The sequence below is a fragment of the Ambystoma mexicanum genome, chromosome 11, assembly GCF_040938575.1.
Source record: "Ambystoma mexicanum isolate Mex_15411 chromosome 11, UKY_AmexF1_1, whole genome shotgun sequence".
Taxonomy (NCBI): Eukaryota; Metazoa; Chordata; class Amphibia; order Caudata; family Ambystomatidae; genus Ambystoma; species Ambystoma mexicanum.
Window position 1 is genome coordinate 240879288 of NC_090934.1, and position 72089 is coordinate 240951376.

The following is a 72089-nucleotide window of genomic DNA, read 5'->3' on the forward strand; positions in this document are numbered from 1 at the left end:
TGGATTGTCTCAATAAGTTGTTTTAAAATGTTGGGCACCTGGACAGAGTCTGCAAATTAGGACACACGCTCAGCGTGGGTGCGGTCACATGATGACATCGGGAACATGTCCTTGAAGGGAACCGGTGTCTGCAGGACAGCAAATGCACAGGAGCGGTCGTGCGCATGCGCGCGGGTGTTCTACGGACAGTGTTCGGGTCCTGAAACTAATTAGAAGTGCGACACATGTGAGACGGACAGTTACGGACAGGCGCGATGTTCGCAGGATTTACGGGTATGGTGCGCATGTGCGTAGATGTTCTGCAGAGTGTATGGCCATGTTTAGTGTCCTTAGGACATCTCCATTTTGTTTGACTACAGACATCCCGCACACCGCGCCTGTTCTACAGATATTTCTTGGCTGCGAATGGTACGGACAGGTATAGTGTCCTTAGGACACCCCCATTTTGTTCATTTACGGACATCCCAGACACCTGGTGTGTTCTAAGAACAGTTTCATCTTGGTTGCAAATGGTGTGGAGAGGTACAGTGTCCTTAGGACACCTCCAATTTGTTGATTTACGGACATCCCGGTCAGCTGGTGTGTTCTAAGAACAGTTGCATCTTGGTTGCGAATGGTACGGACAGGTGTTGTGTCCTTAGGACATCCACATGTTGTTAATTACGGTCAGGCCATACATCCCGGACAGGCGCGCTGTCCGTGGACATTTTAACTGATTTATTTAAAAAAATAAGACATAAACAAATTCATTACAAGAAACATAACATTTCTTTTATTATATACCTATACACAAATTATGAAAGAGATGAGGAAGCAGAAACTAATAAAAAAACAGGGGATTTAGGGGTTTGGAGAGGATGGTTGGGAGGGGAGGAAGGGATGGAAGTCACATCAAAACGTTTATCTTGTTGTTCACAGTTTGTGGATAGTTCACTGGGACATGGAGAGGGGGCACAGGTACAGGTGGGACAATGGTACTTAATTTTTTCTTTGATGTGGTCCTCCACTAGTTGTTTCAAACTATTGAAATATTCCTTAAACATGTCTACTTTCTGATCATTGCGTTCAAGAGTCTTTTCCATTGTGTCTTTTGGAGTAACATTTTCAATGTTTGTATGGTCTGTAAAAAATTAATATATATATGTTAAGTACACATTAGGTAATGATTATTAATTTCCTTGTACAGACAAGTGTCTACCATTATTATCACTGTTTTCAGACAGGTCCTCATGTGGAAAATGTTCTTCCAGCCACTCCAAAGTACTGCAAATTTCTGCGTGAAAAACAAAAATATATTACTTATACTGTACCTCATACAAAAAGTAGAGCAATGTATACAAGAAATGAAGTTTACTTACTAGTTTCTGCTAAATTGTGTTCGTTGTGTTGTGTAGGTCTACTGTTGCTTCTAGCTCTGCATTTTATGTGAGGTAATTATGTTGGAGGTATATCTTTTTTGTTATGGTATAATCCATTTTATTACATATCGTACTTCAATGACTGGTTGATGTGTTAAATATGTAGGTTCCACTGCTTATTTATTAATATATATAATGTGTATATGTGCTGCTTTTTTAACTTGCATAGTGTTTATATGGTTTGATAGAACAATTTCAGATAACCCCTTCGTGTTTGGGTAGTGTTGATGTCATCCGTGACCATCCGCGGTCATCAAAACCATTAGCGGGGTGTTCGGTATGTTCTAAGTTAATAGTATATAAAGTAAGGGACCCCTAGTACACATCTATCAAATGTACACTATGAAAATGTATATTCAGTAAAAAAACTTTGTTAAAGGCACGTTATGGTTAAGTTGCACTACTAAAAACCTATCAAATTCAGTAACAAAACTTTGTTAAAGGGACTTTATGGTTAAGTTGCGCTACTAAAAACCGATGAAATTCAGTAAAAAATGTTTTTTAAAGGGACGTTATGGTTCCAAGTAAAACCGAAAAAACCCTTGAAATTCGCCAGTTATGGTAGCTAAGCAACCATACCTTGCGCCACCACAGTGCACTGCTAAGACTAACACCCAGAACATCAAAGATGGCATCACAAATGTCATTGATTACATCACTGAGGACATCACATGTGCATTTACTTTTCATGAAAACTCTGTACAAGGGATTCAGATTATAATGTTGACAGGAAAAGTGTCAAGGATCATTGGAACAGATATCTTGAGCTATGTAGTGCATTAGGCAATGCATTGATGTAAATAGTATTCTATTATGAAGTTCTTTACAGTATACTAAGCTACTCATGTATAAATATAAGCATTGTGTGCAGCATACATGATGGAGGTGCAATATTCATAATCTTACCATGTTAAATAGTGAAATGATCAATGCTTTCTTATTAGAGTTGTGTGTACTGTGCAATATGTAATAGTAGCTAATAAAACCAATTACTACATACTTTCATTATTGCATACAAAACACAAAGAGACAACAACATATACAAATCTGAGTATATATAGAGAAAGTGATGTATGCAAAAAAGCAGCACTAGAAGCAGAAAGTGTTCACAACCTAACTGATTATCTTTATGCACAGAAAGGCTTGCTCTGCTTCAAACCTACTACTTCCCTATGAACAAATATGACATGATGTCATATTACGTTCTTTAGGGTGACTGCACCCTAAAGAACGTAATGCAAATACAAATATGAGTACATCCAGAGAAAGTACAGTAACAAAAAAAACAGCACAACAATAAGAATGTGTTGATAACCTTACTGATTGTCTTCAAACACAGAAAGCATTGCTATCTTTTAAGTGTGTATTTTTCCTATGTATATGTTTCATATGCTGTGAGTGGACCCTATGTGAATTATTGTAAGAACATATTTGAAGTATAAGTCTACAAATATAGTGTTGTTTTATTTCATTGTCCCTAACTATTACTGTCTAAGATATATCGCTAAAGGAAAAAACAGCGAGTCAAACATGTGATGTCATCAGTGATGTCATCAATGACGTTTGTGATGTCATCTTTGATGTCCTGGGTGTTAGTCTTAGCAGTGCACGGTGGTGGCTCGAGTTATGGTTGCTTAGCTTACCATAACTGGCGAATTTCAAGGGTTTTTAGGTTTTACTTGGAACCATAACGTCCCTTTAACAAAGTTTTTTAACTGAATTTCATAGCTTTTTAGTAGCGCAACTTAACCAAAATGTCCCTTTAACAAAGTTTTTTTACTGAATATCTATATATATGTACATTAGATGCCCATGGTAGTGGCCATGTAGCATGTAGTTATGGTTAAGTTGCTGTTTCCATAGGAAGAGCACTTTTTGGGCGGCTTATAACTCGGTTCCCCCTGGTCGAATCCTCACCAACCTTTGCAAGAAAAATGTATGGGCCACTCTGAATTTTTTCACAAAGTCTGGAGATGTTTGGGCCAGGGGGGGCAAAGCTATAGTTGGGTCCCAAAACGTCTTTTTTTCCCATAGACTGAATGGGGGATAAACTTTGCGCACGGCTACAGGTGAAACCGCCGGACGGATTTTGACGAAATCCGAGGCAGATGTAGGGGCTTGTTCCAGAAAGCGTTCTTTTGTAAATTTGGTCACCATACGTGCAGTATGTTTCTTTATAATGATGAAAAAGTATGTCTGAAATAGTTAGTGATCTCTATGTTCGCTCCGCGGTCACACTTCCCTGTTCGTTCGACAAACAAGATATCGATTTGCTAAGGGGCTGGCGTCATGAGCACGGACACAAGTCTCTGCTCATTGACTGCTGCGAGACGTGTTCTGCGTCAGATGGTTTGGATGCGCCCGACATCTTGGAGACGCGGAAAGCGGAGCAACAACGAGCGTACACATGCTTTTTTCATTAAACTCTTTTGCTGTGTCACAGAGCATTGGGAAAGGTTCAGACAGTAAGAAATGGGTGATCTATGCATTTGTTCTTCAGTCGTCCTGATGTAATTTCTATGGACACCTTAAATGTGGGGGTAATAAGGATAGCACTTCAGTCCATGTAGTGGGCCGGACATTTGTAACACTTCAGTACATGTAGTGGACAGGAAATTTGTAACTGTTGAAAGCACACGCGTATAGGTAGGCAACATTGAAATTGACAACATGCCATGAATGCATTATTTTTTCCAATGGCTATTATTATATTCATTAGTACGCCGCCATGGGTGGCACGTGCTATGGTGGTTGTAGTCAGGGGCTACAGTCTTAAGATATGGGTGACCAATGCATTTGTTCTGGGAGTCGTTTGTCATGATGTAATTTCTATGGCCTCCTTGTACGCACAGAAAATGAGGGGTCCAATAAGGCCAGTATTTCAGCCCGTGAGGTGCACGGGGGAGTTGTTACATTTGTAAGGACACGGGTGGTGTTGGGGAACATTGAAATTGGCAACATGCCCTGAATGCATTATTTTTTCCAATGGCTATTATTATATTCATTAGTACACCGCCATGGGTGGCACATGCTACGGTGGTTGTGGCCAGGGCCTACAGTCTTGGATGCATGGCCATCGGCCGAAGTCCGAAGGCCTTACTTCCAAGACTGTAGGCCCTGGCCACAACCACCGCCACATGTGCTACCCATGCATACACCCGTAGTGTTGCGTTTTGATTGGCAAGTTGTGGGGAGTGCGTGCAGCCTTGGGTGCCTGGCCAAAGGCCATGCAACCAAGAACAAAGTGGTAAGTACTAGACTTGGAAGACACTGCGCACCCATCCCATGTAAGATCTACAGACATATAGCTAGGAGGGAAGCCTCTGGGCAGAGGTACGAAGGATAACACACCTATAGAATAACCCCCACTACCACACATCAGCGAGGTGGTTGTGGGGAGACCCTGCAATCTTGGGTGCATGGCTAAAGCCCATGCCCACAAAACTGAAGTCATAAGCAGTGGAGTTACAAGTACATATGGGTGTGGTGGAATGTGGTAGTTGTGTTGATGCCCTAGGGCCTCATTCCGAGTACGGCGCTAACCAATGGCGCTATTAACGCCTTGGTTGACGCCGTACCCGGACCGGCAGCGCCTTGGTGGATGGCGGAATTACCGCCCCATTCCAAGGTTGGCGGGGCGTTAATTCCCCATTCACCAAGGCTCTTCCCCATTCCCAAATGAGCCCCCATAGGGCTCAATGGGAATGGGGAAGATGCAAATAACGGTGACCGTTCATTACGGTCACCGTTATTGGCTTGGAGGCCCCTTTGCGCCCTCGACTTTAACACCTGCTCAAAGCAGGCGTTAAGGGCGAGGGCGCAAAGGGAACTCGGAGTATGGCGGTAAGGGATCACCGCCACCGGTCTCGTTACCGGTGGCCGCTATCCCTTAACGCCATACTCGGAATGAGGCCCCTAGTGTCTTAACTTCATGGCTGCAGACGATGGTCCGAAAAGTAAATTTATAAGCAGCTAATTCACAAAGACCATGGTTTCCATATGTAGCGTTGCTTGTGGATAGGAACTATACTCCTTGTACCTTGGTTGTAAGGCGTAGGTGGTAGGTTAATCACTGAAGATGGAAGGGCAGCCTACAGGCATTGCAGCATATTAGTACCGTAGATTAGACGAGTACATTCCCATGTGTAGAAAACTCCTGCCAATATACTTACTCCTTACTTTGTTCAAAATCCACAAACTTATTTAGTTGGATATCGTACTTGGCGGAAGTATCACTTTTTCCATTTTTGTGATGAAAGAAAAAGGTGTGTTAGTGTTTGCATTTTTTAAAAATGTACTACATTGCATAATAGACAGTTAACTTTTTTTTTTGGACCCTCATATTTAGTTTACAAACCAGTGTACTGTGCATTGCGCTCAGTTTCTGTGTTTGCTTTTCTAATCCTTGGGTCTGGGGAAAAAAATCCTTCTCGGATTAAAAAAACCCTTCATTTCTTATGGTAGTAAGTACTTCATTTTTTCCTTTCAGTGTTTTCTTCATTTTTCTGATCAATGTTATGTTTGTTGCCTTCCTGCCAATTTTTAACAACAGTTAGATACCTGTAGGTGTATTCTAACTGTGCATTTGTTCCTACAGATTTCTGATACTCATTCATTTGTGTCGTTGTTATATCCTGTTTCCTTCATCTTTCCCATTAATGTTTTCTTTGTTGCCTTCCTGACGATTTTTAACAACAGTTAGATAGATACAGGCGTATTCTACCTGTGCATTTGTTTCCAACGATCTGTGATAATCATTTTTTTCTGTCATTCTTCCATTCTGTTGGGTAGTTAGATATTCTAACTGTTTGCAGTCTTTCACATATTTTGTTGACAATCTTGAAATACACATTATTTCGTAAATTTTGTCTTCAAGAACATTAAATACGCATTTGTTAGGTTAGCTGGCAACCTCTGCTTTAGAGTAATGGTGCTATCATTACATTCAAACCATCCAGAATTCTTTTTAATGTATGCAGTGTAGTGACCTGCATTGGTTGTAGCGCCTGCATGATAGATTATTCCTGCTGTTGTAAAGGTTTTCTTTCCAAGTGATACTTGACTGTTTGTGAATCCAGTCAGTTTGCAGTTGTTTTTGGTGCCATCTACATTATACCGTAGAAGCATAAGTATTATGTAGGCACTATGTGATTGTATCAGTAAGGTGGAGCAATTGTCTGAATTGCAAATACTAGATAATCTGCCATGGTTTGCATTTTGTACAAGTTGCTGAAATGGAATGATGTCACTATTTGTTATGGAAACATACACAAATCGCTCATTTGGGATTTCTTCCTGTATCACTTTGCTACAGAGAGTGCATGTATGTTTCCACATGTACGATATTTGGAAGATTTCATTTACAGGTATGCTTTTGTTTTCCAATAATAATAGTATGTACATTAGAAATTCTTGTGGATCTTCTTGTAAGTTCATAGTGAATCTCACCATTCCAGCACAGTCGTCCAATTGTTGCCTTACTCCATGAACACTGTATGTGTTGTCAGGATTGCTTGTTGCATTTCTATGCAGCATTAACATTTGCAAACACAATTGGTCTGTACTGTGCAGGTAAACATTGTTAACAATTGGTTTCATTTGTAAATTTGAATGGGCCAGCAAGTTCTGTAACTGAGTGCATTTTACGTTTTTTCTGTTGCTTCTTTGCCGAAGTGTCTGGTTTAAATTCCCTAATAGGTTCTTCTATGTTTGCGGCAATTGATGAAACTTTAGCTTCTTTTCTTTTCTTTGTGGAATTTGCTGTTGCATTCTGTTGCATTTCTGTTTCATTTTCTTTTCTTTTACCATGTTTCACTTTATCTGGAACAGGGTATAGTTTCAGATGAGGGGTGTACAGTGACACATTCTATCGTATTCTAGAATGCAAGGAATATCAGCTTTGAATTTACTTGAATCAAAGTTTATTAGCAATAGACCGTCAAGTGTAGGTAAGCGTGATAATGCTACGTAGCTCATGCTCACTTAAACACTGTGTTTCCTATATCTATCAATGCTTTCTCTCGGGTACAACCTTGGGATTTATGAATGGTAACTGCATATGCAAGAGTTAGAGGAAATGGCTCTCTACGTACATAAATGTCTTTGAAGAGAAGGAATCGAGCAATTGAGCGCCCTATCCTTTTCACTTCTGAAATGTTATCAAAGCGAATATTTACAAACTGAATGTTGCTATCACGTGGGTATGATTGAAAGCCAACAACTGTGCCCAGTGCTCCATTAACTAGCCCTTGCTCTACGTCAAGGTTACGTTTAAGCATTACTCTACAATTTAATGATAATTTCAATATTTTTTCCAACCCAGATGTGTTGGAGATTGAATTTTCTAAACTATTTAGTCTTGTTGTGGCTTGTTCTCACATGGGTACTGTCATACCATGTACGTCTAGTTTGCCTGTGGCGCTAATTTCTATTATTGCTTGCATTTCTTTCTTTAACATTGTTTCATTGAATTTGAAACAGCTTGCAAGAGTTGGCATTAAGGCCATACAATTGACATTTTTGTGAGCTATTTGCTCCATAACATCAGTTGCACATGCATTATCACCATAAAGTGCATGTATATACTGGTTTTTCAATACAGCTTGTGCTTCTTACGATAATACACCAACTCTAATACTTTTTAAGATGTTGGCATAAGTGCGATCTGCAGATTGCTGCATGTGGTCAGTTAATTTTCAGTATTGGAAATGTTGCCAAAGGTTAACATTACCTATGCTACCAACAATTTTCCGGCAGGGTTTGTGGCCTAAGGTTTTAAAAATCGGATCACCTTTCACTGGTGTCAATTGTAGAAGATCTCCGAAAATGATAATGTGTTTCCCTGCAAAGATTTCTTCGTTATTATTTTTAAGTACTTCTTGCAATCTGAGATGAATTCAAGCCAACATCAGGTTGGAGACCATGCTCACTTCATCTATTAGTAGCATTTTCATTTGTTTCAATACTCTACGTAATTCCATTGCAGCTTCTGCACAAAGTTTGTAGAAGTCTAATGTATTTTGATGCTCTACTGGAAGCAGTAGTAATCAGTGTAAAGTCACATTGCCGATGTGGTAGGCAGCTATACCTGTGGGAGCTGTTACAACAGCTGACAGTTTGTTGTTTGTCAATTGTTGAAGGAAGTTGCTGATGATTTTAATTAAGAATGTTTTCCCTGATCCAGCTTCACCACTGAAGTACAGCAGTATAGGTTTGTAATTTTGGCAGGTACATTCTTTATTTTCGTGTTGTACACCATGTACAATTTGTTTTGTTATGTCTTCATAAATGGTGCACTGATCGTTGTTAAGTTTTGCTTGATGTACAGTTAAGTCTTCTGTATCTTCTTGATACTGATACATAGTGTTTTCTACTTCTGCCATAGCTACTTCAGCCTCATTTGCTATTAGTGGTTGTCCTAATGGTTCTTGACTTCCTGTTACAGAAGGTTGACTACTGTCACAAGAGTCTTTATCTAGTTGGGCCTGAGGTTCTTCTTCCTGTTGCTGCTCATTGTGTAACATTGTTTTGTACTGCGTAAAGTTCACATCGTTGATAGTGCTTTCATTTTCTTTAAAAGCATCTTCATAGCACTCATAATTATCTAGTATGTCTTTCTCTTTTCTCCATGGTTTGGAAATTTGTAACAGAGACATGTAATATAGTTCTGTCTGTTGAGGAGTTTTTAATGACAATTTCACATGATTAATTAAGCTTCGTTTGTTAAGTTTCACTAAGCTCCCTTCACAATCGGTCATTCTATATCTACGTTTGCTTTCATTGGGTTTTACATTATTTTTGTATGCAAAGTTGTGTGCTATGTGGTATAGACACATGCTTTCCAGAGTGGTACTCCTGTTTGGAAAGTATGTGTCCAGTAAATTGTTTTTTAGAATTTCGTAGCTGTTGGGATCATTTTTGGCAATTGTTTCTATGTCCTCATATCATTTTAGGACTCTTTTTCTAGATTTTACAGGACCAATACTGAGCCATACTATGTTGTCTAATTTTCCATACAAAGCAGTGCCGGTTAAACGATCTGCTGCTTCATAGGCCCCACATTCTCTATGAGAGAGCATTTTTATGCCTAGGCTGTACAATTTCTGTGATAATGTTTTGTCTGATGCTAGGTCATCCCAGAGGTCTTGAGGCTCTGTTTTTTCTGCCTTTGCTAAGTAGGTTATAACATATCGTGCAACAGCACTTGAATTGTCTGCAATTTACTGCACATCTATGTTTGCATTCCATAATAGGGCAATGATTGCATTGTAATCATTGATATATTTTGATTCTTCCCTTCTTTTTATGTAATACGTGTTTTTAGGTGATTTACCTTTAAAACTATGTCGAACTGAAGACATGAAGTTGTTTACTTCACCTGTTTCTGTAACTGGTCTAGGGAAACCAAAACAGCATTTGGTGTAGTATTTATCTTTCCATTTGGTGTAGTATTTATCTTTCTTTTTGTATTTGCGCCGACAATATTTGCCACATTTGTGTCTTTGAAATTGTAAAATGTGCCCATGCAGCTCACTATGTGTCTGTTGTGAAGGGATTTCACACGTGACATATTTATGGATAAACTGCAAAACAGTGCTATCACTGTAGTGCCCAAGTTTCGGTGCACCTTTGATCCATAACAGCATGTGAATATGTGGTGCTCCTCTCACTTGATATTCTTTTCTCCAAAAGAAGTGCTGCACTTCTCCAAGGGGAGGAACAGTTTTATTGCAAATAAAGTGTAGCATTGCAATGAAACGATGATGGAAATATCTTGAGCCATTAACTGGATCTAGAGAGCAAAGTTCTCCAGGTGTTAATATATCTATGTTGTTTTTGTTGCTGTTTGCTATGCGTAGGAACTCATGTAAATCTTCCCATGCATATTCTGCACACTTAGCGTAACAAACCAAGTTGGTGGTTCAAGGTTTCTGATCATGCAACGCACGTCTCTGTGCCGTCTGAACCAGTATTCCTCTGCACCACGCATGTTTGCAAACAAATTTGTTATACTTGATTGTAACACCTCATCTTGTTTTTGTACATTTTGTATTAACTGCGCAGCTGACATATTTTGAAAGTGTGTTCCAGATTTAAGAATGTGTGCAACTCCATAACATAGTGTTGCTAATTCACTTTTATAGAGTATGTGGAATATGTATTCAACATTTTGTCTAAATCTGGGATCTTGTGAATACATTCGTAATGAGCGGTATTCTGATGCCCCAATCTGAGTGGGTCTATCATCGTATCTTCCACCTTTGCCAGTAAGAAATAGCAGTGGAAAAGCACGTGCTTCTATACTTTTTTCCCAAATACTCATTGGTGACCCTTTGGTTTGTCGCATTTGGTAAGTTTCTAGTGCATCATCTATGCTTTCATTGGAATGCAAAGGATTCATTGTGTAATGGTCCAAAAGAGTGGATACTCTAGTTGGATCCAGAAATTCGAACTGTCCAGTTTCGGATGGCTGGTCCAAGGTTTCTGATCATGCAACGCATGTCTCTTTGCCATCTGAACCAGTATTCCTTTGCACCACGCATGTTTGCAAACAAATTTGTTGCACTTGATTGTAACACCTAATCTTGTTCTTGTACTTTTTGTATTAACTGCGCAGCTGACATATTTTGAAAGTGCGTTCCAGATTTAAGAATGTGTGCAACTCCATAACATAGCCTTGCTAATTCACTTTTATAGAGTAGGTGGAATATGTATTCAACATTTTGTCTAAATCTGGGATCTTGTGAATACATTCGTAATGAGCGGTATTCTGATGCCCCAATCTGAGTGGGTCTATCATCGTATCTTCCACCTTTGCCAGTAAGAAATAGCAGTGGAAAAGCACGTGCTTCTATACTTTTTTCCCATATACTCATTGGTGACCCTTTGGTTTGGCGCATTTGGTAGATTTCTAGTGCATCATCTATGCTTTCATTGGAATGCAATGGATTAATTGTGTAATGGTCCAAAAGAATGGATACTCTAGTTGGATCCAGAAATTCGAACTGTCCACTTTCGGATGGCTGGTCCAAGGTTTCTGATCACGCAACGCATGTCTCTGTACCGTCTGAACCAGTATTCCTTTGCACCACGCATGTTTGCAAACAAATTTGTTGTACTTGATTGTAACACCTCATCTTTTTCTTGTACTTTTTGTATTAACTGCGCAGCTGACATATTTTGAAAGTGCGTTCCAGATTTAAGAATGTGTGCAACTCCATAACATAGTCTTGCTAATTCACTTTTATAGAGTATGTGGAATATGTATTCAACATTTTGTCTAAATCTGGGATCTTGTGAATACATTCGTAATGAGCGGTATTCTGATGCCCCAATCTGAGTGGGTCTATCATCGTATCTTCCACCTTTGCCAGTAGGAAATAGCAGTGGAAAAGCACGTGCTTCTATACTTTTTTCCCAAATACTCATTGGTGACCCTTTGGTTTGTCGCATTTGGTAGGTTTCTAGTGCATCATCTATGCTTTCATTGGAATGCAAAGGATTCATTGTGTAATGGTCCAAAAGAGTGGATACTCTAGTTGGATCCAGAAATTCAAACTGTCCAGTTTCGGATGGCTGGTCCAAGGTTTCTGATCATGCAACGCACGTCTCTGTGCCGTCTGAACCAGTATTCCTCTGCACCACCCATGTTTGCAAACAAATTTGTTATACTTGATTGTAACACCTCATCTTGTTCTTGTACATTTTGTATTAACTGCGCAGCTGACATAATTTGAAAGTGTGTTCCAGATTTAAGAATGTGTGCAACTCCATAACATAGTCTTGCTAATTCACTTTTATAGAGTATGTGGAATATGTATTCAACATTTTGTCTAAATCTGGGATCTTGTGAATACATTCGTAATGAGCGGGATTCTGATGCCCCAATCTGAGTGGGTCTATCATCGTACCTTCCACCTTTGCCAGTAGGAAATAGCAGTGGAAAAGCATGTGCTTCTATACTTTTTTCCCAAATACTCATTGGTGACCCTTTGGTTTGTCGCATTTGGTAGGTTTCTAGTGCATCATCTATGCTTTCATTGGAATGCAAAGGATTCATTGTGTAATGGTCCAAAAGAGTGGATACTCTAGTTGGATCCAGAAATTCGAACTGTCCACTTTCGGATGGCTGGTCCAAGGTTTCTGATCACGCAACGCATGTCTCTGTACCGTCTGAACCAGTATTCCTTTGCACCACGCATGTTTGCAAACAAATTTGTTGTACTTGATTGTAACACCTCATCTTTTTCTTGTACTTTTTGTATTAACTGCGCAGCTGACATATTTTGAAAGTGCGTTCCAGATTTAAGAATGTGTGCAACTCCATAACATAGTCTTGCTAATTCACTTTTATAGAGTATGTGGAATATGTATTCAACATTTTGTCTAAATCTGGGATCTTGTGAATACATTCGTAATGAGCGGTATTCTGATGCCCCAATCTGAGTGGGTCTATCATCGTATCTTCCACCTTTGCCAGTAAGAAATAGCAGTGGAAAAGCACGTGCTTCTATACTTTTTTCCCATATACTCATTGGTGACCCTTTGGTTTGGCGCATTTGGTAGATTTCTAGTGCATCATCTATGCTTTCATTGGAATGCAATGGATTAATTGTGTAATGGTCCAAAAGAGTGGATACTCTAGTTGGATCCAGAAATTCGAACTGTCCAGTTTCGGATGGCTGGTCCAAGGTTTCTGATCATGCAACGCATGTCTCTGTGCCATCTGAACCAGTATTCCTTTGCACCACGCATGTTTGCAAACAAATTTGTTGTACTTGATTGTAACACCTAATCTTGTTCTTGTACTTTTTGTATTAACTGCGCAGCTGACATATTTTGAAAGTGCGTTCCAGATTTAAGAATGTGTGCAACTCCATAACATAGCCTTGCTAATTCACTTTTATAGAGTAGGTGGAATATGTATTCAACATTTTGTCTAAATCTGGGATCTTGTGAATACATTCGTAATGAGCGGTATTCTGATGCCCCAATCTGAGTGGGTCTATCATCGTATCTTCCACCTTTGCCAGTAAGAAATAGCAGTGGAAAAGCACGTGCTTCTATACTTTTTTCCCATATACTCATTGGTGACCCTTTGGTTTGGCGCATTTGGTAGATTTCTAGTGCATCATCTATGCTTTCATTGGAATGCAATGGATTAATTGTGTAATGGTCCAAAAGAGTGGATACTCTAGTTGGATCCAGAAATTCGAACTGTCCACTTTCGGATGGCTGGTCCAAGGTTTCTGATCACGCAACGCATGTCTCTGTACCGTCTGAACCAGTATTCCTTTGCACCACGCATGTTTGCAAACAAATTTGTTGTACTTGATTGTAACACCTCATCTTTTTCTTGTACTTTTTGTATTAACTGCGCAGCTGACATATTTTGAAAGTGCGTTCCAGATTTAAGAATGTGTGCAACTCCATAACATAGTCTTGCTAATTCACTTTTATAGAGTATGTGGAATATGTATTCAACATTTTGTCTAAATCTGGGATCTTGTGAATACATTCGTAATGAGCGGTATTCTGATGCCCCAATCTGAGTGGGTCTATCATCGTATCTTCCACCTTTGCCAGTAGGAAATAGCAGTGGAAAAGCACGTGCTTCTATACTTTTTTCCCAAATACTCATTGGTGACCCTTTGGTTTGTCGCATTTGGTAGGTTTCTAGTGCATCATCTATGCTTTCATTGGAATGCAAAGGATTCATTGTGTAATGGTCCAAAAGAGTGGATACTCTAGTTGGATCCAGAAATTCAAACTGTCCAGTTTCGGATGGCTGGTCCAAGGTTTCTGATCATGCAACGCACGTCTCTGTGCCGTCTGAACCAGTATTCCTCTGCACCACCCATGTTTGCAAACAAATTTGTTATACTTGATTGTAACACCTCATCTTGTTCTTGTACATTTTGTATTAACTGCGCAGCTGACATAATTTGAAAGTGTGTTCCAGATTTAAGAATGTGTGCAACTCCATAACATAGTCTTGCTAATTCACTTTTATAGAGTATGTGGAATATGTATTCAACATTTTGTCTAAATCTGGGATCTTGTGAATACATTCGTAATGAGCGGTATTCTGATGCCCCAATCTGAGTGGGTCTATCATCGTATCTTCCACCTTTGCCAGTAGGAAATAGCAGTGGAAAAGCACGTGCTTCTATACTTTTTTCCCAAATACTCATTGGTGACCCTTTGGTTTGTCGCATTTGGTAGGTTTCTAGTGCATCATCTATGCTTTCATTGGAATGCAAAGGATTCATTGTGTAATGGTCCAAAAGAGTGGATACTCTAGTTGGATCCAGAAATTCAAACTGTCCAGTTTCGGATGGCTGGTCCAAGGTTTCTGATCATGCAACGCACGTCTCTGTGCCGTCTGAACCAGTATTCCTCTGCACCACCCATGTTTGCAAACAAATTTGTTATACTTGATTGTAACACCTCATCTTGTTCTTGTACATTTTGTATTAACTGCGCAGCTGACATAATTTGAAAGTGTGTTCCAGATTTAAGAATGTGTGCAACTCCATAACATAGTCTTGCTAATTCACTTTTATAGAGTATGTGGAATATGTATTCAACATTTTGTCTAAATCTGGGATCTTGTGAATACATTCGTAATGAGCGGGATTCTGATGCCCCAATCTGAGTGGGTCTATCATCGTACCTTCCACCTTTGCCAGTAGGAAATAGCAGTGGAAAAGCATGTGCTTCTATACTTTTTTCCCAAATACTCATTGGTGACCCTTTGGTTTGTCGCATTTGGTAGGTTTCTAGTGCATCATCTATGCTTTCATTGGAATGCAAAGGATTCATTGTGTAATGGTCCAAAAGAGTGGATACTCTAGTTGGATCCAGAAATTCGAACTGTCCACTTTCGGATGGCTGGTCCAAGGTTTCTGATCACGCAACGCATGTCTCTGTACCGTCTGAACCAGTATTCCTTTGCACCACGCATGTTTGCAAACAAATTTGTTGTACTTGATTGTAACACCTCATCTTTTTCTTGTACTTTTTGTATTAACTGCGCAGCTGACATATTTTGAAAGTGCGTTCCAGATTTAAGAATGTGTGCAACTCCATAACATAGTCTTGCTAATTCACTTTTATAGAGTATGTGGAATATGTATTCAACATTTTGTCTAAATCTGGGATCTTGTGAATACATTCGTAATGAGCGGTATTCTGATGCCCCAATCTGAGTGGGTCTATCATCGTATCTTCCACCTTTGCCAGTAAGAAATAGCAGTGGAAAAGCACGTGCTTCTATACTTTTTTCCCATATACTCATTGGTGACCCTTTGGTTTGGCGCATTTGGTAGATTTCTAGTGCATCATCTATGCTTTCATTGGAATGCAATGGATTAATTGTGTAATGGTCCAAAAGAGTGGATACTCTAGTTGGATCCAGAAATTCGAACTGTCCAGTTTCGGATGGCTGGTCCAAGGTTTCTGATCATGCAACGCATGTCTCTGTGCCATCTGAACCAGTATTCCTTTGCACCACGCATGTTTGCAAACAAATTTGTTGTACTTGATTGTAACACCTAATCTTGTTCTTGTACTTTTTGTATTAACTGCGCAGCTGACATATTTTGAAAGTGCGTTCTAGATTTAAGAATGTGTGCAACTCCATAACATAGCCTTGCTAATTCACTTTTATAGAGTAGGTGGAATATGTATTCAACATTTTGTCTAAATCTGGGATCTTGTGAATACATTCGTAATGAGCGGTATTCTGATGCCCCAATCTGAGTGGGTCTATCATCGTATCTTCCACCTTTGCCAGTAAGAAATAGCAGTGGAAAAGCACGTGCTTCTATACTTTTTTCCCATATACTCATTGGTGACCCTTTGGTTTGGCGCATTTGGTAGATTTCTAGTGCATCATCTATGCTTTCATTGGAATGCAATGGATTAATTGTGTAATGGTCCAAAAGAGTGGATACTCTAGTTGGATCCAGAAATTCGAACTGTCCACTTTCGGATGGCTGGTCCAAGGTTTCTGATCACGCAACGCATGTCTCTGTACCGTCTGAACCAGTATTCCTTTGCACCACGCATGTTTGCAAACAAATTTGTTGTACTTGATTGTAACACCTCATCTTTTTCTTGTACTTTTTGTATTAACTGCGCAGCTGACATATTTTGAAAGTGCGTTCCAGATTTAAGAATGTGTGCAACTCCATAACATAGTCTTGCTAATTCACTTTTATAGAGTATGTGGAATATGTATTCAACATTTTGTCTAAATCTGGGATCTTGTGAATACATTCGTAATGAGCGGTATTCTGATGCCCCAATCTAAATGTGGGTCTATCATCGTATCTTCCACCTTTGCCAGTAGGAAATAGCAGTGGAAAAGCACGTGCTTCTATACTTTTTTCCCAAATACTCATTGGTGACCCTTTGGTTTGTCGCATTTGGTAGGTTTCTAGTGCATCATCTATGCTTTCATTGGAATGCAAAGGATTCATTGTGTAATGGTCCAAAAGAGTGGATACTCTAGTTGGATCCAGAAATTCAAACTGTCCAGTTTCGGATGGCTGGTCCAAGGTTTCTGATCATGCAACGCACGTCTCTGTGCCGTCTGAACCAGTATTCCTCTGCACCACCCATGTTTGCAAACAAATTTGTTATACTTGATTGTAACACCTCATCTTGTTCTTGTACATTTTGTATTAACTGCGCAGCTGACATAATTTGAAAGTGTGTTCCAGATTTAAGAATGTGTGCAACTCCATAACATAGTCTTGCTAATTCACTTTTATAGAGTATGTGGAATATGTATTCAACATTTTGTCTAAATCTGGGATCTTGTGAATACATTCGTAATGAGCGGGATTCTGATGCCCCAATCTGAGTGGGTCTATCATCGTACCTTCCACCTTTGCCAGTAGGAAATAGCAGTGGAAAAGCATGTGCTTCTATACTTTTTTCCCAAATACTCATTGGTGACCCTTTGGTTTGTCGCATTTGGTAGGTTTCTAGTGCATCATCTATGCTTTCATTGGAATGCAAAGGATTCATTGTGTAATGGTCCAAAAGAGTGGATACTCTAGTTGGATCCAGAAATTCGAACTGTCCACTTTCGGATGGCTGGTCCAAGGTTTCTTATCACGCAACGCATGTCTCTGTACCGTCTGAACCAGTATTCCTTTGCACCACGCATGTTTGCAAACAAATTTGTTGTACTTGATTGTAACACCTCATCTTTTTCTTGTACTTTTTGTATTAACTGCGCAGCTGACATATTTTGAAAGTGCGTTCCAGATTTAAGAATGTGTGCAACTCCATAACATAGTCTTGCTAATTCACTTTTATAGAGTATGTGGAATATGTATTCAACATTTTGTCTAAATCTGGGATCTTGTGAATACATTCGTAATGAGCGGTATTCTGATGCCCCAATCTGAGTGGGTCTATCATCGTATCTTCCACCTTTGCCAGTAAGAAATAGCAGTGGAAAAGCACGTGCTTCTATACTTTTTTCCCATATACTCATTGGTGACCCTTTGGTTTGGCGCATTTGGTAGATTTCTAGTGCATCATCTATGCTTTCATTGGAATGCAATGGATTAATTGTGTAATGGTCCAAAAGAGTGGATACTCTAGTTGGATCCAGAAATTCGAACTGTCCACTTTCGGATGGCTGGTCCAAGGTTTCTGATCACGCAACGCATGTCTCTGTACCGTCTGAACCAGTATTCCTTTGCACCACGCATGTTTGCAAACAAATTTGTTGTACTTGATTGTAACACCTCATCTTTTTCTTGTACTTTTTGTATTAACTGCGCAGCTGACATATTTTGAAAGTGCGTTCCAGATTTAAGAATGTGTGCAACTCCATAACATAGTCTTGCTAATTCACTTTTATAGAGTATGTGGAATATGTATTCAACATTTTGTCTAAATCTGGGATCTTGTGAATACATTCGTAATGAGCGGTATTCTGATGCCCCAATCTGAGTGGGTCTATCATCGTATCTTCCACCTTTGCCAGTAGGAAATAGCAGTGGAAAAGCACGTGCTTCTATACTTTTTTCCCAAATACTCATTGGTGACCCTTTGGTTTGTCGCATTTGGTAGGTTTCTAGTGCATCATCTATGCTTTCATTGGAATGCAAAGGATTCATTGTGTAATGGTCCAAAAGAGTGGATACTCTAGTTGGATCCAGAAATTCAAACTGTCCAGTTTCGGATGGCTGGTCCAAGGTTTCTGATCATGCAACGCATGTCTCTGTGCCATCTGAACCAGTATTCCTTTGCACCACGCATGTTTGCAAACAAATTTGTTGTACTTGATTGTAAGACCTAATCTTGTTCTTGTACTTTTTGTATTAACTGCGCAGCTGACATATTTTGAAAGTGCGTTCCAGATTTAAGAATGTGTGCAACTCCATAACATAGTCTTGCTAATTCACTTTTATAGAGTATGTGGAATATGTATTCAACATTTTGTCTAAATCTGGGATCTTGTGAATACGTTCGTAATGAGCGGTATTCTGATGCCCCAATCTGAGTGGGTCTATCATCGTATCTTCCACCTTTGCCAGTAGGAAATAGCAGTGGAAAAACACGTGCTTCTATACTTTTTTCTCATATACTCATCGATGACCCTTTGGTTTGTCGCATTTGGTAGGTTTCTAGTGCATCATCTATGCTTTCATTGGAATGCAATGGATTAATTGTGTAATGGTCCAAAAGAGTGGATACTCTAGTTGGATCCAGAAATTCGAACTGTCCAGTTTCGGATGGCTAGTCCAAGGTTTCTGATCATGCAACGCATGTCTCTGTGCCGTCTGAACCAGTATTCCTTTGCACCACGCATGTTTGCAAACAAATTTGTTGTCTTGATTGTAACACCTCAACTTTTTATTGTACTTTTTGTATTAACTGCACAGCTAACATATTTTGAAAGTGCCTTCCAGATTTAAGAATGTGTGCAACTCCATAACATAGTCTTGCTAATTCACTTTTATAGAGTATGTAGAATATGTATTCAACATTTTGTCTAAATCTGGGATCTTGTGAATACATTTGTAATGAGCGGTATTCTGATGCCCCAATCTCAGTGGGTCTATCATCGTATCTTCCACCTTTGCCAGTAGGCAATAGCAGTGGAAAAGCACGTGCTTCTATACTTTTTTCCCAAATACTCATTGGTGACCCTTTGCTTTGTCGCATTTGGTAAGTTTCTAGTGCATCATCTATGCTTTCATTGGAATGCCATGGATTAATTGTGTAATGGTCCAAAAGAGTGGATACTCTAGTTGGATCCAGAAATTCAAATGGTCCAGTTTCGGATGGCTCTTAAATTATTTCAGTTGTTTGCCTTAAGATTTCATCAATATTTATTTCCTTGCCAAATTTTTTTGACTATTAAAGAATGCTCTATTGAACGTTCCACTCCTATAGTGTGTACATTTTCCGTTAGATCTAATGGCAAGTAAACTACTTTGCTACAAATGCCTTTCACCACAAATTGAGCTGTTGCAGGATTTTTGGTAATGGAAACAATTACAAATTATTTGTAATAGCACGTGAAGGAGTGTGGTTGTTGTCTAATTTTGCAGTACAGTAACTGCAACAAATTAGGCGTTCAGTTATTTCATATTTGTTTTCAGCTAAAAGGTACAAAGCTAATTCAAACCATTTAGAGTCTTAATTGTTTTCTATTTTGTGTGCTATGTCCACATTTATTGTGTTCCTTTTGTAAAACGTTCTGCGGCAACACACACACACATTGTTTGGTACTTCAGCCGATGACCTTTTTTACTATTTCTTTTCTGTATGTGTGTAATAGAAGGTTGCTATGTGCAGAATTGTCGCTACTATGTTCTAAAACTGTTGCATTTTCTACGTGGCTCTCACTTCCAAAATACTTTTTCTGAATACGGTCCATTTCTTCTTGTAAGTATTTGGGTGTATCATGCAGAAGAGTGGTATTTCAATTGCCTAATTCTGAAGCTGAACTTTTTGCATAGTATATTTAATACACAAAATGTCTTACTTTGGAATGATTTACTGATATTCTTTTGATATCATGGAAGGTACTTTTGCAGATAGGCTCAGAAATGCAGGCTAATGAATGTCCTTTTAGTTCTGTGTCTTTCCGCACTGCACAAATATCCATATTTTGCAGCACTTTCATTTTACTTTTGTCTTTACCTTTTACATATTGATTGAGGAACTGACATAAAGATTTGAAAGCTTTGTTTGGAATGTCACACATTGATGTGCACGGCCATTTGTATACTGGACGGTGTGGTTCTGCTGAATCGAGAGGTAATTCTGAGTTTTCAAGAGATAGTTTTGTAAGCAGTGTTTCTTGTTCCATGATGGTAGTATTGATTTTCTCATACCCTCGTCCACTGCTATGGATGGCACTTGTATTTGTTTGATTTTGTTTGTATGCTTCTTCATTAAATATGGCTCTGTGGTTGTTGTGTGACTCCATTCACCACCACAAACATGCAAGAAATTATTTTTGTTCACATTCCGTTCATTGCTGAGTTTCCTTTGCAGTTTGGTACTGCTTTCATCCTCTTTAACACTAATATGAACAACTTCCTTTTGAGAAGGATTGTACTGTCCACGATTGCTTGTAGAATTAACTTTCTACGGTACGTTTTAAGGGGTGACGATGGTTTTGGTCCTCTTCTTTCTAGATTCTGAAGGACTCTGTGACAAAACATTTTTGCTAAAATACCTTTATTACTATGGGTTTTTCTTACACTATCAGGATTATTAGGAACATTGTTAGCTGCAATGGCAGCCGTTTCTTTGACAACATTTATGTGTTTTGTGACACTTTTTGATTGAGGAGGTACAGTTTCGGTAGTTGAGACTTCCTTTATTATGTTACCCAACTGCATTAGCTGGTTTGTACCAAGATTCTCTACAAACACTACAACAGGTGCATGCTTACATTGGGCTCCTTTATTTTTATTTGCTCTAATTCTGCGTCCCTTTCTACAGAGTTGCTTTTTGGTAGGCATTCTTTGGTGTCTGTTGAGAAAAAATATATACTTTGCTCTGTTGTCCAATGTATCTGTGCAGTGTGCATGTGTGCATAAGTTTGATGGGGAAGCTCTTTGGCCTGGTGTATCAACGTACAGTGAACTGTAACAATTATTTGGTAAGGCTACTTTACTGTTTGTATACTACTACTACAATGTGCTTCAGATGAGAGTGCAAAGTGGCCTACTTGTGACGAGAACCATTATTAATAACCGAAAGGCCAACAACTTGGTACAGTAACTTCTTTTCACAATCTAACCTTCTAAGCATTACCTATGTTATTTCAATACCAAACACACAGGGTTTTGTCAGCCATTCTGCCTGTTATTCTTTGTTCAATAAATGGATATTTGTAGGTAGAATGGTTTACAAATCATTGCTTGCTTTGGTGCCCAAAATAAAGAAATAACCCACGCAGCTTCTTTAAGGAGTAGTTACAATATAAAGGTTGTACTGAACTTACTTTTTCATGCAAGATGACCAAGTTCCTTTGGATATATCGTCTGCAGTGTAGATGCTGTTGATTCTCAGGAGAGTAGTCTTCACTGCGAATTAAAAAAACAATAACAATTGGTTTGCAGCAGTGATGATACTGCAGACATTACTTGTGCTTCTTTCGTCAGAGGATTGAACTTTCATATTTCAACCCAGTGCACGTGCACATTTCACTTCACTCTGTGCAGTCTTTGCCTAGTACTTTCAATATGGTACTTGAAAGTCCTTCAAAATAACTAAATCTTTTCAGGGTATGGAAATGCCTTGTTCTTTACAAAGTGCACTATGCATAGGAGAGAGGTTTGTATGCGATAGGGTAAAGTACTAGATGGGGAAACATTATGTACTTGTTAATGAAAAGCACAATGTCGAAAAATCGGGAGACCCTCAGAAGGACATGTCAGCACTACAATAGGGAGCGCTTACTATTCTCATACGATCACATTGCAAGTAGCATTACTGTAGGCAGTACAGAGTACAGAACTCCGACATTTTCACATACAAAATTGAGGTCTGCCCTAAATAGGCATGCTTGCAACATATATACAGGTTATGCAGAAGACAGTAATCAGTCGTGCTATTTGTGAATTACAAATCGGCAATCTTGCACTTTAAAGTGGGAGCATTGTTATATATTCCCTATGGACATTTAGCGGCATTATTTTGTCTATTTTAAATAATAAGGCTTCCACATGTTCTCTGATTAAAATATACATACCTGTACTCTATACTGATGCACCTGGACATGTATGGATCTGTACGTAGAAATTCGCAATCCCTGCACAGTAGCTTGTAAAGTAGGTGCTTTGCAATCGTATGCGATTTCCATTAAGAATCATCAACAGTCATTTTGAAGTGCGCAAGGTTGATGACGGAGTTGAAATTAGCGATGTTCTATGTGATTGGCGGATGATTGTGAGACCGCTTAGTTGTGTCCAATGAGGGACTCGCTTTGGTACTGCTGTAGAAAGGGTGGAAGGACTGGGTAAGAGTTACATTCCTTACGTAGCCAACGCTTGTCTGCTGGTAGGGCGTGTCACATACGGGTTTCTACAGCAAATCCTGCATGGAAAGGCGACTGTAGGCATCAGCCAATCAGATGTTCACATTACTCTTTTGTGTCGAAAGACGTTGCGCACACTGAAGATGGCAGAGGTGTAGAGGGTCAGGGTTGTTATGTTTGGAGATATTTTTGTACTAGGTTTACAACACTATGCCGAGAGTAGGCATGTGGTGCATCATTTTGATGTGCGAGGAGTGGAGGTGGTGTGGAGCGCTGACACTGATGCCAATGCTGCGGCAATTCTGCAAGTTTGTAGAGATATGCGTAGAATGACCACTCCTCATGTGGTAATTTTGCACTACGGTGCTTGCAATTTGGGATAGCTGACTTCACGTACTTAGTTGGCAGATTTGGCACAGTTTGTTGAAGCACTCATGACCATCTTCCCAACAACGAAAGTAATTTTTTCTGCTTTACTCCCGAGAGTACAATGGAACAACACTTCTGTTTTCTGTCCAGATCAAAGCATCGGGAGTTGTATCATCAATCGCGGCATGCGTGCATTCATGCTACGCGTTGTTTTTTTTTTTTGTACCCACGATAACATTGTTCCAAGCAATGCGCTTTACTTTGAAGGAGATGGTGTTGCACTATCTTCTTTGGAAAATGCGATGTTCTTTTGGAACTTAACGCTTGCTTTAGAGAAGGTTCTGTAATGTTTGCAAGAGTAAAGCAAGGACAAAAAATACAAAAAATACATAAAATACCAGATTTCTGTACGGTATCTGGCCAAAAAAAAAAAAGGCTCTTTTCAGAGCCTACCTTAAAGGGGAAAGAGGGAAATAGTACTTTAATGTACCGTCGTCATGCTCTGATCCTGTACATGTCCGCGAACATGGCGGTAGTTAGCAGCCAGGACATATGACCACCGGGTACTCAAGGATGTAGCCGCGTGTAAATGAGAATGAGTGGAGCTAGGGATTGGTCCACAAAGTTCAGTAGGTGTGTTCTGACCAACATATTTTAGTAAGACCGTCTTCTCCTTCACAGGAGACCACACAGCCATGGCTTTCCATGCTCGAAAACAGATTATCTGGATTTTGGGAGACTCATGGATACATTGGTTGAAGGTGCATGCAGAAAGCTGCAGTTTATCTACAAATCTCGGATTTCCACATGCGGAAGTGCACTGGCATGGCGTGCGTGGCATGAGATGGCTGGACTTGGTACCTCTTTGTGTTACTTTACTGACAGAGCGTCCTCCAGATATACTGATTATTCACTGTGGAGATAACAGTTTAAGCCATGTGTCTGGAATTTCTTTGCAATTTGGACATGTTTCCAAATTGTCAAATACTTTTTTCCCGTATTACTCGAAGACAAATATGGCTGCGTTCTTCTGCATTTGGTCCACAAATGGAGAAAGCGAGACGCAATGTGAACAAGGCTGCGTGTGCATTTTTAAGAGATGTTGGCATGTCCTCTTTCCACAATGAAAACATTTAATTTCTCAGCACTTTCATTTTCCGCAGAGATGGAGTCCACCTCACATATGCTGGCAATCAGATTTTTCTTCACAATGTCCAAAATGCATTGTGACCTCTTTTGCAATCACACTAACCTAATCTGACAATCCGTTTTCCCCAATCCACTTTTTTGACCAACACAACACAGCGAAAGGCTCTTTTCAGAGCCGCCACTTACTCCCAACGTACACTTTATTGCATTTGCTCCACTTGCACCCTCACTTTTTTCCTCCACGACTGTCCGCAAAATTTTTCAGAACTCCGCAAGGGTCTACAGCCGGCACTTCATAGTTCTATTGTTATACTGAGGAAGGCGGCTCTGAAAAGAGCCTTTTCTGTAATTTTTGTTGTTTTTACTTTCATTGTTTAACAGCACATGACACACTAGGAGAAGAGGGGAAAGGAGGGTAAGGAAGGGACTCCAGCCACGGGGATAAGAAAGGGCAACTGAACAGAGAAATATTTAGGTTGAGCTTTATTTAGGTAAGGAGCAGATCTTCTGGTGCTCGGTGACTGCAGCCTCAAAAGCATTCGAAAAGTCAGCCCCCTGCAGAGTACTGCATCACAATACATGCACAACTGTCATCTTTGAAAGGTAAGGGTCAACAGCATTGCGAATGGCTTGTAAGGCAGCTGGACGAAGGCGCTCCCCCACAGGAGTGTCTCTTGTGGTGGGAGGATTGGATACCGAGGCTGCTGTGGAGGAACTCAAACGACTACGCTCTTCACACGGCACCACCTTCCGAATGTCCGCAGTGTGGAACGAAGTGAGGTGTCACTTCATGGTTGTCGTACCAAAACTGTATGCTCCAAATCTCCCGCGACTCAACATCACCTCACACTGGTTACACTTCACCAGGTTCTCACGTGATTTTGGTACATTCCCATAAACAGAAAACAAACGCCACACCCACGACTCCTGCCGAGTGCTCCTAGTGCGGAGTTCCTCCACTTCATTCTCTTCCTCCTCTTCTTCCTCGATCTCTACATCCTCACGCATATATTTCTCTGCAGGCCCTTGGTGAGGTGGTGGTGGTGGCGGGTTTGGGGGTGGTGCAGAGGCTAATGACCCAACAGCAGCCATGGAAGCCACATCGATTAGTTTCCTTTTGGTCATTACAGCAGTAAAGGCAACACACCTCAATCTGTTATAGCTAGAAGGACAATGAAGATGTGCTTTGGGGTGTGGCCTTTTGTAGGGGTGGAGGTGTGTGCCTCGTGACCGTCTTCTTCCCTACAAAGCCTTACACAAATTTTACACAGCAAGTCGTGAGGTGGCCTATTGCTTGGGATGTGTGAAATTACATTTTTAAACTCTACAATACTTTGCATTGTGTCTGCAATGTCATTTGTATTGTTGCGGAAGCACACCAACCGCGGAAATTAGTCCCCATGCTCAGCGTAGGTGCGGTCACATGATGAGGTCCTCAACACATCCGCCCCAGTAATGAAAGTCTCCTGGACAGCAAATGCAAAGATTCAAATGTGTGCGTGCGCACAAGTGTCCTACGGACAGTGTTCGGGTTCTCAAACTACTTCAAAGTGTGACACAAGTGAGACGGACAGTTAGGAACAGGCGCGATGTTTGCAATACTTAAGTTTCTACTGTGCATGTGCATGCATGCTATGTTCACTGTACGGACGGTTCCTGTGTCCTTAGGACAACTCCATTTTGTTTGTTCTAGGGACGGCACCATTTTGGCTGCGCCCGATATGGACCGCTATACTGTCCTTCACACACTCCCATTTTCCTCATTTACACCCATTCCGGACATCTGGTGTGTTCTATGAACGTGAATTATCTCATTTCCAAGCGGTACGCCGAGGTAGTATATCCTTTGAACACCCCTTTCTGTTTATGTACACACAATTTCAACAGATGGTGCAGTCACACATCACATCCGTCTTACTTGACATTACACAGCAGCCACATTCCATACCTTGCTGATAGGTCGAACAGGCGCGCTGTTCGCAAACATTTTACGTCTTTTTAAAAAAAAATTCTACACACAAACTTTTTCTCTACAACTACTGTACAAGATCATTTCAAACACACACATCAATCGAATGAAGAAGCAGGGGAAGGGGACATTGAAACAAATATGGGGGAATTAGGATTCAACACAGGCTGGTTATGAGAAGAAGATTTGTGAGGGAAAGAAGGGATGGATATTTCGTCAAAACATCTATTTTCTTGTTGAAGGTTTGGGGATGGTTCACTAGGGAATGGAGAAGTAGGGCAGATGCAGGTGGGGCAATGATAACAAACTTTTCCTCTCACACAGCCCTCCACAAACTCCCGTAAACTTTGAAAATTGGTGTTCAAAATGTCAATTTTCTCCTCTATCCTCTTTATCCTGTCTTTTTCTGTCTCGTTTGTTACCCTTTCGTCTTTTTTTTCCTGGTCTGTTCAAAACAAAAATACATAAGTTCAATGCCTCTAAAATACTGGTCACTATTTTGCATATGCAGAGCAATGTGTACCATTATTGTCGCTGTCTTCAGATATTCCCCATGAGGGAAATACTCCTCCAGCCACTCCAAAGTACTAGCCATTTCTGAGTCAAAACAACAGAAAGAAATTATTATTTATGCATCACATACCAAAAAAAACCTCACGCATATAAAAAAATGATCTGCACTCACTCTTTTGCTGTAATCTCCCTTCATCCTACTGCGTCTGTCCACTGTTGTTCCAGGCTGCTGAGTTTCTGTGAAGTGTTTACGCTGGAGGCATCCTTTTTTTTATGGTTCCATCCACTTCATTCTACAGGCTTATTACATTTGTTGTTTTCTTTTCCCAGCTTCAGATTTCCATATTTACTTCTTACTACTTACAATATCTTTATGTCCTTTTTCTACGTTGCACACTTTTTGTGAAAGACAATAGTACATTTTCTACTACCCCCCGCCTCTCATCGCCTTGTTAAAGGGATGTTATAGTTAAGTTGCGCTACTAAAAACCTTTCAAATTCAGGGAAAAACCTCTGTTAAAGGGATTTTACAAGTTACAAGTTAAGAGTAAAACTGAAAAACCCCTGAAATTTTCCAGTTATGGTAAGCTAAGCAACCATAACTTGCACCACCACCGTGCACTGCTAAGAATAACACCCATGACATCAAAGATGACATCACAAATATGATTGATGACATCACTGATGACATCACATGTCTAGCCAATTCTTTTTTTGTTCACTAACATATATAGGCCAGGTGAGTTTATTCACTGACAGTCAAAAACTTAAAATTCAAAAGGTATAACATTTGTAGACATTGCTATTCTCACATGTTCTTACAGTACTTTCCTTAGAATTCAATCGCATCTTATGATGCACATGGATAGGGGAAGAAGCAGGCCTGAAACACAGCAATCATTTCTATGCGTAAAGATAATCATGTTGATTATACAGTGGTTCATGATACTGCCTCTTGTTTACTTACTTTACTCTCCCTGTATAAGCCCCATATTTGTATACATTGTGATCTCTTAATGTTTTGTGTGTAGTAGTACAAGTATGTAGTAAGTGATGCATTATTACCTACTTAGTGTAATGTTTCACAGTATGCAAACGTTTGATACAGAAGAATTAAACGTTTTACTATCCAACGAGGTCTCCCGACCATTATCCCCCCATTCCAGCCCCTGTAATGTGGGATGAAGGCCATTAGCACCCTACGTTCCCAAAGTGGGAACCCAGGGTGCTAAAAAAAGTATTTTTCTTCCTACACCGGGACGCCTGAGGAAGGAAAATTATTTTCCAAGTTGGCCACCATGGAAAGGGAAGGCGGGGTTCCGTATAGGGCCTCTGTTCGCTTTCCATGGCAGCCTGCAGAAGGCGAAAAGAGAACCCTATGACCATATTACCACAAGCATATTTTTCTTCCCTTTTAAACCTATCCCTATTTCGAATAACTTTACCAGAAAGCCAGTTCCAGGTGGACATGGCTACTTTAACCCCATGTGTTGTCCCTCATGGTCATGGCCAGTAGCCTGATTGTCCAAATCATGACCTTATTCCATGACCCAGACAATCTGCCACTGCCCATGGCCACAGGCTACACCTCAGTCACCAAAGGTAAATCACTATTTTTTGTACCTACATTATGACACTTGTCAAAAAACAAAATCCAGTCAGACTTTACGAAAACATGTATATCTAGATCTATAATCTTCTTGCAAACCTTTATGTAGATTTGTCAAATGGCACCACAATTATAAGCCTTTACAATATTTTGGGACCCCCCTGTATTTTTGCCCCCTCTTGACAAAATCCCATCAAACTTCGCAAAAACATTTATATCTAGATCTATTATCAGTTTGCCAAAAATAAGTGTAGATTCGTCAAATTGCACCTCATTTATAAACCTCTACATTATATTGGAACCCCCCTCTAATTTTTCCCACTTTGACAGAATCCCACCAAACTTTGCAGACACATTTGGGATCAGGACGGGAATATAATTCCAAACTTTCATGCGGTTTCATTGAGTGGTGCCAAAGTTATATGCCATCCAAAAACTGCCCCCAAACATCTGAAGTGTCCCCAAACTTCTCAGGACTGTTTGTGGACTTTTGCGTCAAAAACCACCTGTTTTTTTGCTTCTTGCAGCAACATTCCATCCCATCCTCATCAACCCTCACCTCCCCAGAGATTATTTGATAAGTTTGACATGTGCAATGTTGTGTCTTTTAATATGTTTTTACTGCGATGTCCGCGGAAACCGTCCGATTGTCCGTGAATCCAATATGGCGGGCTATAAAAAAATCTGACACACCTCACGCTTCACACCAACCAATCAGCGAACACGTTGTGTGTCCGCGGACATGACGCAAGTCTATTAGCCAATCGGTGTCCTGTCCGCAGAGCGAACAGGGAAGTGCGTCCGCGGAGCGGACATAGATATCACTAATTTCTTTGCCTTACATTTTGGTCGTTTAAAAAAAAACTACTGGACAGATTTACACCAAATTTACAAAAGCACGCCTTCAGGAACAAGCCGCCGCTCCTGCCACACATTTGGTCAAAATCCTTCCAGCGTTTTGGGCTGTAGGCGTGAGCAAATTTTTTTCCCATTATGTCCATGGGAAAAAAAGAAATGTTGGGACCCCCCTATAACTTTGCCCCCCCCTTGAGCAAACCTCACCAAACTTTGCACAAAAAAATCAGAGTTGGCCATATAATTTTTCTGCAAAGATTGGTGAGGTTTCGTCCAGGGGGAGCGAAGTTATAAGCCACCCAAAAAGTGCTCTTCCTATGGGTTTAGCAACTTAACCATTAACCCATGGCCACTATCGCAGGCCATGTCATATACATATTGCTTATAAGTCTCCCCAATGCACAAAAAAACAGGAAGGCAGTGTGCTGTTTGGAACACAAGAACTCACTTACTCTCTCAATTAGATTATAAAACTGGCGCTTATCTGGCCATTTGTTAACTCAGATAAAAGTTACAGAATAAAAATACAGAATAAAAGAAAGGATTATATCACTGTTAGCCTTTGTTTGCACCACTTCATCTTTTGCCAAGAACTTCACTGGGCAGCTTTCAAAACCCCAGGTTGGCAAAGAGACACTTGCCACAGGAACAGACTGGAAAAGAAGATGCATCTACCTTCTTTCAATCAAGCAGAAGCAAAAGTGACTTTCTTTTTCCAGCCTTGTCTGATATGTCCCACTCTAATGTACACAATTACAAATCAGTACTTTTCCAGAGAGGTTGACTGCCAATACAATTCCACAACTACCTGGCCGGTTTATGCTGTGGAATTACACTGACATGTAACAACACGCTGTTTCACATGGGAGCCAAGAAAACTTGCTCTAGGCTCTTTGCGGAATGCAAAACAAACCTGTCTGAACCTCAAACAAACAGTTTTTCTACTGCTTCATCAAATGCAAACAGTGTTCATAAATAATCTTTCACTGATGCTTGGAGTCAAATGTCACTTGTGCACCCAGTACGAATTTCACCCAGTCTACATCTTTGATTCAGAAATATTACATTTTTAAATGCAATACACATGTATATGTGCTAGAATCAAATAACAGTTTCAGGCCTCTTACCTCCCTTGTAGATATGGTATGATATGGTATGGTGGGCTGTTGACACATGTGTGCAGTTTACAATATGCTTATAATATACTAAGGACTGGGAATATAACTCTGCAGGTTTTTGTTTAGGGAAGTGTGTTATCAATTATGAATCCACTTAATTTCAGTTCCCCTACCAAGCCTGGAAGAATGGTTTTAGAATTGTATTGCCTAGATAAAGGAGTCCCTTCCCTCCCACATCAGTCCCATTGTGCAGTTTTAAGAATGAGGTGTTTATAGGATTTACATTTGTACTATTATTTATAAAAAATTACTCCTTTAAACTGTCTCTCATCTCCCCCTAATTATTAAAAAGCTATGGTCTTCACAGAATACACATTACCAAACCTATATCAATTATGCAAAACAAAGGGGGGGTCTGGGAATCTCTCTACCAGCAAGAACACAACACAATGGGCTGTTCTTTGTTGAATAACCCTTGGGAGAGACTCTACCAAGTCTTTAATTCACTGTCCCTTTCACGGAGAAGAAATGTCCCTGCATGTCAGTCTTTGTCCTACCCAGGGGCAGTCCAGCACCAAAATGCTAGGCTATTCTCCTCTGAACAAGAGTACCAACAGCAACCCCATACACGTGTTCCAGCCTTGTTGGGCATCATCAGTGAGGTTCTTATAGAGGCACAGCTTCACCTCACTGACAAAGACTGATATGCAGGGCATTTCTCCTCTGCCAAAGGGACAGTGAGCTAAAGACTTGGTAGAGTCTCTCCCAGGCGTTATTCACCCAAGAACAGGTCATTGGGCTGTGTTTGTGCTGGTAGAGAGATTCCCAGACCCCCCTTTGTTTTGCATAAATTAACTTTGGGTCTCACCCTAAATTACCAGGGTAATCCAGATGTGGACCCATTGCTCACTGTTCTTAGAGAGGCACAGCTTCACCTCACTGATGATGCCCAACAAGGCTGAAACACGTTTATGGGGTTGCTGTTGGTACTCTTGTTCAGAGGAGAATTGCCTATCATTTCGGTGCTGGACTGCCCCTGGGCAGGACAAAGACAGATATGTGGGGACATTACATCTCTGTGAAAGGGACATTCAACTAAAGACTTGGTAGAGTCTCTCCCAGGGGTTATTCACCCAAGAACAGGTCATTAGGCTGTGTTCGTGTTGGTAGAGAGATTCCCAGACCCCCCCCTTTGTTTTGCATAAATTAACTTTGGGTCTCACCCTAAGTTACCAGGGCGATCCAGACATGGACCCCATGCTCACTGTTCTTAGAGAGGCACAGCTTCACCTCACTGATGATGCCCAACAAGGCTGAAACACGTGTATGGGATTGCTGTTGGCACTCTTGTTCAGAGGAGAATTGCCTAGCATTTCGGGCTGGACTGCCACTGGGCAGGACAAGACTGATATGCGGGGAAATGTCTTCTTTGTGTAAGGGACAGTGAGCTAAAGACTCGGTAGAGTGTCTCCCAGGGGTTATTCACCCAAGAACAGGTAATTGGGCTTTGTTAGTGCTGGTAGAGAGATTCCCAGATCCCCCCTTTGTGTTGCTATATCCATTAAGATCTGCTTTGGACGTCATCATATCACAGACCAATGTTAACTATTTCTGTGAAAACACTTTGTAATGAATAATGTAAAAGGTAATGAAACTAGGAGTGGTGTGCCAAATGAACAGATGTGTTATGTATATCATTGTGCACACAACTCAGAAAGGTATTGAATTGTGATCTCAAATAATTTTACATAGAGTGAGGTTGTTCTGTTTATTTCCCATATCATTCCTTTTGGGTAAATCGCATGCTCACTTTTGATTATTCTTTCTAGGAAGCAGGGAGCCAGAAGAAACCTTCATGTATTCCCGGGGGAGCCTCAGTCATCATCAGGTTCCCTTCTGCAGTTTTCCTTATAGACAGGAATCATTCTCAGAAATAGAAACCTTCTCTTCTGCAGCCCTTAAGTTTGTCTCTACCATTATGTATCCAATGGTAACAGATGGCATCCTTTCCTGCAGCTCTTCCCAGTGTCAGAATGCTCACACAACTTTTAAATTGTCCAAAATTCTCTCACTTACATCACAATATTGTCACACTATGTTATTGGCCCACCTTTTCCACTGTCCTACCTCAAGGTTAGATACCCCTATTGACTGCACAGCCCTACTATTCATTGGATGATTACTATTTCTATAATTGTGATCCAAGAATGTGGGGGACAAAACTACTCCTAAGTACTTAAATGCTAAATCATGTTTCTAATATATTTCAGGGGAGAAACATGCAAACTCAATACAACCAAGAGTAATGGAATCTGTGCTTGCAGATGTTTGCTTGTATATGTGACACAACTAATCAGTAGTTTGCATTTTCTCATTGTATTATTATTAAGGCAGCAAAACAGATTTGATGTCAAAAAAAAGAGGGGGCACCCATCTTCCCAGTGCTGATTTTGTTTTTTCTCTAAGACATATGGCTACAGAATTATGAGTATAATTAGCTTCTCTATGTTAAATGTAATATTTTAATCATGCCCTACATTTGAACTGTGACTTAAGTAAACAAAACTATTTAATGGGTTCAGGGAGTTATTGGTTTGATATAGGATGACAGTTCTCACTGTATTAGACCAACACACATGTTGGTTTTAATGATAATAATAATAATAATAATAATAATACTTTATTGTGGTATAATCCAAGAAATGGATTTTACACAACACATTTTAAACACATTCATTGATACATCACTTATCCATATATAAAAATTTATACTAATATAGGTTATATAGAGAAATAATTATTATTATTATTAATGATGATGGATGTCTCAACCTGTCAACACATTAACACATTTTATCAACATTCTCTCCTGGAAGACTCTCAAAGTTGGGGGGCCTGGCTTGCTGTGAATTGAAACCCAAGTCAGCTTCTGATCAGCACAGTATCTGCTGAATCAAACACCAATTGTGTGTACACTAAAATAACAGAATCATTGTTTTTCTACATTTTATAATGTAGGATATTATTCTTATACACTATAGTACTATAAGCTCTGTAAAATAATAAATAAAACATTACATTTAGAGACTCTGAATGAATGATGATTTCTTTCCTTCATTTGATGTGCAGTAGGAAATACATGGGTAACTTGACGACATCCTACCACTGGAGTTGCGTCAGTTTAACAGTTCTGTAACATAGTCAGTGGTTAAGAGGGCTATATGTTTGACAGATGTGTCCACTCTGTACATTTTGAAATTAAGTGACATTTTAAACTGATGCATTCTGCATCTCCTGCTTTCCTGAACATGCGTAAAAGCAAAGTCTTTGGGTCGAATGTACTCAAAGACCGAATGTGTCAAGTGCTACCTCTAGGTTTTGCAGGAGATTACCTGCATCCCGGATGTACGCCCTTCTCATGGTAGCAAGAGGCAGAAATCATAAAAATGATGATGCATTTTTCTGGTGCCTCTCTCACTTAAACTTGAAACAATCTACATTGGTCTTTGATTTTCCTAACACTGGGCCATCTGCCTCACACTTAAAAGAAGCAGCACAGGTCACCGTTTTTTGGCATCAGTTATCTTTTGGTAAACAGTCTTGGATTCCATTTACGTTGAGAGCATAGCTGCACTTTTTATTTATTTTTTCGACAATCTTTATTTTGGAGCATAATGTTCTTCAGAAGAGCAAAATATCTCTGAGATCAACATGTATAAATAATTAAAAATCTGGTTGCAAGTGGGGCATCTTTACAAACAAGGGTATCTAACTTACATTTGTATGTTTTAGCATTTTTAGAAATGAAGATTATTCTCTGTGAAATCGCTGGCAGCCAATAATCATGCTTGACCCCTTCTGTGAGTTTGAGGGGGTTGCGGAGTTGGCACGGTTCTGTTGGCTGAGCCAGTCAGAGTCACTTAATCGGTTCTATGTAATAATGTTGCCACAAAAATCTCGCCATGCAAAAATATCGCCGAAAAATGGCCGTTTTTTGTGGTGACATTATTGCATGGAACATGTGGGGGACACCCTGCAACCCCCAAACTTTTCTTTTTTTAAAAAAAAATGTTTTGCCCCAATCCCCATATATATGGTCACCCATATAATATCGCCACGACCTTTTCCCGGCGATATTCTTTACGGCGACCATATATATGGGGATAATATTACCTGATACCACTTAATCAAGCAGGGATGTTCGGTGTGCTTTGAGAGATTTGGTGGCCCTAAATAAAGAAGAAATGACTTTCTGTTAGTAGGTTTTGTTTCTTTGTAAGAACAGGAGTTTATTATGCGACAAGTTCTCAATTTGTATGAGGAGTTTGGGGATCTTACTTGATAATGCATTATATTTGAGGGTGCTTGGGCCTCTATGAATCTCCTTTTGTTTGTTTGTGTCATTAAAAGGACACATTTGTCTGCTTTCTTTTTTACTGGTGCTTTCCCTTACACCAACCATTTGTCCCTGTCCTTTGCCCTTATTCGTTTCTCAAGAACCTCTACCTTCCCTACATACACACTGGGGTGTACCATCCACCTGAATAGCTTGTTCCTGTCACCAGTATCGGCACTACAACCTACGCTTGTCCTTAGCTGTCTTGTGGGTGTGCCACTATTTTTTTATTTATTTTTTTATTTTTTTATAGTTCATTACGAACTTTTAAAAACGAGAGAATTTGAGAATACATTTCAAACTCAGACCTTATACATCAATTAAAGGAAAACAGAAGGAAAAAAAAAAGCAGAATATTAACAATAAAAAGAAGCAAACAGAGTCAGCATATTAGGAACACCACACATAGGGGGTGGATCCTTTAGCACAAAATAATAATCTGTACAACCAATACCATAATTAAGTTAGTAACTCAATTGCATGAGTAACTCTACAAAGATAAGCTATATTCTTTCCAGTTATTCTGTCACCAAGTTATGCTCCGTGACAGGTGACTGTAACATTAACAGTTCTAATTTCTCAAGAAAGAATGTTAAGGCAATAACAAGTTTAAAGTCTGAGCCTTCAGAAAACACGTTCCACGAATCTTCCCCGTCTAGGTTCGGCCTCTTGTAAATTTCGAGACCCAAGAAAGCCATTCTTAGACCTCTTAGATTTTCATAAAAGAGGACTAGATGTTTCAGCGTTTCTTTCTTTTTTTTTTTACAGAATCTGCAATCCTCCGAAGCCTCTTTAGCTTTACTTTGTATTCCTAGAATTGCTTTAGTTTTGTACAGGTTCATCCGAAATTTAAGATAATAGAATCTTCTTTTGAATCATGGAAATGTTTGAATGTATTTTGGCAAGTTGTTATAGGCACGTTCTTCCGTCGCATTTTCTTTCATACACCTGTGTGTTGCTCTTTGGTCTTGATTTTCACACCAATCTTGCTCCCACAGTTTTTCTTAACAGCATTCGGATTCTGAAAAAGTGTAGCTTGGTCAGTTTGGAGCTGGGTAAGGGTGTTCCTGCAAGATTGTTTCCACATTTGCAGTACAGATGCTTTAGTTGATCCATCATCACTTCGGAGGATTCTATATTGTGGTAAATCGTCTGCTCCCAAAACTTTCCTGTAGATTGAAAGCATATTCCACATCACCTTCGCATTGATTGAGGTCAATCCAAGCTCGTAACGAATGCAGGCTGTCGGTGTCCCCCTAGGCAATGATAGTACTTTTCCCCAAAATGTGTTTTCACACCAGGACCATGTCTCAGCCGGGCATCCAAGCATAGCTTCTACACCAAAAATCAAGGCTGGAATGACCTTCAAGTTGTAAAATGCAATGACAGGTTTCAAGGTCAACTTCCCGTACTTTTTATTCAGTACGACTCCTTGTGCTGTTAGTGAGTTACATTTCCGACGAATTTTCATATCATATTTGCGTCTTGTATACTGGAATTTATGGTTACACCGAGATATTGGATTTCCTTTGCAAGGAGTATAGATTGATTCTCCAATTTCCAGTTGAATTTTCATTTGTTATTAGCTCCAACTAGGTTTTGCAATATCAGTATCTCGTATTTTGTTGGATTAATCTCAAGACCATTTGCATCAGTATACTCTTTGAAGGCTAATAATTTCCTCTGTAACCCAATCAGAGTGAGGTCCATGAGAACAATGTCATCAGCATATAAGATGTAATCAATTTTAGTTCCATTCAATTTTGGTGCGAAGGATCTAATTGTTTAGAACGCCTTTTTCGATGTCTGGGATAAAGGCATTAAACAAGGGGACAACCCTGCTTGACACCTCGAGATGTCTCAATTTGATCCGTTAGAGATTCTTGCGAGTCTAGTCTGACTTTAATGGTGGTATCGGTATACAGTTGTTTAATTGCAGCAAGCAGACTCTAGGGGCATCCCCATTTGTTGAGTTTGGACCATAATAGCTCTCGGTCAATACCATCAAAAGCATGCGCCAGGTCCACAAAGGCCATATAAACGTTTGATTTTGTTCGAATCGCCTCCATTTTCATTAGGTTGATGATCATGATGTTCAATCCGCAACCAAATCCTTTTGAGAAGCCAGTTTGGCGATGATCGGCTAGACCTGTGACCTTTATCCAGTGTGTCAGTTTTGCTAATAGTTGGGTTGCAAAGATCATTCCGACAACGTCCATAAGGGCGATAGGTCTGTAGTTTTTTGGATCTGTTCTCACACCTTTCTTGAAAATGGGAATAATAATGGCACTTTTCCACGAAGTAGGGATTCTTTTTTCTTCAATGATGTTTTGAATAAGATGAAGCAAAGCTCGGCCCAGGCCTCAGGATGTAATTTCAATGAATAATTTGTGAGGCCATCAGGGCCGGGGGCTCTGGATGAACTTAGCTCTTTATCAAGAATATCAAGAATATCCACCTTCTCAATAGTAATCTCCCATGCTTCCAATGGCTTTGGATCAGTATAGCGGCTATCCGTATTTTTGGTGAATAGGTTTGTAAAATGTTCACACCATGTCACTTCATTCACCATATTGATCTGAATAGCTTGTTGGGGTGTAGCCAAGGTGTAGCCAAGTTGTTTATGGCATCCCAGAACATCCGTCCTTTGTTACTGACAAGTATTTTGAGCATTTTTTCGGCATCATTCTGTATCATCATGTTCTTGTGTATTCATAGCCAGTTTTTATATGTTTTCTGCAACTCTTTTTTGTCGTGCAGATAGTTTGAGTCTCAATATTTGCAGCCTTCTAATTTTTTGCCTCAGTTCACGTTTTTTAGCCACTACCTCTTGGTCGTGGACATGTAACCTCTTAAAGTTGTTTAGTCTGTTGTTACAGGAAGTTACAGTAAAGGCTTGTAGCAAGGTTGGATATTCAATTTGATCCGTGTTTATTCATGGTTCTCTTGTTAATGCATTTGTCATTGAGGTAATATGATATTCATTCAATCTTAGCCGATTTCTGCCTGGAGTACTAGTGACTTTTTGGCTCCATGTTTCTTGTGGATTCTTTTTTATGCATCGGAGCGTTATTCTTACCAAGTCGTGATCACTGTTTTGCATATTAATTACCTTCAGTGATTCAGTGTCAGCAATTATATTTTCTGAGACATAGAAGTAATCGAGGATTGATTCCAAGTTGGTATTTCTCCATGTCGCCTTCGGAGGAATGTCACCATTCGTACAACCATTTAACATTTTCATACCTCGTACTTCCATCTCCTCTTCCCATGCTTGGATTAAGTTGACTTTTTTATGTTGAGACATCGACCAAAGTGGAGCTGTTTGTCCTTGCAGTTTTGGACTTTTCAAGCATTCCATGTTAAGGTCACCGCAAAGTATAATTCTTGCATTCTCATCATTTGACAGAGTAGAATCTAACAGGTCCCCTATCGCATCAAGGTACTCCCATTCGTCAGAGGCTTCGTGTTGCCAATATAAGTTTATTATATGGATTGTTTCCTTAGTCGCCACATTCCAGTTTGTGGCAACGTTCACATATTGGATATAAGGGGTCACATTAATGCTCTTTAATATTCAAGGTCCTAGATTCTGTTTTACAAGTGTTAAAAGCCCTGCCATTGGTCTTCCTTTAGGCTGTCTAATAGCTGGATTCCAAGCGATTTCATAACCTTCCACAACTGGTTCGTTCAAGAGCCACGATTCTTTCAGGCAAATAATATATAGAGGTTCGAGGCTTCCCAAACTATTGTTAAACAGATGCATGAAGCCTCTTGTATTCCATGCAACAACCTGTAAAGTCGTAGATATAGTTTCCTGGTGGCATTATTGATTGACTTTAGAATTTAGGGACTTTGCCACCCAATTCCAGCATGTTTCATCCGCTTTAGGCTCAGACTTGTTCTCAATCGAGCTTTGTGAGTAATTTTCATTCTCGGTACAGTCAAATGTAATTTTAATTTGTTTTTTAAATTGACTGGTGTCCTCGTCTTCCCGGGACAATTCTGGTCTTTCTTCAAGTCCCTTTGCGTTTAATTTAGTTTTCAAGGTTTGAAGGGGTTTGGTGATTCTTTGATCTTTTGGTTCTTCGAATATTTTTGAGATTTCGGGTTTAGTGATTTTGGATTTAGAATGAGGAAACTCCCCCCACGGCTCCGATATCACAAAACCCAGATCATCAAGGTCAAATGAGTGCTCAACGATTATATCTCTAATTGCACGAGAATAAATGTGCAATAGCACACGGTTGGTAATATCATCATGAATGAATTCAACCGTTTTGATGTCGTTAGTTGTTACAGAACAAAGCCGTGGAAGATGATTCAAGAGTTGGAGCACGTTGTATCTGTTTAGAATCAAGCCATCATTCAATGAGAACTTTCTTTCCAAAAGGAAGCAGAAATTAGATGTTATGTCCTGCTTTTTTTTAATCAACGTTTTTTGTTATTCAAACAGTGCTCTTTTGTCCTTTCTCCAATCGTCTTGAGCCTCTTCATAACGTGTTTGGTCCCGTTCTTTCGTTTATAATATCGATTTCATACTCACTTCTTTTCCAGGACATAAATCTTGTGAATTTGTTTTTTCACTTTGTTGTTTAATCAGGGCACAGTCTGATTTCTCATTAAAATGTTCATTTTCTGGAGCCCATCTTTCATCTAGAGTCACACGCCTTTTTATTGTTTGTGTTGTGTCATCAGGAATCTGAAACTGAATCGAACGTTTTTTCTCTTTTTCTGGTGTCTCTTCAATTATACAGATTCTTGATGGTTTTATTTTATCTAGTGGTTTACTTTGATCTTCATTACTGGTAGGCGACCCTGTCAACAAATTTTGTTCACTTTCACTTTCTTGATTCAGAGCCAGGTCTTCATCATTTGATTCGTAAATTGATAAATTGGCAAGTTCTTCTATCATTCGATTGTCGTCCTTCTCGTCACAATCATGTACCGAAGCTTGGGTTTCTTCATTCGTCACCACTCCTATTAATTTTGTTATCTGGGTTCCCGGCTCAGGGACCTTATCCGTAGGTGGTGATTTGTTTGAATCAGCTTGGATCGTCACATTCAATGATTTAATGTTTCTTAGAAAATTGTTCACTTTTTTGTTGTTTGCTTTCCTTTTATTTGTCATGTTTTTTGATTTCTTGGTCTGTTTTATAATTTTTTTGATCGTTGTGTGTTCGAGCGTTTGTAGCTGATTGCTGTTATCAGTTTCTGCCGTTCCCGTTTGGTGCTCAACACTTACGACAGTACCAGACACAATCGGATCGGCCGTGTCCACGATCGCTTCAAGATCAATGACGTTCTCCTCTGATAGCATCAATATGGGCTTTTCAAGGTTATTTGCCTTATTATTTACAGCCTCAACACATGGCAACTCAGTGTTAGCTGATGATGCAATGATTGGTTCAATTTCGTGGGCTGTTTCTTCCACTCTTGAACTCTTTTGTGTTTTGTGGTTTTGTGGTCGTTGCTTAGTATTTCTTCTCTCCGCGTTACCCATTGTAACTCCATCCACAGCACGTAGAACACAATTTTCTTCATTTGTCGTTTGTTGATTTTTTAAAATCAATATGGCCTCCCTTGCTAGTTCAGCTAAGAGACATTGATCATCGGCACTATTTTTTAATTGCTCTTTTATTTGATCGACAAAGGCATCATTGTTTCTGAGATTATTTGCTGTTTGATTTTTCATTAATTTCTGCTCCAGATCCATGTTTATTAATTTTACATTTACAGACCCCATAAGCGAGATTTGGTCTTTCAGACTCTCGTTCAGATGCTCATAAAGTTTTAACAATGGAGCAACTGTAATTGTCAGTGCAGAGATGATATTAGGTCTCAGCTGATTTATCACTTGTTCGACCAAATCATAGCATTCAGTTTGTAGGCCGCTTCTTTCATTTGCGCTGCCTATTCTTTTTTTGTTATAAGTTGGATGTCTCCGTTTGTAGGGGCCTCTTGTCGGCCTTTTGTACTCAGAGTCAGAAGAAGAGTCTTCGCTTGAATCAAATGAATCAAGTGGTGTGGAATTCAATTCAGAGTTTTCTTGTATTTTTTGTTCATTGACTTCACTGTGTGTGGAGCATTGTTTCCTTTGAGTGCAATCAGCAACCCTTGTTTGTTTCTGTGAACAAGGAATAGGTGCTGAACTTGACGTTACTCTTCTCCTCTTATTAGGGCGATAAATATTTTGTTGCAAACATTGAGGATCCACTCTTTTGTCCTCTAATTTATCACAACAAACTCCACTGATTTCTTTATGACTTAAGGAGGCTTTTGTACTTTCCACGTGACCGTTTGTTTGTTTTGAGATGTTCGTGGAATGCGAAGGAGTCATCCTTGCATTGATAGTTTTAAGGTCTTCAAGTAACTTGTCTGCCAGGAATAACGAATTTTGCCTTTCTTGCCGTATTTTACTTTGGGGGTTATATTCTGGCAGCACAATCTCCTGAGAAAGTTGATCACTTGGCACTGTGAAAAGACAGGCTCAGGATTCCAGATATCTTGCATTTGGTTTTCAATTAATGAATTCCTCAGTGAGTCAATTGAATCATCAATTTTTGAGCAAGGTTCCGTGAGTCCAGTCACTAGTTTCGTTTTCTCTGGGTTTAGACAATTTTTCTGCAAGGGTTGATTAACATTTTTGTTTTTTTCTGAATTTGGTAATTTCTTGTCTTTGTTATCTTTCTGGATAACTCTCCAAGCTAGAACTCTGAGTGAGGGAGGGGGGGCTGTGAGGGGCTTGGACAGCAGTTTATACAAAACATTAATGTCATTGCTGGCAATCGCCCGGTCGATTCTGGCATTTGGGCAGGATATGTGCACATTGTCGTTTGTGCGGTGATTGAGGTGTTTACATTCCATATATGCCCAAAGGGGGGTTCATGAGAACCATCAGGCAGTACGTTCCGGGCCCTGACAGCGCCCCCAACCACGGCTGGCATTTCCCGCTCCTTGCCTTCGGACTTCCCGACACGCGACAACACTGAGCAGCAAGCATCGCAAGGCACGCCAGACGCGCACACGCACCGGCATCGGCAGGGCTCCCCCAGTCCTCCCCCGCTCCGCCCACAGCAACCCGCCAATGGCGCCGAAGCTGTAATAGCAGGCGGAGCAAGCGGAGGACCAGAAGCGCCGAGGACGGCGTCTCCAGCGGGGGACACGGACACTGATACGGTAAGACATGAAGGGGTTGGACCAAAGCTCAGGGGTGCTTTTTTATCCGTATTCAGAGGATCTGAAACAGACAAATCGCGCCATGCACCACACCCGGTCTGAGAGCCAACATGACTCTTCGTAGAGCCGGCATGCCGTTGTGATGCAGGGACATGAGCACTATCACAATCACGGGCAGTGTGGATATGAGTCAGGTTTTCAACATCAATAATGGTAGCCGCCCCATCCCCTCCCTCAGCACGTTCACATGCCGTTTGGTCCTTGGAGTCCCTGGAATCCATTACGTCCGCGCATTGATCCGCTGTTGAAGATGGTGTTGTTGAACTGATTGTATTACAATCAGATTGAGCGGGAGCAGAATGGAGCCTCCGTCCCCTTGCTCTAGAGACAGGGGTCCGGAGGCTAATGCATGGTGTTCTCTGCTTTGCCAAGTCCATTGCTGCAAACAGCACCGGACTCTCTCGAACACTCCCGAACACTCCCAAACACTCCGCGACGCTCCGCGTGGAATTGAGGTTTTTAACAATAATGCTCCTCCTCCTTTCACGAGTAGAGGTAGTAGAGTTACTGCACCACAGTCCAGCAGAGGGTCAGCCACATAGAACACTCACAAACACTCTATACAGAGGGACAGAATGATGTGTCATGCTGCAATGTACTGACACACCTGTGGTAGATGCCTTGGGAGGGAACATGCTGCAGCACCACCCTACCCTCTTGTGAGTGAATGAATGGGCAGTGGTGGCAAAGAGGGCAGGAAAATGACAGGTGACCTGACTGTCCACCGAGAAAGAAGAATGGTGCCTAAATATTGGGGAGTGGCCCTACAAGTGTGTATGAGGGTCACAGTCAGTTGCAGAAGCCACTTGGTTGCACCCTTGCCTGCAAAGATGAAAGGGGAGTAAAGCAAGTTCAAAAGGGAGTTGAGGAGTTACTTGCAGCTAAAGGAGAGAGTCCACACCAAATGTTGGCCCACATTATTGTGTTATGCAAACCACTGGAACTCCCTCCCAGCAGATCTAAGAGTGGAGAACTCTTATTGGGTCTTCCGAAAATCACAGAAATCCTAGCTCTTTGCTTAATCTATCTCCCAGCGAGCCAATGCCCTGCATGTAATCCACTTCTTTTCCCCTTTCTTGTTAATTTGTTTACTGTCATGACTCAAGCCTGTGTATAAATGTATCTGGTCTGCAACAGCACCCTGGTGCCTCCGGGTTAGGTGCTTTACAATTGAAAAAATAAAATAAAAAATAAAATAAATATGTTGCGGGGTTGCAGCAATCAACTTTTCAGTTGGAAGAAATCCAATGAATTATGACCTTCCTTACTTCAGTGATCTCATGCGCAGCGGGGAATGGAGTAGGACAACAATCCTAATTTTTCGAGGTCTTGAATATGATGGAGATTTCAGACAGATTGCCAGGTATCCTAATGTGTGTCCTTTTGGAAGGAAGCTCTGTTCTTCACTGTGGTTGTAAAATAGCAGGGGAATGACTCATGAAATTAACAATACTAGCACAAACATTAATAGAACCTATAACCGATCAGATTTCCGCACTGTAAGTAGTCCCTAGAGCAAATACACAGCAGCAGCAACATTGCCTGGGTTGATAATATAGACTGGGCATGGCTTGTTGGCTGGCTGTTGGTGCAGACCTTCAGCAGGGGTCTTTTAGGTTGATCCCAGTCGTGTGCATGGTGTTGCATCATATGGCATGGTAAAGATGTGTTATCCAGCTTGGTTGCGCACATTCCCCGACACACAGTGTTATTGCTCAGAGAGCAGGTGGTGGGAAAATGGTGTTCTATGTCCTGCAGTATAAAGAACTACCGCACTTTGTAGTTTCTTGCTGGAGCAGGAAAACAGGTTCTCCTATGCTCATGTGGCAGTGTTGGTGTTGGTGGGGGTGACAGAGTTGTGATGCCCTGTAATACATTTACATTATGCACTTGTAGATGCAACTTCTACTTTTGAAAGGGAATGTGCAAACTTGGGAGTGTTGCTTTGTCCTCCCATCCAGATGCTTTGTCCAGATAGAGATCAGTAACTGTGGCATTATCATACTCCTTTTCCTCCTCTGTGTCACTTTTTTTCTAATTCATGTGTTGTGAATGCCTTGACTCAGACAGGGCACCACCTTTACCTTGGTCAGCAGTAATATACATATGATAATCATTATCCTCAGAATCATCATAGGTGGGTGGAAGTGGAAGAAACAGGAACATTCCACAGACTGCACCTTTGCACTTGTTCCTCCCAGCTCGATCACTGACACCTTTGGATACTCCAGACTTGTTGGTACTGAAAATTATAATCTGACCTTAGCAAAAGAAGATGGTATTTTGATGACTCAGTTACTGCCACTCAATTTAATCTCTGCCTGACTACCAGGAATTGTAAGATGTTTTCTCTGCAACAATTAACAAGTAGTATTTGGTTTGGCCACTAAAAGATGACACACTGATTTAGAGCCATTAAATGTGGTCTGCCCCTGTTTAATTAAGCAATATGACCCGAGCGGCGGGGCATTACCAACTCAGGTAATGCCCCGGGGCCCATAGTTATAGGCCCTGGAGCATTACCTGAGTCAGTAATGCCCCCGCCGCGAAGGTCATATTGCTTTTAGTACCCCGGCCCGCATTATGTGTGTGACCGGGGCACTAAAAGCATTTTTTTCTGTCCCGAAACGCTGTGGTGTTTCGGGACAGGAAAAAAAAAAACGACCATAGAAATGGCCCCCGGGAAAGGGAAAATGGGAGTCCATTTTCCCTTTCCATGGCAGCCATTAGGAGCAGACGCGCTGGGAACAAAATTGTTCCCAGCACATCTGCTCCCGAAAAAAAAAGAAGCAGAAGGTAAGTAGGGTTGGGAGAGTGGGAGGCAGGGGAAGGTTGAAAAAAAAACGAAAAACAAAAACGTACCTGCGTCCCTGCTAGGGGACGATGCTAGCCTCCAGCCGTGTGTCTCCACACTGCAGGAGCCTGCAATGGTCCCCCCGCGGGACGCAGCAGCAAAAAGGTAAGTGGGGCGGGGAGGGCAGGGAGGAGGAAGGGACGGCAGCGAGAGGGAGGGAGATAAGGTAGGAAAAAAAACAAACTAAAAGCTTACCAGAGTCCCCCGGGGGGGTTAAGGCAGCCTCTCAGCCGAGGGGAGGCTCGAAGTGGGGATGGCCCCGCTTTGAGCCTCCTAATTGGCTGAGGGGCTGCAACGCCCCCCCGCCTGGGACAAAGGCTGTGGAATCCCGACAGAGGGATTCCCTGCCTGGTAATGACTCGGCGAGGGCCTATCAGAATGGCTCTTGCATTCTGATTGCACCCTCGTCGGGTACTAATTAAGCAATATGACCCGAGCGGCGGGGGCATTACTGACTTAGGTAATGCCCCGCCGCGAGGGTCATATTGCTATTAGTACCCCAGCCCGCATTATGTGCGTGACCGGGGCACTAAAAGCATTTTTTTCTGTCCCGAAACGCTGCGGCGTTTGGGGACAGCAAAAAAAAAAAACGACCAAGGAAATGGCCGCCATGCAAAGGGAAAACGGAGTCCATTTTCCCTTTCCATGGTGGCCATTGGAAGCGGACGCGCTGGGAACACAAGTGTTCCCAGCGCGTCCGCTCCCGAAAAAGAAAAAGAAGCAGAAGGTAAGCGGGATTGGGAGGGAGGGGAAGAAAAAAAATTAATACGTACCTGCGTCCCCGGCAGGGGTCGATGGAAGCTTCCAGCCGTGTGGAGGTGCGGAGCGGGGATGGCCCCGCTCTGAGTCTCCACACTGCTGGAGGCTGCTATCATTCCCCACCGGGACGCAGGAGCAAGCAGGTAAGTGGGGTGGGGAGGGCAGGGAGGAGGGAGGGAAGGGAAGAAAAAAAAAGAATCTTACCTGAGTCCCCCGTGGGGGACAAAGTCAGCCTCTCATCCGTGTGGAGGCTCACAGCGGGGATGGCCCCGCTTCGATCCTCCTCATTGGCTGAGGGGCTGCCACGCCCCCCGCCGAGGACAAGGCAGCTGAAATCCCGGCTAAGAATCGAAGGATTCTCGGCTGGGTAAGGACCTGGCGAGAGCCAATCAGAATGCGTTTTGCATTCTGCTTCGCTCTCGCCGGGTACTAATAACTAGTATTTGGTCTGCAACTGAAAGCTGATGTACTGATTTACAGCAATAGAATATAACCTTCTCCTAAAACCGAAGCAGTATTCAAATCTTTCTCTGCAACTAGTATTTGGTTTGGTAAATAAAGAACAATGTATTCAGTTGCAGGCGATGAACATAATTTCCCCCTGCCTATTAAGTAGTACATGACTTTTTTCATCTGTGCAACAGAACATTCATAGTGTTTTGGTCTGGACACTGAAAGGTAGAGCCCTGATTTACAGCCACTGAATATAATCTCATTCTGCCTACTCCTAAATATAAGACTTTCTCTGCAATTGATACTAAGTAGTATTTGTCCTGGCCACTGAAAGCTGGCATTCTAAATTACAGCCACTAAATGTACATTTATCTGACTACCCATACATATAAGACTTTATCTTCAACTTCTAATAAATAATATGTATTCTGGCCACACAAAGTTGCCCCACTGAATTAAAACCACTGAATGTAGAGTCTCCATGCCTATTAAGAAATATAAGGCTTTTTGTCTACAACTAGTATTTGGAATGGCAACTAATCATCATTGCACTCAGTTACAACCACTGAATATAATTGGCTGCTGACAATAATTGTGAGACTTTTTCTCTGTACCTAATAACAGATATTTTGTCTAGTCATAGAAAGTTGGCACCCTGATGAACTGCCATTGAATACAATGTTCTCCTGTCTACTAAGAAATACAATACTCTTCCTCTGCATTTATTATTTTTCTCAGCAAATAAAAGACAGAAAACTCAGTTACATACATTAGATATAATGGCCCACTGCTTAACAAGAATTATGTTACTTTTTTCTGCAACTACAAATAACTAGTATTTTGTCTGACCACTGAAAGATGGCACACTTATTTGAAGCCACTGAATATAATATCCTCTTACATAAAAAAACAAATATAGGATTTATAAAGACAACACGCTCAGTCACACCTCCTTAAAACAATTGCCCCCACCTTCACAAAAATGATAATAATTTTCCAATGCAACTTCTAATATATAGTATCTTGTCTGGCCACTGAAAGCTAGCACACTAATTTACCACCAATTAATATAATTTCCCCCTCCCTTCTAAGAAGTGTACGTCTTTTATTCTGCTTGTACTATTTGGCACAAAAGAAAACAAACATGGATGCAGCCACTGGATACGATTTCATCCTACCTACTAGGATATGAGACATTTCCTCTCAAACAAATATTTAACATGACAAGTAAAAGACAAACCAATAAGTTACAAACACTGCTTACCAAGAATTATAAGAGGTTATCACTGCAACAAGTATTTGCAGTCACTGAGTGTCTTGTTCCCATAGACAAGACACTGAACATTCTAGCTTTCAATATTATCATGTTAATGTTAATTTTAATGTTAAAGGACATTTGTACCATGCACTATCACCACCAGAGTGGTCCCCTTGCGCTCTGGCGGCTCTGAAAGAGGAAGGGAGGGGGTGTGGGTTAGTGGGAGGAAGCTGGAAAAGTGCAGAGAGCAGTGATGTGCTGTTGGAGGCCTCAGCCCCATTGGTCTGTGGGTCCGTTGGCTGGGCCTGGGGTGTTTGCGGCCGGTAGTCGTTGTGTACTGTTGTGCGGGTCTATTGAGTCTATGGAGGTCATTACGACCTTGGCCACCTCATTACGAGTTCTGCTCACGCGACCTGCTAAGGATGCCTAGATTTACCAGGTGTCCTTACTGGGTTCCGCGAGCAGCCCAGCATGCTAACAACGGGCCTGTTGTTAGCATGCTCCCCATTCCCATTGAGCCCTATGGGGGCTCCAATGGGAATGGGGATGTACCGAGTCTGGGTTCCTTTAATGAGGAATTACCGGGCCCTCCATTGTCGGAATGGCCCGGTAATTCCTCATTCAAAGAACCCCGACCAGGTACCCGGTAAGGGAGGTAAGGGGGTCGCCATGTCGCTAATAGTGGCATGGTTACCTCCTACCTCGTAATGACCCCCTCTGTGTGTTTTTGTTTTGTTGCAATGTAGTAAAGTTTGTGCGGTTTGTTGTGCTGTAGGTTTGTGGTTGTGTTTGGTTTGGAGTATGAGAGGTGCATGCAGAGGGGGAAATTGTTAGTGCAATTGGTTAGTTGGCATCTCATCATGAATTGAGGTGTTGGGCTTAATCTACCCAGATAGGGTTCGGGAGCACCCCTGTGCCTCTGTCATGATCTGGGTCCGTCTGGCCTTCAAGGTCCCTTTCACATCTGGCCCCTCCTCCACCAGCCTCCCTCACAGCCCTACCTGTCTTCCCTTCCCACTCATACGGCCAGTGCACCTGCCAATGTCCACAACTCAGCTAGTGTGGTGATTGCCAATATCCCGACAATTCCACAACACTGTGGTACCTGGTGGAAACTAAGGGGCGAGTGTGGGTGTTGGGTGGAATTGCCAAATGTTGACAAATGAGAGATGGACAAATGTTTTAGGATAGAGGCCCAGAAGCTTTCAACAAAGTAGGGACAGTATGGTGTGAGCAGTTCAGCCACATGTTGCTTCTAGATGGAGATGTTTCTAGTACAATGGGGTTGAATTATAGGCAGTGTGAAAGACATGCGTTTTGTGAGTTCTGGTCAATTTCAGGAAGCCAGCTTCCAAACGTAGCTGAAAAGTGTCATTGCATTTTCACACAGTGCGCCCTATTCTCAAGCTTTTCGGCAATCAAAAGCAAACTGCAGTTCCACACGCACCTTGTGTGATTCGTCTAGAATCCCATGTGAACAGTGACCGAAAGGCAACCCGCACAGGAGCAAGTGACTGGGAAGGGGAACAGTGAAAATATGAAAGTACACAATTTCAGCTGCAAGTGGTGTCAAGCACTGGTGAAAGTGAAGACATTCAGAATAAAATTGTTTGTAACTTGCCCTTGCAGATTTTTCAGCGAATTGCTTATGCCTGGTTGCAGGCAAGTGATTTGCTCTTTTTCTGTGGACCAACATGCTCTGCAGGGCTGTCAGATGAGGAGCAATCTACATACTCAGTGCATGCACATGTGCTTCATATACCCTACAGTGAATTAGTGGCAGATGTACATGTGTTATTTATATAGCGTTTTCACCAAAGCGCTTTACAGAGAACATATTGGGCCTCATTAGGACCCAGGCGGTAAGGGGTTTACGGCGGCGTAAACAGCGCCGACCCTTACCGCCTGATTCCGAGGTCCCTTAGCGCCATGGAGGATTAAATCCATGGTGCTAAGGGACCTTGTTGTTAATTACGCCACCGTAATTTACGGTGGCGTAATTAACGCCTTCCCCACTCCCATTATGCCCTATGGGGCAAAAATGGGAATGGGGAAGGGTAAATGGGGATTGGGGACTTACCGCCCCGCCAACCTCGGAATGGGGCAGTAAGTCCACCAACCACCATGGCGTAAACATAGTTTACGCCATGGTGGTAAAGGTACGACCCAGGCGGTAACTTACCGCCTGGGTCGTAATGAGGCCCATTGACATACAATAGCACCCAACCGTACTCATTTATTGATCTTGGAAGGGCACACACAGATTGCAGCAGCGAGCTTGTAACCCTCTGAGCTATCTTGCCAACAGAGATACAGAACATTGTATTCTACTGTGTGCTCAAATGCATTTGCAATGGCAAAAATATGTGTGCGTGTGAATTGCGACAAGGTGACATGAGGGAGGCTAGGGGGTGGGAGAGGGGTGACCCTGGGAGCCGGTTACTGTTACCCACTCCATGATGCTTCTCTCTGAGGCAGTATTCAGTGGATCCCCAATGTTCTCCATCCATTCTGAGCCACGTTTGTAGTAGGTCTTGTATCAACCCAAGAAGCCTGTTGTGGCAATTGAAACATGATATATTTTAAAAGGGAATTTTAGAAGACTGAGGAAGAAGCCACTTGTGGACCCACTTCTGCCGGAGTTTGTGAGCCGCTTGTTAGCTATAGTGAATGTCAGTTGGAACAACATAGGTTAATATGATATGATATGGTATTTACAATGCACCCGTACACAAGTGTTTTTAGGTGCCACAAGGCAAGGGTTGGGAGACAAGACAAACGATTCTACAAGGACTTGTGACATTGTGATTGTGCAACTGTGAATGAGACCCACTTGCAGATGCTGCCACAGGACTTGCTCACCTCTACTCACTGACTGGCCCACAAGTGTAAGGAACAAATCTGACTCCATACCCCAGAGAAAACTCAATTGTAAGACCTGGCGAAACCTCTGGTGAACATCAAGTGGGAGAATTGGGTTTTGAACAAATTGTTAGATCTCCAACAAACGTCAAGGGGAATTTCCTAGACTGGGTGTTACTTGACAATATTCAAACCACTGATTTGTCAGTTTCGCCCTGTCCTTGGTCAGATCACTTCTTTATTCATTTTCCATTAGATGTGCTAAGGATCCAAAGAAACAGGAAGTGAAAAGAACTGTCACTAAATCAAGGAACATTAGTCAAGTTAATCCAGAGGCACTGGGACCTTGGCTTATACCATTGGATGAAAAAGTCAGGCCAACATTATTGTTGATGCCTACAGCAAACCATGCAGAATGTTATTGATTTGATAGCACCTCTAAGAATAAAGAGAGTGGTGGAAAGACAGTTGAATGCCCGGTTCACCTCAGAACTACAGACCCTTAAGAGTTCCAAAATTAAGTGCCTTCATATATGGAAGTCCTCTCAGAATGAGCAGGATAAGGTGGCATATATGAAGGCAGCTAAACATTTTAAAGAAGGTGTTATATTACCAAAAAAAGGAATTTTGATGATAGGACTGATATAGCACAGTCAGAGTCCAAAGCTATTTTTAAACATTATACGTGAACTAACACATCCATATCAAAATACACCTGATGCTGATGCTAAAGATGTTGCCTGGTGCCAATCTATACAGGGGGCCATGTTTGGTAAACTCTATAGAATTAAATCTAATATTGAATCTGCTAAGAAGAATATTGTTCCCAATACAACAAGTTATTTGATAGCAGCAGATATACTGGTGCGACAACGGTTTCACTTTAAACCTATTTTGGAACCTGATCTGGCACTAATCATAAAGAATCTAAACCCACACTTTGCAAGGAGGCTGTTTGCCCTGCCATAGAGATTAAAGCAAGCTCTCCCCTATTGATAGGCACACTTTGCATACGTGTAAATGCTTCTTTTAGCAAAAATCATGTGCCCATATGTATTAAGAATGTCTGGAATACTCCCCTTTTAAAGAAATCTGGAAGATGTCAACTGACACTTCTGAATTACCGGCCTATCACCAACACCCTGTTTTTACTTAGGATCCTGGATTGGGTGGCATATACGCAAGTGATATCACACCTGAAGTCTAACGGTATTTTGAACACATGGCAATCAGGCTTTAGGGAAAATCATGGCACTGAATAGCTCTATTCGATCTGAGGTCTAGACTTTTACAGTACATGGATATGTTCCAGACGGTGCTGTTGATGTTGTTGGACCTTTCTGCTGCCTTTGACTTGGTAGAGCACTCTTTGTTAGTGCAGGGTCAGCAGTAAGATTGCAAAAGCCAAAATCGGTCTTATCGACTTAGGATGTGCCCCAGGGAGCGTGCTTGTCACCCTTCCTTTACAATATCTTTACTGTGCCCTTCCTCAGCCTACTGGACGAGAATAAAGTGAATTCTACTAACTACACGGATGACACACAATGTGTCATCCCTCTAATGGGCAACTATCAAGAGGATGTTAAAACCATCAATAAAATGTATGGACTGATCCAATCATGGATGGCCAACAATGTCCTGGCTCTTAATACATATAAAACAGAGTTAATGGTTATTGGGACTGAGGCCAAAGCTTGCAGACTGGGAAAAGACTGTGCTCTTTTCAATATTGCAGAATGTAATATTAAAACAAAAGATAAAGTTAAAACACTTGGATTATACTTCGATCAAAACCTAAATATGCAGGATCACATGAGTAGTTTAGTGTCCTTTACGGCATACTACATCAGGATACTCGTACAGTTAGATCCTTACATTACTAGAGCTAGCTGTGAGACTGTGGCACGAGCGATAATTGGCATTAAAATAGCCAAATGCAGCAGTCTATTGGTAGACGTAGCTAAATCCGAGTGTAACAGGCTGCAGATTATACGGAATAATATGGTTAGTGTGATTACTGGCCACAATAGGAGAGATCACGTGTCCGGGGACAGGCGCAGCTTGCACTGGCTCCCTATTGAGGCAAGAAATGATTTCTGGCTTCTGCTTATTGTGCATAAATGCCTGATGGGGTCTGGCCCACTAAACCTGAGAGAGGCTCTGATAACCAAATCTAGCACTCGCACTCTGAGATCAAACAATACTAACCAACTCCAAACACCCGGTTTTAAACTGATTCAGGTAAAGTAGTGTGCTTTTTTGGTGGCTGCTCTGAAACGCTATCCTGCCTGATTTTAGGGAGCTTAAATCCACTACTAAGTTTAGAAAAAAACTGAAGACTCTGCTGTTTAGGTAAACTTGTCTCTTTCGATTTCTTCTCTGGCCTAAATAGGGACCTTTAAAAAAATATATGTTGTATGCTTGTTTGTATGCGCTCTTAAGCCTCTGGGTCAGTGGTGTGTGTTATAAGTGTAAAGTAAAGTAAAGAGGAAGATCGAAACTAATTCCAAAAGGGCCGTCCACTGTACAACTCAGACCACCTGGGGAAATCAAAGTTAAGGAGGAGAGGAGAAAGAGAGAAAGTAGAGTGTAGGAGGAGAGGAGAAGAAAGGTGAGAGGAGGAGGACGAGCAGGAGCAGAGGAGGAGTAAACATAGAGAGAATGGAGCAGGAAGAGAAGAAGGAATGATGACCTTTAAAACCTGGGCAAAGAGGAGGTTTCTGAAGTGGTGAAAAATTGAATAAATTGGAACCAAAGAAACAGGCCCATTTTTGGCTGAGAGACTGGCTCGCTTAGTCAGACAAGGAGGGGAAAGCTGATAGCAACCAGGAGGCCATCTAACTTTATAAATTTCCCATGTCTGACCCCCATCCCAAGACCTATGCGTTGCAGGAGGAGATCCCTGGTAAGAGAACCAATGTGCGACCCTGGTGACTTCAGCCTTAACCAAGAAAACACACATAGCCAAGAAAGAATTATCTTAGACAATATAAATCCCAGAAACTATGAGTGACTTTTTGCCCAAAGAGAAGGTGGGCTTGAACTGATGTAAGGAATGACTTAGCAGCAGGGTCCTAAGGAGAATTTAGGAAGACTCTGAGTGTTGTTTGTACTATCCCTATCACTACCCTGTGGTCTCAATCAAACTGAATCCTTATTTTGTGAGACTGAGAGTGTGTTGTCTGTTGATCCTTCTGTCACGAGAGAAGCAAGTCCAGAGGTTCTAGAAGGCGACATATTCTCAGATACTACGTGGCAATGTACTTTCCAATAGGACTGTAGGACCGAGAGAATTGAATTTGCCAAATTTGCTAAAACTGCAAATTTACTCCAACATGAATACACAAAAACAACCCAACAAAAATTAACATGATTTTTTTAAAAAGAATGCTTAATGAACAAAGGAAACCACCTTTCAAAAATAGGCTATTCAAAATTTTCTGATTGAAACCCCATCAGAAAATGCTCCCCAATTAGTTTTGTCAAGTCATAGCATATTTTCTAAATGATTGGCTAATACTTATTTGCTCAACATTATACACTTGTAGTGTTGGTCCATTTCCCTATCTTACCTGCACTGATTATGTTTTACCCATATGGTTCGTAGATGTTTAAAAGGTATGCAATCAACTACAGCAGTTATCTATTATTGCACTTTTCAAAGGCATTACATGGGGTCAGTAGACAAGACAACTATATTGTGTGTCTCCACCATCAAGCATTGGAGAAGCTGAAATATATTTTGTATAACTTTTTGGGTGAAAGTTGCAGTATAATATCAAGCCATTGATGTGTGAAAACATATTGAGGCTTTATGAAGTCACAAGGTGTCTTCACAATTGTGCTCTACTTCCTGACTAAAATAATAACGATAGCCTGAAGCGAGGCACAGGAGTTTATTAGCCAGTGAACACATTTCACATTCAACAGCGCTTTATCAAGACAGTGTAATGATGGAAAGAAAAATATGAAGTAGTGAAACAATAACCATAAACACCACAAATTAATATCAAACATAGAGACAAGAGCGTGTGTCATCCCTTCTGGTTGTTGGTTTAACTTTCTGTCTGGAACTTCACTGCCAGCGGCCATCTTTGATAGGTGACATTAATTCCAGTGGCCATTTTTGATTTGTGACATAACTTCCCATTGCCATCTTGGTTCTGTGACATCACTTCCTGCAGCCATATTTGATCAACTCTATCTCCAGCTGCAGGCCACAACAGGCTCCTCTGGGAAAACCAATCAGGAAGAAATTGCCTCATTCCACCAACAGCGGGGACATAATCAGAGATACAAACCACTGATGGACCTGACAATCAGGTGATAAAAGCATGTGTCATCCCTTCTGGTTTTTGGCTTCACTTTCTGTCTGGACCTTCACTGCCAATAGCAATTTTGGATTGGTGACATCACTTCCAGTAGCCATCTTGGATTTGTGACATTACTTCCTGTTGCCATCTTGAATCAGTGATATCACTTCCTATTGGCCATTTCGGACCAGCCCCATCTCCAGCTGCAGGCCACAAGATGATCCTGTGGGAACATCAATCAGGAAGAAATCGCCTCATCGTAGCAACACCAGGGACAATATCAGAAAGACCAACCACTGATGGACTAGGCAATCAGGTGACAAGAGTGTGTCTCATCCCTTCTGAACCTCCTACTGCCGTCCAGTCATGGTCATCCCAGTCGAGGGTGAAACAGTAAAGGGTGAAGACCAGCCATTGACCAGCCTCTTTGCCTCTTAGCCTATGATCCTTTGCTTTTGGCTTCCTGCTGGCTGCGCCTGTGAGTACCCCAAGATTCCCAATTGTTGTACTGTTTCTCGACACTATGCTACTCACCTATAATGCATTCCACTGTGCTAATCACCTAAAATGCATTCACTCCTGTTCCTCCTGCTGCTCCTACTACTCACCTCACCTATGTTTTCTCCCATCATGCTACACATTCCTCCTTTCCTATCCCTATTATTAAACTCACAACTCGAAACTCCCACTACCCCATCTCTCTTCCCCCTCCTTCCAGCAAACAAAGCCGACAAGCTAACTATACCTCCTCTAACACCTATCTATCTTACCTCTCTTTCTCTGAGACTCAACATCTCTACTCTTCCTTAACTCATCAAGTGAACATTGAAGTCTGGAATGCTCAGTCTGTATGCAAAAAAAACCTCCTTTATCACTGACTACTTTCACTCAAGCATTCCTCCCCTAGACCTGATAGTGTCACTAACGTCGGTAATGTCCTCTTCTTCAGACGATAAAGTAGACTCTCCCCCTTCCCCCAACTCCTCACTTTCCTCTTTCTTCTTAGGTTTTCCTTCCTTGTGTCTTGAAGGTCTCTCTTTTTTTTTATGAAGGCAAGGACGCCCTTGATAGCATGCCACTGTGCCAAAAATAGGGGCAACGGGGGTAACCCCACCGGGAGCGCCAGCAAGGGGAAAAAGCCGGAGGCACAAAAAACCCCTAAGAGACTTCCTTCAGATAGATGAGTCGAGGTAAGCTGGTTAAGAACGCACAAGGGCTGGACGAAGTCACTCCAGGAGTAGGCAGTAGTGAGTAACAACAAGGTCCAGGAGGTTAGAGGAAAAGGCTAAGGCAGTCCAGGAAACAGGCAAGGATCGGGGTACACAGCAGATCCAACAGGTAAGGAGGCAAGATGAAGGCAGTCCAAACAGCAGGCCAAGGTCGGGTACATAGCAGATCAAACAAGTAAGGAGGCAAGACGAAGGCAGTCCAAACAGCAGGCCAAGGTCGGGTACACAGCGGATCCAATGTAAACTGGAAAGAAGAAAACAAAGAAGGAAAAAGGGAAGAAGACGAGAAGAGAAAAGTAGGGACCAAACGAGAAGAAAGAGGGAGAGAAAAAAAAAAGAAGGATTAGAGAGAGGAGGAGAGAAAGCAGGGAGGAGAGGGAAAGGCAGAGTATACTATGGGCTAGCGAGAGCAAGAATACAGAACTCCCAAGAAACGGGGTAGCAAACGAGCAAACAAGGAGAGGAAGCGAGAACACAGTGGGAGCGGCAGCAACACAGGAAGAAACCCGGAAACGTTGCAATGTTTATGTAACCAGGAAGTGATGGAATTTATACTTCCGGCTACGTACGCGTGCAACATCTAGAACGGTGCAGAGAGAAGCCGTGCCGGAAAGCGCAATGGCGGACTGTAACGCCAGCGATTCCGCGCCAGCGATTCCACACCCGCCATTCCTGCCGCGATATGACAGCTAGCTATCACTGAAACCTCCATCTGACACTGCCACTCTGGCGACCCTACACAACTTCAAACTATCCTTCATTCACTCTCCTTGTCTGACTGGCACAGTTGAAAGGATCGGATACCTGCTCTCTTCCCACCTCAATGCTTTGCAAATATCCATTACCATATCCTCTCCTACCTCTTTTGAATTCACCAACCCTACTATTTCTTCACCTCACCCAGTTCACATCATCTTCATCTTTCACCCTCCTGGTCCCACTGGACCATTCTTTGATGATCTTGCACAACTCCATTATTCTCTTTCCACTAAACATCATCTCATTCTCTTAAATGACTTTGTAACCTTTCCTCTGCAAATACTTCTCAGAAATCTGAAATATAGTCTTTTTTAGTGACCACACACACCACGCTATCCATACCCTACCTACCCATTCAGGGTGTAACTCTTTGAATCTCTTATTCATCTCCATCTCTGTCTCAGCCACTGATACTACTGTCATGTTTTGCCCCAAAATATTGGGAAGAAAGCTGAATTCTCATTTATTGCGCATTCGGCATTGACCAAAAAAAAATGCCACAATGGGGGGGAGTGTGGAGCGCGAGGGTTTCCCCTGCTCCCCTTGTTCAGCATTATGGGTTTCAGGGGTTGCAGGGAAGTAGGGGACAATAAAGGAAAAAAAGGGATACAAATAGGAAAAAGCACCCTGGAGTGCCAGCTCCAACCCATGTTAGTGGGAGGGAAATGACACCGTAGGGGTACAGGAGAGTCAGCGGCACATGTCTGTCTGTGGTGCTGAAAAAGGTAAGTGGACGGTGTAGGGGATGCAGTATGGCAGAAAGTGATCTATGTGATCACTGTGCAACAGGGTTTTGCCATTTGATCTTTTTGCATTTGCAATTTTCCGATGCGCAGCACTCATGTAGATCCCTATTGTCACACCATCCAAATCTGATCACTCAATTGTTTCCATCACCATCTCCTTTCCACTATCTGATCTTTCCTCACCACTTGCTTCACCTATTACTAAAAGGAAATATAAACCTTCTGCCATTCCCCCCTTTTTCTGCGACCTACCGTTCTCACTCTCCTCCTTCACACCAAATGTCTCTTCCACCAACACTGCCTTCTCCAGCTTCCCATCCCCACTATATGACTCATTCTCCACTCACTTCCCACTGCTTACTTTCACCCCTAATTCTCAGCATCTTCAGCCATGTGTCACCCCATTCATATGCTCTCACCGCACAGACATGTGTCGGCTGCTGGGCAAATGCAGGAATACCCACCTGCAACTCTACCTCTCTACCCTGAACTCTCTCAAGTCCACTCTTGATAGAGCAAAAAGCAAATTCTATCTAACCCTCATTGACTCTCACTCCAACCATCTTCGCTAGCTACAAGGCACCCTAAACTCACTCCTCCTAAGACTATGACTACCAACTCCACTCTCACAGCTAATGACCTAGCTGAATACTTTGCTGCTAACATTTCTAAAATTAAAACTCTCTCCTGACCTTCCTCACACTCCATTCTCCTACATTTTACACTCTGCCTACTCTACTATCATCCTCTGCCTCCATCTCCCACTTAAGTCACACTAGTACTGACAAAGTGCTATCTTTACTGATGAAGACTGACCCCTCTCATGCCCATCAGACCCTCTTCCTCCTCAGCTAGTCAAGCCTATTGCCCCTTTAGTGGCCTCTCACCCCAATGAACTGTTCAACCTGTCTTTCGACCATGCTTTCTTTCCCTCTGTTTTCAAAACAGGCACAGTTATCCCCCTCCTAAAAAAGCAAGGGGCTGACCATAACCTACAACTAACTTTCGCCCGTGTCTCTTCTTCCGCACTACTGAAAGGGTTGTTTGCAATTGTTTTACCAATTTCTTAGACATCCACAACCTTCAAGAATTCCTACAAGTAAATTTCTGCTCCTGTCACTGCACATAAACTGCTCTCATGAATGTGTCCAACTTCAACACCTCTGCTAAGCACTCCAACCTATCCTCTATCCTAATTCTCTTTGACCTGTCTGCTGCCTTTGACAATGCTGATCACTCTCATCTACTCAATATTCTCTTTCTTCTCGGGATTCGCGATCGACCCTTTGCTAGATTGAATCTTAGCTTTCTCCTCACCAATTATCTGAATCCTGGAGCAACAACACCTCTCAACTCACTTATCACTTATCTTACCTCTGCTTTTGGGGCACCGTTCTCCTCCTTTGGGTTCTCGCACCAACTCTTCATGGACAACACCCAAATCTTTGTCTCTTTTCCTGAACTCTCCTCTGATCTCACTATCAAAATTTCAAACTGTCTCTCTGCCATTAAATATTGGCTAAATTCTGATGTTAAATTCTAAAGAACAGAGGTGCTGCCAAATGCTCTCTCTCATCCCTTCTTTTCCCTATCCAGCTCCCACCTAAAACTCTCCCCTACTCTTCTTCAACTAGAAAGATCAGTGTCATCTAAGACTCTTCTCACACCTTCTCTGCTTTCATCTCACAAACTGAAATAGCATCTCACCTCAACCTCCTGAATAATCAGACACCTCCTTCCTTTCAACACCGCCAAGCATCTCTTAACAACGCGTGTCTTCTCTAGAGTGGACTACTGTGTCAGCATCCTCTTTGGTCTCCCTAACTATGCTCTCTGTCCTCTCAACAAGATCATTAACTTTCTCTACCAGGACTCTCTTCGAACTCCTTCACTTCACACCTACTTCCTCGTACCGTCACCAGACTGGATGTCTGATGATGCAAAACAGGACCATATTTAAATGTATTCTCCTGGTTCACAAATCTATCCATGGTAAGGCACCACTGCATCTACAAGTCTTCTCGTAATCTCTGCTCTGCCTCCTCAACTAAACTTGTGGCTCCTCGCCCTCCCTGTGCTTCCTATCACTTTCATTTGTTCTCTCTTCTTGCTCCACTTGCATGGAATTATCTTTCCCTAGACATCTGAGGAAACAGTCCACACGGATTTGTACAAATCCAAACTAAAAGCCTACCTCTTTGCCTCCGAGTTACCCTATTAACTTACCTCTCATGAGCCTGCTTGCTAACAATGTTCCCTTGCCCCTAACCTGCGTTTGTCCCTCACTTTCTCAGCCTCCACTCTAACACTTCACTCACCATGGTCAAATATCTGAGTTCAGCTACCTGTACCACCTACCAGCAATTGAAAATGTCCAAAATTAATTGTATTACCGCTGACTTTTCCATCTACACAACCCGGCAGAATGTCCCTCAAATTCACATCATTGTAAGAAGCTCACTTCTTCCCGTCAAATCCGATTTCTTATCTAGTGTACGTTCTTTTGTGATCAAAAGAGCATTGTTCCTTCTCTCCATATGAATTAATATAAATAAATAAAATGACTAATAAATACAATGAATAGTAAGCATGGAAGATAGACCTAGCCCGCTACGAGTGACAACAAACATGTAGTAAAACGTACTGCGGAAGAAGCAAAACATATATAAAGAAATAGGTTTGGAAGAGCAATACAACTATGCAATCAATCAATCAATCAATCAATCAATTAAACTGCTTTATATCGACATTAGTCATAAAAGCACAGAGAAAACAAACAAGAAAGTTTATACAAGGAAAATATCTTCTTTAAAATGTACAAACAATCTTGAAATTAAAAATGACGCAGCCAAATCAGCATTAGAATTGATGTATGAAGTGATCACAAACTATGACAAGAGTTATAGACTGTCTGGACAGCTCCATTATCAACTAAGGGGCACATGTGCGACGATACCCAAGTAAGGAAAGAAGTTAAAAGGGAAATTGACAGCGTAACTCACAATGCTGTCATAGTGACTGAAATACATGGAGAAGCCGAGGTTACGCAAGATATATTATAAACATAGGCACCCCAACCAGAGATTACCAATGCTACCGCTGAGATGAGTCAGGGCAAAAGTGTCATGGAAAAGTCACATGGAAGGAATAGAGGGGAGATGACTGAGGACAGAGGAGAGGAGAGGGGGAGGCCGTGATGCTTCACTTCTGCTACCTACCTTAACACTTTCAGTTACATTTTTCATTCCTAAACAATGTGGGCAACATTCATAAAGTATTTCTCCCACTTATGCATATCAAATAGGTAAAAGAAAAGCGCCATGTACCAATGCATTTACGCATGCCCTTTGGCCTCCATGCAAAGTCTACATGCAGTGGGTGTGGCGCTCATGGTGGAGTGCTGCGCTTATTCAGCAATCGATGTGCTCACTGTACAGCGGCCTTTCTCTGGATCTGGTTTGCCCTGTTGTGGGTTGGGTACATGGGAGAGGGGAAACAGGGAAGGGTCTCCACAGACCACAGGCTACTTTTCAGTGCCGGCACACTGTTTTTATTCTGATTGTATGCGTTCAATCTGGGACAGGCCCTTGGGACCACGCAGTCGTTTATACCCAAAGCTCTTATCTGCGAATCGGGGAACCTGCTTGAAGACCTCGATGGTTGCATCCTGCATAAGCAGAGTTTGTAAGACACCTCCAATGAGCACAGTTCTTTCTGCAATAAATGCTCTTGCGGTAGTTGAGCTATGATCTTAAGAGGATTGGGTAGCTACCCCCTACTCATCCATGACACTGCAGCAGGTCAGCACAGTAATATTATCACTCTGGTGTCCAGTGTGGAGCACGACAGACTTCAAAGAACAAGTTCTCCTCCACTACTTGGAATGAGCAACGGCAGCCGTATCAGTTGTCATGACCAAGTAGAGTAGGAGCGGCACCAGAATGGTCACGTGGTTAGACCGGTTTGCCCGGCCCCACATAAAGATCCCTGCAGGACACTATGTGTGGGTTTAGGTCATAGAGGCTGTAGTGAAACGGACATCACACGTCCCTTGACCATCACAGGAAGTGACATCACGAAAGCAATGGAACATGACCGTTCACCCCTTAACAAAACAGGAAGTAGCATCACATAGCATTGTTCCTTAGTACAATACGAAAAATATGGTTGCGTTATCACTATAATGTGATATACATTTCATACAAGAATGGATCACCAAATGTATAGTTAATATCAGTGTGCATAGGCCCATATTACCAAATTACTGTGAATGCAAGCAGACGTCCAATGATGAATGATGATGATGTGTTATTATATAGCACTTACACTTAAGCACTTTATATAGAACAAATATAAATACAATATCGCCAAACCTGTGTTGGTACTCATTTAGCGACCTCAGAAGAATGAAAGGCTGAGTTGAGGTGTTTAAGAACAGACTGACAGGCCGATTCATGGAATAATTAGCGCGGCGCAAGTGGGCAAAAACGTGCGAATCGCAGTGGAATAGCGAAAATCGCAGTGCAAGTGCGAAAATCGCACGAAAAGCAGCGCACGTCGATTCATGGAAGTCCGTGCGCGAGAAAACCAGCGGATGTGCGATAAAAAGTGCGCCGCGCACGTTGGCGCACAGGCCATCTAACAGCGTGCGCCAGGTCACAGCGAAAATCGCACAGGCCACAGCGAAATTCGCACATAGCGCGGCGCACGCAACAAAAGTAGGCGGAACACGGGCGTAACACTCGGAATGGGGAACAACTTGCAAAAACGTGGGCGTCACGGGGGAAGTACAGGGCACAAGTGCACGGAACGCCCACACGCTCGCCTACAACACGTATTCATGGAATAGAATAGGGCAAAAAAGCGCACGCTCAAACCAGCGCGCAGGCACAAACACGACCGCCACAAGAAAGCAGGCGGTAGCGTCTCTGCGGCTGTAAGAAATGTGCGCCAAAAGGTGCGCCAACAAATAGCACCCATATACTGCCATGATGAATGTCCTATACTGTGGCCCTCCTGGACAAATGACGTGCAAAGGGGTACCCACAAACACGGACACGCTGACAAAAAATATGTGTGCGTGTATACCGGGGTGCGCGGGAAGTCTCACACGCGATTTGGCCGGGTACGTGGATTTCAGGGGTGCGCGGGAAGTTCCACACGCGATTCCATCAGGGTAGGTGTATTTCAGGGGTGCGCGGGAAGTTCCACACGCGAGGGGTGCGCGGGAAGTCCCACACGCGATTACAGCAGGGTAGGTGTATTTCAGGGGTGCGCGGGAAGTTCCACATGCGATTCCATCAGGGTACGTGTATTTCAGGGGTGCGCGGGAAGTCCCACACACGATTACAGCAGGGTACGTGTATTTCAGGGGTGCGCGGGAAGTTCCACACGCGAATAGCCTGGGCGCGTGTATTTCAGGGGTGCGCGGGAAGTCCCACATGCGATTACAGCAGGGTACGTGTATTTCAGGGGTGCGCGGGAATTTCCACACGCGAATAGCCTGGGCGCGTGTATTTCAGGGGTGCGCAGGAAGTCCCACACGCGATTACAGCAGGGTATGTGTATTTCAGGGGTGCGCGGGAATTTCCACACGCGAATAGCCTGGGCGCGTGTATTTCAGGGGTGCGCGGGAATTATCACACGCGATTTGGCTTGGTACGTGTATTACAGGGGTGCGTGGGAAGTTACACACGCGATTAGGCTGGGTGGGTCCTCACAGGTGTTCCCTGTACACCCTCCACAGCCCCTGCAGGCAGCCCACAAAACAGGGGACTACCCTGCACACCTGCTCATGTCTCCCACCACCCCCACCCCCCAGCCACCAGGGGCACCCTCCACCAGGCCCCCACCCATGTCACCCACCACCCCCATCCCCCAGCACTGTGGGGCACCTGCCAGCAGGCCCCCACCGATGTCACCCACCACCCCCACCCCCCAGCCACCAGGGGCAACCTCCACCAGGCCCCCACCCATGTCACCCACCACCCCCACCCCCCAGCACTGTGGGGCACCTGCCAGCAGGCCCCCACCCATGTCACCCACCACCCCCAACCCCCGCCACCAGGGGCACCCTCCACCAGGCCCCCACCCATGTCACCCACCACCCCCACCCCCCAGCATCCAGGGGCACCCTCCACCAGGCCCCCACCCATGTCACCCACCACCCCCACCCCCCAGCACCGTGGGGCACCTGCCAGCAGGCCCCCACCCATGTCACCCACCACCCCCACCCCCCAGCCACCAGGGGCAACCCCCCAGCCACCAGGGGCAACCTCCACCAGGCCCCCACCCATGTCACCCACCACCCCTACCCCCCAGCACTGTGGGGCACCTGCCAGCAGGCCCCCACCCCTGTCACCCACCACCCCCACCCCCCCGCCACCAGGGGCACCCTCCACCAGGCCCCCACTCATGTCTCCTACCACCCCACCCCCCAGCAGTGCAGGGGCAGCCTCCACCAGGCCCCCACTCATGTCACCCACCACCCCCACCCCCCAGCACTGTGGGGCACCTGCCAGCAGGCCCCCACCCATGTCACCCACCACCCCCACCCCCCAGCCACCAGGGGCACCCTCCACCAGGCCACCCACCCATGTCACCCACCACCCCCACCCCCCAGCCACCAGGGGCACCCTCCACCAGGCCCCCACCCATGTCACCCACCACCCCCACCCCCCAGCATCCAGGGGCACCCTCCACCAGGCCCCCACCCATGTCACCCACCACCCCCACCCCCCAGCACTGTGGGTCACCTTCCAGCAGGCCCCCACCCATGTCACCCACCACCTCCACCCCCCAGCCACCAGGGGCAACCTCCACCAGGCCCCCACCCATGTCACCCACCACCCCCACCCCCCAGCACTGTGGGGCACCTGCCAGCAGGCCCCCACCCATGTCACCCACCACCCCCACCCCCCCACCACCAGGGGCACCCTCCACCAGGCCCCCACCCATGTCACCCACCACCCCCACCCCCAGCATCCAGGGGCACCCTCCACCAGGCCCCCACCCATGTCACCCACCACCACCACCCCCCAGCACTGTGGGGCACCTGCCAGCAGGCCCCCACCCATGTCACCCACCACCACCACACCCCAGCCACCAGGGGCAACCTCCACCAGGCCCCCACCCATGTCACCCACCACCCCCACCCCCCAGCACTGTTGGGCACCTGCCAGCAGGCCCCCACCCATGTCACCCACCACCCCCACCCCCCCGCCACCAGGGGCACCCTCCACCAGGCCCCCACTCATGTCTCCCACCACCCCCACCCCCCAGCAGTGCAGGGGCAGCCTCCACCAGGCCCCCACTCATGTCACCCACCACCCCCACCCCCCAGCACTGTGGGGCACCTGCCAGCAGGCCCCCACCCATGTCACCCACCACCCCCACCCCCCAGCCACCAGGGGCACCCTCCACCAGGCCCCCACCCATGTCACCCACCACCCCCACCCCCCAGCCACCAGGGGCGCCCTCCACCAGGCCCCCACCCATGTCACCCACCACCCCCACCCCCCAGCACTGTGGGGCACCTGCCACCAGGCCCCCACCCATGTCACCCACCACCCCCACCCCCCAGCCACCAGGGGCAACCTCCACCAGGCCCCCACTCATGTCTCCCACCACCCCCACCCCCCAGCAGTGCAGGGGCAGCCTCCACCAGGCCCCCACTCATGTCACCCACCACCCCCACCCCCCAGCACTGTGGGGCACCTGCCAGCAGGCCCCCACCCATGTCACCCACCACCCCCACCCTCCAGCCACCAGGGCACCCTCCACCAGGCCCCCACCCATGTCACCCACCACCCCCACCCCCCAGCCACCAGGGGCACCCTCCACCAGGCCCCCACCCATGTCACCCACCACCCCCACCCCCCAGCATCCAGGGGCACCCTCCACCAGGCCCCCACCCATGTCACCCACCACCCCCACCCCCCAGCACTGTGGGGCACCTGCCAGCAGGCCCCCACCCATGTCACCCACCACCCCCACCCCCCCGCCACCAGGGGCACCCTCCACCAGGCCCCCACCCATGTCACCCACCACCCCCACCCCCCAACATCCAGGGGCACCCTCCACCAGGCCCCCACCCATGTCACCCACCACCCCCACCCCCCAGCAGTGCAGGGGCAGCCTCCACCAGGCCCCCACCCATGTCTCCCACCACCCCCACCCCCCAGCAGTGCAGGGGCAGCCCCCACCAGGCCACCACTCATGTCCCTTTGCACCCCCACCCCACAGCAACCAGGGGCAGCCTCCACCAGGCCCCCACCCATGTCACCCACCACCCTCACCCCCCAGCAGTGCAGGGGCAGCCTCCACCAGGCCCCCACCCATGTCACCCACCACCCCCACCCCCCAGCATCCAGGGGCACCCTCCACCAGGCCCCCACCCATGTCACCCACCACCCCCACCCCCCAGCACTGCAGGGGCAGCTTCCACCAGGCCCCCACCCATGTCTCCCACCACCCCCACCCCCCAGCAGTGCAGGGGCAGCCCCCACCAGGCCCCCACTCATGTCCCCTTGCACCCCCACCCCACAGCAACCAGGGGCAGCCTCCACCAGGCCCCCACCCATGTCACCCACCACCCTCACCCCCCAGCAGTGCAGGGGCAGCCTCCACCAGGCCCCCACTCATGTCACCCACCACCCCCACCCCCCAGCAGTGCAGGGGCAGCCTCCACCAGGCCCCCACCCATGTCACCCACCACCCTCACCCCCCAGCAGTGCAGGGGCACCCACCACCAGGCCCCCACCCATGTCCCCCTGCCCCCAGGTCCTGACGATACACAATCATGGCAGTAATGGGCAGCATACCCAGCACAAACACCCAGGCAAGGATTGCATCCACCCACATAGTGAATGCAATTACATGACACAACCCCAATGGCAAGTATGTAAATGAACACATGTCCGTCACACACACATACACAATGGCTGCAAGTGAATGTCAAAACCCATATCATGACATGTATGAAACCAAAGACAAAATAACACAAGTGGAAGTAAAAATAAAAAATGTATTAAAGATTAAAAATAAGTAAACAAATCAAACATACAACTATGTGGATAACAAAATAAATGGTCCATGTCGGAGAACAAAAGTAAAAATCAAAAAAAGAAAAAGGAATACAAAAACAAATGTTGACCAAAGCAATATCAAGTCGAAGGAAAAGAATGAAAAACCATTTCCACATGGTGAACACAATAATGAAAAAAAGAAAATGTTCCTTTAAAAAACAAACTAAATACAGGAATGTACCAGGGTCCATGAGCCCAACACCATAAAGGAAACCTACTACTACCTAATGAAAAAAATATATACAAAAAAGTCGCCTTTGTCCGAGCGGTCCAAAATAATAAAAACAAATAAAGGAAACCAAACACTAACTAACTATATAACTATATACAAAGGCAGCGGGCAAGTCCTGCGGCTCACTTGTTGATGTTGCTGGCCAGGGCATCATCGAACTCCATGTCGATGTCCTGGAGGCGGGACTCTGTACAGGCCCCGAGGTCTCGCAGGGATAACCCCATGTTCAGCTCAAACTCCCTGCGAGCTTCCTCGAGGCACTCAGCCCGCCTCAACGCCCGACGCATGGAGAACTCCGCCCTGACCATGGCGAGCCGCTCCTCTTCCGCCCGCTGCCGCTCCGCACCTATCCGCTGGACCAACTGCTCCCACACGGAAGACACCACCATCCCAGGGTTGCCCTGCCCTCCGGCCGATGCCTGCCCCTCTGATCTTGATGGCCCCGAGCCATGATGCCTCCCACGTCGAGCCCGCTGCTGCCTCCGACGCCACTGCCTCTGCCAGCACGACGGCATCCAGGCTGATGGAAACCACCGACGCCGTCGTGCACGTGCCCTGCCTGATGATGCTGTCACATCTTCCATCTGCTGGGGTCCAGTTGCTGTGTTGTCCACCCCTGCTGGACCTCCGACTCCCAACTGTGGCAGGGATGGGATCCCCACCGAGCTGGCTGCATTGGTCGGGGCAGGTCCACAGGGGGCCCTGGTGGCATCTGGGCTGGAAGACGGCAAGGAGAACGACTGGTGGATAGCCTGCACAGAGGAGGAGAGGGCCGCCACATTGGCCAACACATGCAGGAAACCCCCGAACATGGCCGATCCCAATTGGGCCACGTCGGCACTGTGCACTTCGTGATGACGTGCGTGCTCCTCCCGGGAAGCACGCACGGCATCACGAATCACAGCCGTGCGCATCGCGACCCCAATCAGGACCTTCTCCACACGGCCAGGGGTTCCCACGTCCGCAGGTGGAGGGGAGTCAGGTGACATGGACATCCCCTCTACCTGCGGACGGGCCTGGGACGGGGCATCCCTGCTGGTGCATGGTGGTGCACTCACAGGGTCAGGGACAGCGACATGCACAGGCCCCTCCACGGTGACCTGTGCTGCCTCCTGCCCCTGGCCCTGGACTGCACCACTTGCACCAGCAGGGATGCCCCCACCAGGCCCCATGTGTGCCCCAGTGGCGGCCTCCTCCTCCTCTGTGCAAACCACCAACCTGGATGGCTCCTCACCGTCTCCCACCGTAGCAGGCCCCTGTGGGGGCTCACCCACCCCTTCCGCTGCAGCCGTGGGGGCATCCCCGCCGCCTTGCTCCACAGCGCCGTCTCCGCCCTCTTCTTCACTAGCCGCTGCATAGAGGGAGACAAAGAACACAAGCATCAGGGTACTGTACAATGGTCCCCTAGACAGGAAGCAATAGCAGATGACCACCACTGTCAAAGTACACTTCCATCATGTCCCTCCACAACACATGGGTCAGTCCAGGCAAAACACACACAGTAACAGGCATGCTGCATGCCATGGACATTTCCATGCATGTCCAATGGACTCTTGAAACATTCAATGATATGGAACTCACATGCATCATGGCTCATGCCTTTCACATGCACACACTTCACCTCAGTCACATCCATCTGGCCCCAAACACAACAAACACAGCGGATACAAGGGCAATTTGGCTGCTTCACTGAATCTGTGCATTGTCACACACATGTGTCATGCATCCATGGCATGCACAAGTCACAGACACGCAGGTCAGCCACACAGACATGGCTACCACATATGTACCTGGCATCAGCACCCATCCCTCACCCCCACCCATGTCCCAGTACAGAGACTGGCATGCTCTCATGTTCAAAATCTGCATGGGGGTCCCCATGCGGCATTTGAACACATGCAACAACCATGTGGGTCACACATCACTGGTTGCACATGCATTACCATGATGTCCATGCACACATACATGCATACATGGCCTATGGCACACATACAGGCAAGTATCATAGACCCAGCACACAGCAACATGCCCTGTGTCACACAGTAATGCTTGGACACTTACCGCTCAACTCCAGACGGGCCTCCCTCTCAAGGATCTGGGCATGGAGCGCTGGGCGTACGCGTTCCAGGACCCTCATCTGGATGGAACTCATGCGGCCCCAGCCCCCCTCCACGAGGCGCCGGGCCTTCACAAGGGTCCTGGACCTCAAGTCCTCCCAGCGCTTCTTGATCTTCTGGATGTTGCGGGTTGCCAACCCCTCCGCGTTGATGGCAACCACACAGTCGGCCCAGATCCTCTCCCGTCCATCCTTGCTGGCGCGGGACGATCCAAAGAGGGCATCATACTGCCCCAGGACATGCTCCACCAGGACACCAACTTCGGTGGCAGTGAAGCTGGTGCCCCTCTGGCCTGGGGTTGCCACTGGTGCCAGATGTGGAAGTGCCCGACATGGCAACCCCAGAGGCAGGTGTGGGTGGGCAACTGGGTCCTGGGGCTGGGCTGTGGAGCGATGTAATCCCAGTCGGGAGTCTTCAGTTCCAGCAGGGGTGGACACAGCAACTGGACCCCTGCAGATGGCTGATGTGCAGGCACCAAATGGCAGGGCACAGTGGCAGCAGGCAGGCAGGCAGGCAGGCAGCAGCAGATGGCACGTGGGAGGCTGCTCGGGGCACGGGGGGCAGTAACTCGGCCTTCTGGGCAGGAGCGTGGTCTTCCGTGTGTTTTCGCGTGGCCAGCCTGATACGGAGTGATTTGGCACGTGAAAATTCGGCACGTCAGCGTGAAATCCGAGGAAAAGCCCTTAGCGCGTAAGCGCGTAAGCACGCATACGCGATTCTATTGGTCCAGAGTCCCTCAGCGCGTAAGCGCGTATGTGACGTGACCCGCACGGGTGTTCCACACCCAGCACGTGATGACGGAGCACATGTGTAAATACTGCACGTCAGAGTGTCATCGTGTGTAATTGGACAAAAGTGCGCGTACACGCGATTGGCCTATGTACGTGTATTTCAGGGGTGCGCGGGCACTTACACATGCAAGTACGTCAGCGCACCTGTATCCCGTTGTGCGTGTGAATTTCCACACGCTATTGGACTGGGAACTGGATTCCAGGGGTGCGCGGGTCACACGCTCGCCTAGAACATGCGCAAAGCATGAATTTGCGCACTTTAACAATAACAAGCCAGACGCCAGGATGAACATACCGTTCCTAGCAGCAGTGGCAGTGGGCTACCAAAGGAGGAGGAGGAGGATAGTCAGGGCCAGAATATTCACACCCAGAACCAGGTGTATGGAAGGTACAGGTTTCCACCACACATAATACTGGACCTGGTGAGTGAGTGGGAGGATGACCTCACATCACCCACCCTGTGCTCCCAAGCACTCAGCCCCCTGGAGAAGGTCCTCAATGTACTGCACTTCTTAGCCACTGGATCATTTCAGCGGACAAGTGCCATATTGGGTGGGGTGTCACAGGCCACCCAGTCACGCTGCCTACACCAGGTCTTGAACATCATCACTGCACGCCCATCAGTCCGCAGGCACATATACCTGCCCAGAACACCTGCAGAAAGGCATGCTGCCGCCCTGGATTTTTACGGTGTGGCACGATTCCCCAAAGTGCTAGGTGCCATCGACTGCACCCATGTGGCTCTACGTCCCCCCAGGGCATCTGAGCACATCTATAGGAACCGCAAGCACTGGCATTCCATCAACGTGCAGGTAGTATGTAATGCCAAGGGAATCATCACCTCAGTATATGCCAACTATCCCGGCTCCACCCACGACAGCTTCATTTACCAAATGTCCACCCTATGCCGGGACCTAGATGCTGGGCGGCATGGCGATACATGGCTGCTTGGTGAGTATGTATGCCACTGCACATGCATGCATGTTGGATACTGAGCAAGGTCACAACCCCACCAATGATACCAATCACCACCTCCACAGGGGACAGTGCCTACCCTCTCAGCCCCCACATGATGACGCCAATTCGGAACCCCACCACGCCACCAGAGGTAAGATATAACACAGCCCACATTACAACCTGGGGCATAGTGGAGCGCACATTCGGAGTGCTAAAGTCACGCTTTCGCTCCCTTTACCGTTCTGGCGGGCAGCTGTTATACGCTCCCCCAGTAGTGTGCAGGATCATAGTGGCAGCATGTGTCCTGCACAACGTTGCAACACGCCGGGGCCTGGCCGTGGACATGGTGGTGGCCCCACATCCCCAACCACATGCACAGCCGCTGCGCATGGGAGGGGAAAGGGCACGGGGGGAGGCAGCCCGTACACAGCTAGTGGCTAATTACTTCACACCCCTGTGGACTGCACACTGGCCTGGCACATTCCATCTGACAGTCAATGATGACTCAACCTGACACTGATCCTGAATGTCTGGAGATTCAACCGTGAAATGCATATCAGCCTGAGATTGTTCACCTGGAAGTGTTACAATGTGTGCATCCCTACCCACACACACCACCAATGCAGTGTTGTGAAGAAACACATTCAAGCAGCTAAAATGAATACCCACTTGCTAAATGCAACAAGAGGACAGTGCCATGTCACCCAACCCATCCCCAGCACCGCCACACAACACACCGTGCCATGTCATGCTATGTGCAGGTAAACAAAGTAATCCCCACAACATGACAAGTGTTGCGATGTACAGTGTCCCCAATTGAAACTTGCTACACCTGAAATACTCAGTGTAATGCAGGACCAACAACAAACTTGAGCAGGTACTACCATTGACATGACTTCACTAATGTGATAAATCAGTAGTCTCACCACCTGGAAATGCCTGCACTCCCACCACTTCCAACTGAACAGTGTTGGCGCCATGTAGAGTTGTAGGTGCACTGCTGCCAACAAGGACCCCATCTCCAGACTAGAGGGCCTTGTTTAGACATGAGGTAGGGACCTGCAAATTGGGAGGCAGACACAGATGATGAGTTACACATCAATGCAACATGCAGTGTACAACACAACAGCAATATGCACTAGGAATGTATACACAGTATTGACTAGACTACCCACACATGTAGTGGGAGTCCAATGTCAGCAATGTCACTTGGGCACACCCTTTGCAAGCCCATGGAAACGGGAAGCAGGAGGGGTGTGTGTGACTCAAACCCAGGCATCTGAACCTAATACATGATTAGCCTGCATGTGCCCAGCCACAATGCAGCGTATGCCCACAGGAACCACGGAAGCCGACAAATTGTCCCAAAAAAATTGGTAAAAATATAAAATTAAAAATAAAAATAAAAATAAAAATAAAAAAAAATCAAAAATGGCCATTAAAGGGCCCGGGAGGGTTGGTGAGGCCACCCAGGAGGTCCGAGGTCAGGGTGCACACCAAAACCCACCT